This window comes from Rattus norvegicus, chromosome 1 (genome assembly GCF_021556685.1).
Source record: "Rattus norvegicus strain SHRSP/BbbUtx chromosome 1, alternate assembly SHRSP_T2T, whole genome shotgun sequence".
Taxonomy (NCBI): domain Eukaryota; kingdom Metazoa; phylum Chordata; class Mammalia; order Rodentia; family Muridae; genus Rattus; species Rattus norvegicus.
Genome location: NC_141534.1, coordinates 75930900 through 76002988, shown reverse-complemented (window position 1 = coordinate 76002988; position 72089 = coordinate 75930900). Strand labels below are relative to the sequence as shown.

Genomic DNA, 72089 nt, shown 5'->3' with positions numbered 1-72089 from the left:
AGAGTCTCTTTCAACACCTTGAATAAATGTGGACCTTTTAGCAATCTCCAAAATATGTCTAAAGCTTCTATAATAAGGGGTGAGAATGGAGTAAAGATATACTTGGGTATAAAGGTGAGAGTGTGAGAGGAAAAGGTATCTTTGGGTATAAAGGTAAGATTGTAGGGGCAGTTTATTTCTGTTATTTTAGCAGCATAATAGTATTAAGGTCTGTCCTTGATGATGAACCAGCCCTTATGACTCTTAAGTTCAGCACTTACCTTGTTACAAGAAATCTTCATTTCTGTTTACTGTAAAACTCATCTCTCTGTTTCCTAGAGTATGACTTGTCCCAAACTTTAACTCTGTTTCTCTATCTTGACCCCCATCCTTTCTTTGTAGGTAGATTGTTGTCCCCCTCCTCCAGGGGGTTCTTGTCTGAGCACTGGAAGTTCAGGTTCCATATATTCACTGTTGGGCATTTCAAGTTAAGTCACACACATTTAGTCCTGGGAATCTCCACCATCCTAGGTCCCTGGGATTTTCTAGACATTCTCCCCAACCCCAATCCTTGGCAACTATGTATTTTCCATTCATTTTCCTGGCCTTCCGGGCAGGTATCCTGTCTCTTTCCATACGTGATCTTTGCTCACTCAGGTCCCTTTCTTCCTCTGCCTTTCATGAGGATTTTAATCTCTTTCTAAGTGGGATTTAACTATCATCATTTTCGAGCCTTCCTTTAATTTTACCTTCTTTCCATTTATGGGGTATATCATAGGTATCTGCACTTTTGAACTAATATCCACTTATCAGTGAGTACAGTGTTCATGTTCTTTTGGGACTGGGTTATCTCAAATTGAATGCCATTTTCTAGTTCCATCCATTTGCCTGCAAAGTAAATGATGTTTTTGCTTTTAATAGATGAATAGGATTCCACTGTGTAAATGAACCACATTTCTTGTGACCTTTCTTTAGTTGAGGGACACCTGGGCCACTTCACATTTCTGGCTCTTTAGAGCCTGCCCTATCTGGGATTCCAACACATATCCATAAAATAGCCAAACCTAGCCAAGAAGTATGCATGTTGACATGAGCCCGATATTGCTGTCACCTGAGAGGCTCTGCCAAAGCATGACAAATATAGAGGTGAATATCTTCAGGGAACCATTGAACTGAGAATAGGTTCCTCATTGGAGGAGTTATAGAAACAAATGAAAAAGTTAAAGGGCTTGGAACCCCATAAGAATAACAAAACCCCTGGTTGCTGCCGCTGCAGAGAGCCCCTGGGCAGCACCCCACGAGCGAACCTGAGCCTCGGGACCACAGGTAAGACCAACTTTTCTGCTGCAAGAAAGCTGCCTGGTGAGCTTGGGACACACGGAAGCAGAATTCCTCTAGGACCGGGCACGTTCTGTGTTTACCGGAAGTCCCACACCCGCGCATCCCGGCCCGCAGCAGCTCTCTGCTCCCAGACCCGGTGAGAGAGAGACCCAACCGCCTGGTTAGGTGGGCACTCCTTAGGCTGCAGAGCGGAAGAGACCACCAACACTGCCCACCCCTGCCCACATCCCTGGCCCAAGAGGAAACTGTATAAGGCCTCTGGGCTCCCGTGGGGGAGGGCCCAGGAGCGCTAGGACCCCTGCCTGAGACACCGCCGGAACCTGAAAGAAACAGACCAGATAAACAGTTCTCTGCACCCAAATCCCGTGGGAGGGAGAGCTGAACCTTCAGAGAGGCAGACAAGCCTGGGAAACCAGAAGAGACTGCTCCCTGCACACACATCTCGGACGCCAGAGGAAAAAGCCAAAGACCATCTGGAACCCTGGTGCACTGAAGCTCCCAGAAGGGGCGGCACAGGTGTTCCTGGTTTCTGCCACTGCAGAGAGCCCGTGGGCAGCACCCCACGAGTGAACTTGAGCCTCGGGACCACAGGTAAGACCAAATTTTCTGCTGCAAGAAAGCTGCCTGGTGAACTCAAGACACAGGCCCACAGGAACTGCTGAAGACCTGTAGAGAGGAAAAACTACACGCCCGAAAGCAGAACACTCTGTCCCCATAACTGACTGAAAGAGAGGAAAACAGGTCTACAGCACTCCTGACACACAGGCTTATAGGACAGTCTAGCCACTGTCAGAAATAGCAGAACAAAGTAACACTAGAGATAATCTGATGGTGAGAGGCAAGCGCAGGAACCCAAGCAACAGAAACCAAGACTACATGGCACCATCGGAGCCCAATTCTCCCATCAAAACAAACATGGAATATCCAAACACACCAGAAAAGCAAGATCTAGTTTCAAAATCATTTCTGATCATGATGCTGGAGGACTTCAAGAAAGACGTGAAGAACTCCCTTAGAGAACAAGTAGAAGCCTACAGAGAGGAATCGCAAAAATGCCTGAAAGAATCGCAAAAATCCCTAAAAGAATTCCAGGAAAACATAAATAAACAAGTAGAAGCCCATAGAGAGGAGACACAAAAATCCCTGAAAGAATTCCAGGAACACATAAATAAACAAGTAGAAGCCAATAGAGAGGAGACACAAAAATCCCTGAAAGAATTCCAGGAAAACACAATCAAACAGTTGAAAGAATTAAAAATGGAAATAGAAGCAATCAAGAAAGAACACATGGAAACAACCCTGGATATAGAAAACCAAAAGAAGAGACAAGGAGCTGTAGATACAAGCTTCACCAACAGAATACAAGAGATGGAAGAGAGAATCTCAGGAGCAGAAGATTCCATAGAAATCATTGACTCAACTGTCAAAGATAATGTAAAGCAGAAAAAAACTACTGGTCCAAAACATACAGGAAATCCAGGACTCAATGAGAAGATCAAACCTAAGGATAATAGGTATAGAAGAGAATGAAGACTCCCAGCTCAAAGGACCAGTAAATATCTTCAACAAAATCATAGAAGAAAACTTCCCTAACCTAAAAAAAGAGATACCCATAGACATACAAGAAGCCTACAGAACTCCAAATAGATTGGACCAGAAAAGAAACACCTCCCGTCACATAATTGTCAAAACACCAAACGCACAAAATAAAGAAAGAATATTAAAAGCAGTAAGGGAAAAAGGTCAAGTAACATATAAAGGCAGACCTATCAGAATCACACCAGACTTCTCGCCAGAAACTATGAAGGCCAGAATCTCCTGGACTGATGTCATACAGACCCTAAGAGAACACAAATGCCAGCCCAGGTTACTGTATCCAGCAAAACTCTCAATTAACATTGATGGAGAAACCAAGATATTCCATGACAAAACCAAATTTACACAATATCTTTCTACAAATCCAGCACTACAAAGGATAATAAATGGTAAAGCCCAACATAAGGAGGCAAGCTATACCCTAGAAGAAGCAAGAAACTAATCGTCTTGGCAACAAAACAAAGAGAATGAAAGCACACAAACATAACCTTACATCCAAATCAGAATATAAAGGGAAGCAATAATCACTATTCCTTAATATCTCTCAATATCAATGGCCTCAACTCCCCAATAAAAAGACATAGATTAACAAACTGGATTTGCAACGAGGACCCTGCATTCTGCTGCCTACAGGAAACACACCTCAGAGACAAAGACAGACACTACCTCAGAGTGAAAGGCTGGAAAACAACTTTCCAAGCATATGGTCAGAAGAAGCAAGCTGGAGTAGCCATTCTAATATCAAATAAAATCAATTTCCAACTAAAAGTCATCAAAAAAGATAAGGAAGGACACTTCATATTCATCAAAGGAAAAATCCACCAAGATGAACTCTCAATCCTAAATATCTATGCCCCAAATACAAGGGCACCTACATACGTAAAAGAAACCTTACTAAAGCTCAAAACACACATTGCACCTCACACAATAATAGTGGGAGATTTCAACACCCCACTCTCATCAATGGACAGATCATGGAAACAGAAATTAAACAGTGATGTCGACAGACTAAGAGAAGTCATGAGCCAAATGGACTTAACAGATATTTATAGAACATTCTGTCCTAAAGCAAAAGGATATACCTTCTTCTCAGCTCCTCATGGCACTTTCTCCAAAATTGACCATATAATTGGTCAAAAAACGGGCCTCAACAGGTACAGAAAGATAGAAATAATCCCATGCGTGCTATCGGACCACCACAGCCTAAAACTGGTCTTCAATAACAATAAGGGAAGAATGCCCACATATACGTGGAAATTGAACAATGCTCTACTCAATGATAACCTGGTCAAGGAAGAAATAAAGAAAGAAATTAAAAACTTTTTAGAATTTAATGAAAATGAAGGTACAACATACCCAAACTTATGGGACACAATGAAAGCTGTGCTAAGAGGAAAACTCATAGCACTGAGTGCCTGCAGAAAGAAACAGGAAAGAGCATATGTCAGCAGCTTGACAGCACACCTAAAAGCTCTAGAACAAAAAGAAGCAAATACACCCAGGAGGAGTAGAAGGCAGGAAATAATCAAACTCAGAGCTGAAATCAACCATGTAGAAACAAAAAGGACCATAGAAAGAATCAACAGAACCAAAAGCTGGTTCTTTGAGAAAATCAACAAGATAGATAAACCATTAGCCAGACTAACGAGAGGACACAGAGAGTGCGTCCAAATTAACAAAATCAGAAATGAAAAGGGAGACATAACTACAGATTCAGAGGAAATTCAAAAAATCATCAGATCTTACTATAAAAACCTATATTCAACAAAACTTGAAAATCTTCAGGAAATGGACAATTTCCTAGACAGATACCAGGTATCGAAGTTAAATCAGGAACAGATAAACCAGGTAAACAACCACATAACTCCTAAGGAAATAGAAGCAGTCATTAAAGGTCTCCCAACCAAAAAGAGCCCAGGTCCAGACGGGTTTAGTGCAGAATTCTATCAAACCTTCATAGAAGACCTCATACCAATATTATCCAAACTATTCCACAAAATTGAAACAGATGGATCACTACCGAATTCCTTCTACGAAGCCACAATTACTCTTATACCTAAACCACACAAAGACACAACAAAGAAAGAGAACTTCAGACCAATTTCCCTTATGAATATCGACGCAAAAATACTCAACAAAATTCTGGCAAACCGAATCCAAGAGCACATCAAAACAATCATCCACCATGATCAAGTAGGCTTCATCCCAGGCATGCAGGGATGGTTTAATATACGGAAAACCATCAACGTGATCCATTATATAAACAAACTGAAAGAACAGAACCACATGATCATTTCATTAGATGCTGAGAAAGCATTTGACAAAATTCAACACCCCTTCATGATAAAAGTCCTGGAAAGAATAGGAATTCAAGGCCCATACCTAAACATAGTAAAAGCCATATACAGCAAACCAGTTGCTAACATTAAACTAAATGGAGAGAAACTTGAAGCAATCCCACTAAAATCAGGGACTAGACAAGGCTGCCCACTCTCTCCCTACTTATTCAATATAGTTCTTGAAGTTCTAGCCAGAGCAATCAGACAACAAAAGGAGATCAAGGGGATACAGATCGGAAAAGAAGAGGTCAAAATATCACTATTTGCAGATGACATGATAGTATATTTAAGTGATCCCAAAAGTTCCACCAGAGAACTACTAAAGCTGATAAACAACTTCAGCAAAGTGGCTGGGTATAAAATTAACTGAAATAAATCAGTTGCCTTCCTCTATACCAAAGAGAAACAAGCCGAGAAATAAATTAGGGAAACGACACCCTTCATAATAGACCCAAATAATATAAAGTACCTCGGTGTGACTTTAACCAAGCAAGTAAAAGATCTGTACAATAAGAACTTCAAGACACTGAGGAAAGAAATTGAAGAAGACCTCAGAAGATGGAAAGATCTCCCATGCTCATGGATTGGCAGGATTAATATAGTAAAAATGGCCATTTTACCAAAAGCAATCTACAGATTCAATGCAATCCCCATCAAAATACCAATCCAATTCTTCAAAGAGTTAGACAGAACAATTTGCAAATTCATCTGGAATAACAAAAAACCCAGGATAGCTAAAGCTATCCTCAACAATAAAAGGATGTCAGTTGGAATCACTATCCCTGAACTCAAGCAGTATTACAGAGCAATAGTGATAAAAACTGCATGGTATTGGTACAGAGACAGACAGATAGGCCAATGTAATAGAATTGAAGACCCAGAAATGAACGCACACACCTATGGTCACTTGATTTTTGACAAAGGAGCCAAAACCATCCAATGGAAAAAAGATAGCATTTTCAGCAAATGGTGCTGGTTCAACTGGAGGGCAACATGTAGAAGAATGCAGATCGATCCATGCTTATCACCCTGTACAAAGCTTAAGTCCAAGTGGATCAAGGACCTCCACATCAAACCAGACACACTCAAACTAATAGAAGAAAAACTAGGGAAGCATCTGGAACACATGGGCACTGGAAAAAATTTCCTAAACAAAACACCAATGGCTTATGCTCTAAGATCAAGAATCGACAAATGGGATCTCATAAAACTGCAAAGCTTCTGTAAGGCAAAGGACACTGTGGTTAGGACAAAACGGCAACCAACAGATTGGGAAAAGATCTTTACCAATCCTACAACAGATAGAGGCCTTATATCCAAAATATACAAAGAACTCAAGAAGTTAGACCGCAGGGAAACAAATAACCCTATTAAAAAATGGGGTTCAGAGCTAAACAAAGAATTCACAGCTGAGGAATGCCGAATGGCTGAGAAACACCTAAAGAAATGTTCAACATCTTTAGTCATAAGGGAAATGCAAATCAAAACAACCCTGAGATTTCACCTCACACCAGTGAGAATGGCTAAGATCAAAAACTCAGGTGACAGCAGATGCTGGCGAGGATGTGGAGAAAGAGGAAAACTCCTCCATTGTTGGTGGGATTGCAGACTGGTACAACCATTCTGGAAATCACTCTGGAAGTTCCTCAGAAAATTGGACATTGAACTGCCTGAGGATCCAGCTATACCTCTCTTGGGCATATACCCAAAAGATTCCTCAACATACAAAAGAGACACGTGCTCCTCTATGTTCATCGCAGCCTTATTTATAATAGCCAGAAAGTGGAAAGAACCCAGATGCCCTTCAACAGAGGAATGGATTCAGAAAATGTGGTACATCTACACAATGGAATATTACTCAGCTATCAAAAACAACGAGTTTATGAAATTCGTAGGCAAATGGTTGGAACTGGAAAATATCATCCTGAGTGAGCTAACCCAATCACAGAAAGACATACATGGTATGCACTCATTGATAAGTGGCTATTAGCCCAAATGCTTGAATTACCCTAGATCCCTAGAACAAATGAAACTCAAGATGGATGATCAAAATGTGAATGCTTCACTCCTTCTTTAAATGAGGAAAAAGAATACCCTTGGCAGGGAAGGGAGAGGCAAAGATTAAAACAGAGACTGAAGGAACACCCATTCAGAGCCTGCCCCACATGTGTCCCATACATAAACCGCAACCCAATTAGACAAGATGGATGAAGCAAAGAAGTGCAGACCGACAGGAGCCGGATGTAGATCGCTCCTGAGAGACACAGCCAGAATACAGCAAATACAGAGGCGATTGCCAGCAGCAAACCACTGAACTGAGAATAGGCCCCCGTTTAAGGAATCAGAGAAAGAACTGGAAGAGCTTGAAGGGGCTCGAGACCCCAAAAGTACAACAATGTCAAGCAACCAGAGCTTCCAGGGACTAAGCCACTACCTAAAGACTATACATGGACTGACCCTGGACTCTGACCCCATAGGTAGCAATGAATATCCTAGTAAGAGCACCAGTAGAAGGGGAAGCCCTGGGTCCTGCTAAGACTGAACCCCCAGTGAACTAGACTATGGGTGGAGGGCGGCAATGGGGGGAGGGTTGGGATGGGAACACCCATAAGGAAAGGGAGGGGGGAGGGGGATGTTTGCCCGGAAACCGGGAAAGAGAATAACACTTGAAATGTATATAAGAAATACTCAAGTTAATAAAAAAAATAACAAAACCATTGAACCAGAGCTCGAAGGGAGTAAATCACCACTCAAAGGATACACATGGACAGCCCTATGACTCTAGCTGCATAGGTAGCAGAGGATGGTCTTGCTGGGCACAAATGGGAGGAGAAGCCTTTGGTTCTGTCAAGAATGGACACCATAATATCAGGGTGGTTGGGAGGGAAAAGGTGGGTGGATATTACATTCCTCATAGAAGAAATGAGATTGGGACAGGATAGGAGGTTTAAGGATAGGAGAACAAGAGAGAGGATAACATTTGAAATATAATTTTAAAGATATCCAAAAACAATATTCAAGAAAGACTAAGTGGTTTCTGCCTGTGTCCAGTGCTGAACTGGTCTTACAGCTCTCTGTAACCAAATCCCTTTGGGGAAAGAGCTGAACTCTCTGAAGTGCAGACAATCCTGAGAGCTCAGAGGAGACAACTACTTGTGTTTATATGTTTGGCCCAAGAGGAACCTGCCTAGTACACTCTGGACACAGGAAGTTAGGAGCAGTCAGGAATAGGACCATTCTGGTTTCCTCATGTATCAAGACCTGAAAGCCAGTCAACATGAACCGTGCACACCTGAAAGCAAAGGTAACTCCAATTCCTCTGCTCTGATTGTCCCACCTGGACACCTCAGGACACACAAACTCTGGAACATTCTGGGACAGAACCCTTTGGGTTTTTGCCTATGCCTAGAGCTGAACTGATCCCACAGCCCTCTGTATCCAGATCTGAGTGTAAGAAAACATGTCTCCAGGAGTGCTGACACACAGCCTTACAGGAGTGTCAAGCAACTGTCAGATATGGCAAGAAAAACTAAGACCAGAGACAACCTTACAGTGAGTGGCAAGCACAGGAACCTAAGCCAAAGAAAGAAAGATTACCTGTCATTATCAGAGACCAGGTCACCCACCAAAGCAGATACTGGATATCAAAACACACCAGAAAAGCAACCTATGGGTTTAAAATTAAATTACATCTCATGATGATGATAGAGTACTGTAGGAAGGACATAAATAATTCATTCAATGAAATATAGGACAACACAGGTAAACAAGTAGAAGCCCTTAAAAGGAAACACAAAATCCCTTAAAGAATTACCGGAAAACACAACTAAACAGGTTAAGGATTTGATCAAAAATATTCACGATATAAAAATGGAAATAGAAACAAAAAATAAACCACAAAGGGATATAACCCTGGAGCTAGAAAACCTTGGAAAGAAATCAAAAGTCACAGACACAAGTATCACCAGCAGGATACAATAGATAGAAAAGAGAATCTCTGGGACAGAAGATACCATAGAAAACATTGATAATGTAAAAAATTCCCAAACAAAAACATCTAGGAAATATAGGACACAATGAGAAGATAACACCTAAGGATAATATGTATAGAAGAGAGTGAAGGCTCCCAACTTATAGACCAGTAAATATCTTCACCAAAATTATAGAAGAATACTAACCCTAACTTAAATAATAGACATCTATAAATATACAAGAAGCCTACAGGACTCCCAATAGATTGGACCAGAGAAGAAATTCCTCCTATCACTTAATGTCAAAAACAAACACAGAAAACAAAGACTATTAAAAGCAGTAAAGGAAAAAGGTCAAGTAACATATAAAGGCAGGCTTATCAGAATTACAACAGACTTACTAGCATAGACTAAGAAAGCCAGAACATCCTGGGGAGTTGTCATACAGACCAAAGAGAACAAAAATGCCAGCCCAGGCTACTATATCTAGCATAACTCTCAATAAACATAGATGGAGAATCCAAGATATTCCATTGCAATACAAGATTTACACAATATTTTTCCACAAATACAGCCTTACAAAGGATAATAAATGGAAAACTCCAACACAAGTAGGGAAACTACACCCTGGAAAAAGCAAGAAATTAATCTCTTTGCCATGAACCCAAAAGAAGAAAGCCTCATAAATATAATTCCACCTCTAATAGAAAAAAATAACAGGAAACAACAATCACTACTCCTTAATACCTCTTAATAAAAATGGAATAAATTCCCTAATATAAAGATATAGACTAACAGACTGGATATGTACGGAAGACCCAGCATTTTGCTGCATTAAGGGAACACACCTCAGTGACAAAGACAGACACTAACTCAGAGTAAAAGGCCGGAAAACAGTTTTCTAAGCAAATGCTCCCAAGAAACAAGCTGGATTAGCCATGCTAGTATCAAATAAAATAGACTTTAAACCAAAAGTATCAAAAAAGCCAAGGAAGTACACTTCATGCTTATCAAAGGAAAACTCCACCAAGATGAACTCTCAATACTGAATATCTATGCTCCAAATACAAGGGCACCTACATTCATAAAATAATTCTTATTAAAGGTCAAAGCACACACTGCACCCACACAATAATACTGGGAGATTTCAACACCCTGCCCTCATCAATGGACATATCACTGGAAAAAGAAACTAAATAGAGACATAGAGAAAATAACAGAAGTTATGAACAAAATGGACTTAACAGATATTTATAGAATATTTCATCCTAAAACAAAAGAATATACCTTGTTCTTAGCACCTCTTCGTATTCCTCCATAATTGACCATATAATTGGACAAAAAATGCCTCAACAGATAGAGGATGATTAAAATAATTATATACATCATATCAGATCATCATGGACTAAATCTGCTCTTCAATAACAACAAAAATGACAGAAGCTCACATAAACATGCAAGGTGGACAACACTTTATTCAATGATTATTTGGTCAAGGATGATATAAAGAAGGAAAGAAAGACTCTTTAAAATTCAATGAAAATGAAGGAAGAACATACCCAAACGTCTGGGACAGAGTCATAGCAGTGCTAAGAGGAACACTCATAGATTTGATTGCCTTCAAAAAGAAACTGGAGAGAACAAACATTAGCAGCTTGACAACACACTGAAACACTCTAGAACAATGATGCAAAAACACCAACAAGAAGTAGGAGTAGATGGCAGGAAATAACCATAATCTAGGCTTAAATCAACCAGTAGAAATGAAAAAAGAAGTATAGAAAAAAAATCAACACAAGCAGGAATTAGTTCTTTGAGTAAATCAACAAGATAGATAAACCCTTAGCCTGAGTAATAATAGGGCACAGATAGAGTATATCCAATTGAAAGGGAAATATAACAACAGAAGCTGAGGAAATTAAAAAAAATCAGGTCCTAATATAAAAGCGTATATTCAAAAAAACCTGGAAAATATGGATAAAATGGACAATTTTCTTGACAAATACCAGTTATCAATGTGAAATCAGGATCATATAAACCATTGAAACAGCCCCATAAGCTCTAAAGTAATAGATGCAGTTATTTAATGTTCCCAGCCAAAAAGAGCCAAGTACCAGGTGGAGTTAGTGCAGTATTCTATTAGACCTCCATAAAAGACATAGTACCAATGCTGTCTAAACTATCCCACAAAATTGAAAGAGGAGCATTACCCAATTTTTTCTAAGAAGCCACAGTTATGCTTATTTCAAAACTAAACAAAGACCCAACAAAAATGAGAACTTCAGACTAATTTCCCTTATGAATATTAATGCAAAAATACTCAAAAATTCTCACAAACCAAATTCAAAATCACCTCAAAATAATCTTCAATCGTGATCAAGTACACTTCATCCCAGTGATGCAGGGATTGTTCAATATATGTAAATCCATCAAAGTATTCCACTATGTAAACAAACTCAAAGGAAAAAAAAATATATGATCATCTCATTAGAGGCTGAGAAATCATATGTTAAAATTCAACACCCCTTCATGTTAAGACTGGGAACAGTCAGGAATTCAAGGCCCATACCTAAAGGTAGTAAAAGCAATATACAGCAAACCAGGAGCCAACATCAAACTAAATGGAGAGAAACTTGAAGCAATACCACTAAAATCCAGAGCTAGACAAGGCTGTCCACTCTCCCCCTACTTTTCTAGTACTACAAGTCCTGGTCAGAGCAATCATACAACAAAATGCAGTCAAATGGATTCAAACTAGAAAGGAAGAGGTCAAAATATCCCTATTTACAGGTGAAATGATACAATATATCGTGTGTGTGTGTGTGTGTGTGTGTGTGTGTGTGTGTGTGTGTGTGTGTGTATGTGTGTGATCCCAAAAGTTTCACCAAAGAACTACTAAGCCTGATAAACACCTTCAGCAATGTAGCTAATTATAAAATTAACTCAAACAAATCAGTAACTTTTCACTTCTTATAGGATAAATAGGTTGAGAAGAAATCATGGAAATGACATCCTTCACACTAGTCACAAATAACATAAAATATCTTGGTGTGACTCTCGCCAAGCAAGTGAAAGATCTGTACGAGAAGAACTTGAAGTCTCTGAAGAGAGAAACTGAATAACACTTCAGAAGATCTCCCATGTTCATGGATTGGCAGGGTTAATATAGTAAAAATGGTCTTTTTGCCCAACCCAATCTACAGATTTAATGCAATCCCCATCAAAATTCCAACTCAATTCTTCATAGTGTTAGATAGAGCAATTTGCAAATTCATTTGGAGTAACAACAACACCAACAACAACAACAACAACAACAACAAAAACAGGATAGGAAAACTATCCTCAACAATAAAGAAATTCTGGGGGAATCACCATCCCTGACCTCAAGCTGTGTCAAGAGCAATAATGTTAAAAACTGTATGGTATTGGTATAAACTTAGGCAGGCAAAGTTTGAACCCAGAAATGAACCCACACTCTTATGGTCATTTGGTCTTTGACAAAGGAGCTAAAACTGCCCACTGGAATAAAGAAAGCATTTTCAGCAAATGGTGCTGGCTCCATGGGAGATCACCATGTAGTTGAATGTAAATTGATTCATTCACATCACTGTTCAAACTTATGTTCAGTTGGATCACAGATCTCCACATACACTCAAACTAATAGAAGAAAATTTGGGTAAGAGTGTCGAACCCTTGGCTAATGGGCAAAATTTTCTGAACAAAACACTAATGGCTTATGCTCTAAGATCAAGAGACAACACATGGCACCTCATAAAATTACTTAGCTTCTGTAAAGCAAAGGGCTCTGTCATTATAACAATATGTCAACCAACAGATTTGGAAAAGATCTTTATCAATGCTACAACTGATAGAGGGCTAATATCCAAAAAATACTAAGAACTCAAGAAGTTAGTCTTCAAAGAGACAAAAACCCATATTTAAAAAAATGGCATAGAGAGCTAAACATAGAATTCTCAGCAGAGGAATATCAAATGGATAAGAAGTACCTAAAGAAATGTGCAACATCCTTAGTCATCAGGGAAATGCAAATCAAAACAACCCTGAGATTCCACCTTACAGTAGTCAGAATGGTTAATATCAAAAACTCAGGTGACCACTCACAGAAAGACATACATGGTATGCACTCATTGATAGGTGGCTATTAGCCCAAATGCTTGAATTACCCTAGATCCCTAGAACAAAGGAAACTCAAGACAGATGATCAAAGTGTGAATGCTTCACTCCTTCTTTAGATGAGGAAAAAGAATACCCTTGGCAGGGAAGGGAGAGGCAGAGATTAAAACGGAGACTGAAGGAACACCCATTCAGAGCCTGCCCCACAGGTGGCCCATACATATACAGCCACCCAATTAGACAAGATGGATGAAGCGGGGAAGTGCAGACCGACAGGAGCCGGATGTGGATCGCTCCTGAGAGACACAGCCAGAATACAGCAAATACAGAGGCGAATGCCAGCAGCAAACCACTGAACTGAGAATAGGTCCCCCGTTGAAGGAATCAGAGAAAGAACTGGAAGAGCTTGAAGGTGCTCGAGACCCCAAAAGTACAACGGTGTCAAGCAACCAGAGCTTCCAGGGACTAAGCCACTGCCTAAAGACTATACATGGACTGACCCTGGACTCTGTCCCCATAGGTAGCGATGAATATCCTAGTGGGAGCACCAGTGGAAGGGGAAGCCCTGGGTCCTGCTAGGACTGAACCCCCAGTGAACTAGACTATGGGGGGAGGGTGGCAATGGGGGGAGGTTTGGGAGGGGAACACCCACAAGGAGGGGGAGGGGGGAGGGTGATGTCTGTCCGGAGGCCGGGAAGGGGAATAACACTTGAAATGTATATAAGAAATACTCAAGATAATAAAAAAAAAAAAAAACTCAGGTGACAACAGATGCTGGTGAAGATGTGGAGAAAGAGGAACAGTCCTTTATGGTTGGTGGGATTGCAAACTGGTACAATCACTTTGGAAATAATTTTGGAGTTTTCTCAGAAAAGTGGACATTGTATTACCTGAGGACCCAGTTATACCTCTCCTGGGCATATACCCAAATGATGTGCCAACATAAAACAAAGACATTCTGCACTCTGTTCATAAAAGTCTTATTTATAATAGCCAGAATCTGTAAAGAACCCAGATTACCTTCAATATAGCACTGGAATCACAAAGTGTGATACATCTACACAGACGACTACAATTCAGCTATCAAAACAAACGACTTTCTGAAATTTATAGGAAAATGGATTGAACTAGAAAATATCCTAAGTGAGGTAACCTTATCACCAAAGGAAAACAAAAAAGAACAAAGTGAAAAAAAGAGAAAGAAATAACCACACACACGCACACACACACACACACACACACATACACACACACAAACGGTGTGCACTTACTGATAAGTGGATATTAGTAAAAAAGCTCAAATTACCTAGGATATGATCCACAGACCACATGCAGCTGAAGAAGAAAGATGACCAATATGCAGATGCCTGAGTCCTTCTTAAAAGGGGGAACAAAATTATTCATAGGAGGAGATACTGGAGACAAAGTTTGGAGCAGATTCTGAAGGAATGGCCATTCAGATTCTGATCTACCTTGTGATCCAGCCAATATATAAAGCTAACAAACCTAGACAATATTGATGAAACCAAGAAGTGCATGCTGACAGGAGCCTTATATAGCTGTCTCCTGAGAGGCTCAGCAAGAGCATGCCAAATACAGAGGTTAATGCTAGCAGCAAACCATTGAACTGACTGGTTCCCCATTGGAGAAGTTAACAAAAGAACTGAAGGAGCTGAAGGGGCCTGCAATCCCATAATAACACAAAACCAATCAACCAGAGCTTCCAGGGACTAAACCACTACCCAAAGAGTACACATGGACAGACCCATGGCTCCAGCTGCATATGTAGCATAGGATGGCCTCATTGGGCAGCAGTGGGAGAAGAAGCCGTTTGTCATGCCAAGTCTGTATTCCCCAGTGTAGGGGATTGTCAGGTCAGGGAGGTAGGAAGGGGTAGTGTTTGGGGAGTGGTATACACTTATAGGATAAGGAGTGAGATGGCAGAGGATGCTTGGTTGGCAAATTGGGAAAGGTAATAACATTTGAATTGTAAATAAAAATATCCAATAAAAATGTACAAGAACAACAACAAAAACTACAAATCAGCAACTTACAAATCAGAGGGTTAATATTCAAAATATATAAAGATTTCAAGAATTTCGTCTCTGCAAACCCAAATAACACAAAAATGGGGTTCTGTGCTAAACAGAAAATTCTTAACAGAAGAATCCCAAATGTCCAATAAGTACTTAAATGTTCAAAGTTCTTAGTCATAAAAGAACTGCAAACTTAAACAACCCTGGAATTTCCCTCGCACCAAGCAAAATGTTTAAGCTCAATATCTCACATGAAAGCCCATGTTTTATTCCTTACTCAGAATAAACTGAATCTGGACATGACAGAGTAATGACTCATCAGAATAAAGGGTCCAAAAGATGGAAAACAGACAAGTGAAGTGAGTGTTGTCCATCAGTCAGACACTATGATAATGCACAGAAACATTGTTCCAATTTAAGATTGAGGAAAAAGTGCAAGAGTCAAAAAGGAAGACACTAATAATAGAATGTTCTGTGTAGCTCTTGATACTGTGGAGTTTCTGCTGGAGACATGAGTGCTATAGATGTGTCGAACCTTGTTTGTGACTATATAAAATTGCAATCATGGAGCCACTGGACCAGGCAATGAACACAAAAAAGTAGATTTTAGGACACACCACAAATGCTCCGTAGAATGAGTCAATGATTACATCACACAGTATATTAGAGCAGTACTCAAAGTCTATGTTTCTTGTCATGTTCACTGTATTCCTCTTGACAAATTAATGCACAAAGAAAATGAAATTTATAAACATGAACAAAGCCCAAAGAAAGGAAATGTAAAAGCTAATGTATTTTGAAGCCTTGGCTTTTTGATCCTTATAAAAGGAGTCCTTGCAACTGATGGTGTTTTCCTGGAAGACACTCAAGAGATAAGTGATGCCAATGGACACACTCCAGCTAATTCTTTGAATGTACAAAATTATTCTCCAACCAAAATCATCTACACACTGCTTCAATCCAAATGCTGCCACTGTGTAAGGCATTTTTATAGAGAGAACTATCCAGGCTTTGGCTTCCATTCAGAGCATGAGAATCAAATCTGTGAGCTTTAATGTATGTTCTCTCTAGTAGCCTCGATTGTCAATAAGAAGAGAGAAATTGATTAGAATTCCAGTTACAATTTGTGATAAAAAATGGTTTTGATTGTCAGATTTCAAAGTTCAATTTGTGATTGGGCATGATTCTCTTTAAATCTTGGTCACGCATTTCTCTGATCAAAATGTTTGGAAAATAATAATCTGAACACTCTAGAGAATAGGTACATTAGAAAATAAAAAGTAATTTATTAAATAAAAATAAGTGCAGATTAAGAAAGATCAACAGCCTAGATTTGTTTTCAATATTTTTCTAATATTTTTCCTTTTAAATCTTAGAAATTTTAAATGCATGTTTATATGGTAGTGAGTTAAACCCACAATACCAGAAAGGGACCCACAACAACGTTTATTCAATACTTTTATGAGTGAATCTTATGAAGATAAGGAAACACACAAGATAAGAGAGCAGAAAAACTGTACTTATAACAACAAGCTATTGTTAGTGGTGATACATGGGACAGAGAAGGAATGGTTCAATCAATACACAAAATATAAAAGAAATATTCTATATTGAAACTAATTAAAATTAGCAACTAAAAACAGAAATTTAAAATGAACAAAACATATAGGAAAAAAATATTTGACAACACCAATCGAGTTTAGTTCTGGAAATCCAAGAACATCGTAGCCTGACAGTGACTGTGCATGGCAATAAAAACAGAGGGAAGACTGGTTATATTTGCTTACATTAAAGAAATACTTACTTAGTGCTAATAATCCCAGACATTAGTATATCAACCCAAGGAGATGTTTTTGTACCTTAGAAAAACAAAGTAGCCTCTTTCTCCCTAGGAAGTTAAATATTCTTTAATAGCATATTTATAGCGAACCCTTGGCAGTTTCAATCTGCATTTCACTCACCTGTTCCTATGAACAGCCTGACAGGAGTCATATAGTGGAGGGTAAAATCTGGCAGGTCATCTTTCTGAGATGGTTCACTATGAACTGTAAAACTATGATGGATGAACCATTGTAGGCAACGCCTACGGATTAACCCATTATTTTGGACAAATTTCTACAATCAATGAAGATCTGTTATCTTATAGAGATGTTATATAGGTAAATAATCATTGTTTTAATTCTTAATGATTATCTGATGAATGGTACTAGTAAATATTAAGCACTTTATAATAGGACTATTATAAACTCCTCTGATATAAAAACTGCAATTGCAGCTCTGCAGTCTTCATGTGCCATGATTTTATTGCTTCTAAAACAGAACAAATGGATTTATAATTTAGAATGTATTCCAAGATGTCGTAAAGCAAATAGCCCACAATTATAAAAGGGAAGTAACAATTTATTGTAGGTACAAGGACAGAAGATAAAATATTGACTGGGTTTATCTATACAAAATTTCAATGGTAAATTAGTCACAAAAATTATGATTTTTAACTTGCAATGAACCTGTGGAGCTAATGACAGAATGTCTAGCTAGTAACAAATGTCTAACTACATAAGTAGTTTTAATGTAAACTCATGTAGACAAGTCTATTGTAAACTTATTAATATATTATTTAAATTTATGTTTTAACTTTTAGTGAACTTTAAAAAAGATGCTTGGAAAAACCCTGAGGTCTATTCCCCTATAAAAGGTACAAAATCTAGGAAAAATTACATTACATGTCATTATCATTACATCAGAGCAAGAGAAAGAGATCAAAATTAAGAGGAGGAAGGAGGATAGCAGAGTAGGATAACTTAGAAATTAAAAAAAGCAAATTAGACTTTTAGTGAGCATATAGTCTGATAGGTTTTCTCTACCTTTTACTTTCCCCTCAAAATAATAGGTACTTTAGGGCAGGAACAGAAGACTACAGAAATACACAGAAAGCAAATAGAAAGAAAGACAACAAAGGGGAGAGAGAGAGAGAGAGAGAGAGAGAGAGAGAGAGAGAGAGAGAGAGAGAGAGAGAGAGATTAGTCAGGCTTCTTATAGTGGGACACAGAAAGCCGTTTTTTCTTTCTTTTTTCTTTTTTAAACAGCAAGGTAGGTTTAGTCTTACTACAGAAGACAAAGCTTTTTTCTTACAAACTTGGTTTTAATTCATTTGGCAATAAATGGTAGAAACTTTTCCTTTTCTATGAAGTAAAGATGGAGTTCATTTTTTATCCAGAAGGAGCAAGTTCTTTTGGCACTGGCACATGAGCTCTTGCTCCATATGAATGTGTAAGTATGGATGTGTGTTTGAAAGTATATAATTATGTGATAACTAGTAGTTGGGCTCTTTTGGAATATGAATATGTACATGTATGAGTGCATGAATTTGTATATGATTGTGAGTTTAAGCATATTTGCTTTTGTAAATGTTTCTTCTTCCTATGAGTTATGTTCACTAGAAGGCAGGGAGTTTAATAAACTCCGAGTCATAGTAGGAAACTTCCAGTGGAGACAAGAACGAAGGCTACTTTGGTTAAAGCCCTACTGTTTTATATGAGGTGCTAAACACTAGAGACTGCAGTTTCTGGTCTCAGAAAATCTCAGTGTGTGAGGTCACCTACAGCAACAGAGTAAATTAAGTTATGATAGCTAAACCTTATTGAAATAAATGTAACCTAATTTTTCAAAATATCAAGTTTTGCCACAGCTAATGCTCTTCCCTCAGCTATCTTCAAGAGAGTGCCAGATCTCTAGAGCTGTCCTGGCAACAGCTCACAATAAGTTAATCAATATAGACGTAGTATAGATAGAATTCAATATAGCCACAGATACTTCAAAATCTTGAATTATTTATTCTAGTTTTATGTACTAGATTCCATTATGTTTCCCTTGTGAAATTCCCATGAGATGCATGATTATGTGATTTGTTTCCTTCATTGAAAATAGACAAATGACAGTGAAGATATTGAGTTTACTTTCAAGTTGAAGGAATGGCAACTTGTGTTTGCAAATGAAACTCATGGAATCACAATTTGATACTAATATCCAAAGAAATATCATCCTGTATCATCAGCAATAATATTCTCTGAGGTGTGAGTACATTGAAATGTTTGTAAGAAGAGTATCACATATGTCTTTTTAATTTGTGATTTTGCTGCTTTGTCTGAGCATCATATGTGCAGGGACTATGACATCCTCTAGGATACACATTGTTCCAAAAGGAAACAAGAAAAAACCCAACATCATTGGAAGATTTTTAAATTCTATTTACCTGAAGTTATTGCCTTGCTGAGAGGGCATGAAAATTTCTTGCAAAATGCCAGTGGTGCTACCCTGACAAACCTGTGAGAAAGAAAAAAAATTAAAATATTGACAGAATGCTTTTTCTAAGCTGTTTTGACTTTTAAGACTCCCTGTATGAAAATAACTGTTCCACATTCTTGAGGAACAAGTATTTGGATATCTTCCTGAATTCAGTTTAGTGAAGACACAATATTAAAGAGCACTGATCAGTGCACATCATAGTGTGAGAACACTCCTGTGCTCAGACCTGTGAGGTCAGTTTACCTAATCTGAATGTTTGTCTTCACAGTCATAGGATTCTACACACAAAGGTACGATGCAATCACATGGGTTACTTCCACTGAAAGGCAATACTCTCACTGAAAAATACTCACCTTTAAAACTTCATAAGCATTTAAGTGTAAAATGGAAAATATAATTGCTTTGAGTTAAGAGTTAATATGGCAAACAGTAAAAATTGATAACCCACTGCTGTCTCCTCAGAATGACATTTTCTTTGATTTATATAACTGTAGGGTATGGACAGTAACCTTAATTCTTCAGGTAAAACATGATCTTAGAAAAACAAGGGGTGAGTGTCACTTTAAATACAACAATAGAGACAGAGTGGATATTTGAAGGACTTGGACATGCTAGCACGGCACAAAGAAAGTGCACTCAGTCTATGCTCACAATGTCATGAAACATATTTGCACGCGGATTCCTCTCTTCTACTCAGTCTGTGTTCTTCACCTGACGTTGTGTTCACTTTATTTTCTTGCTTACTTTTTGTGGCAAAAACAGTTTAATTGTGGGGAACTTGAGAGATGGTTCAATGGTCAGAAGCACTTGCTTCTGTTTCAGAGGAGCTGGGTTTGGTTCTCATAATCCTCATGGTGCTCCAAAACTGTTTGTAACTATAAATCCATGGGTTCTGTCACAGTCTAGTGTTTTTTGCCAACTATAGATTGTCATAGTGCACATATACACAAGCAGGGAAAACATGCACAAACACAAATATAGAAATATAAAATATTCAAAAATAAAATTTCACTCTAACATGAAGTGTTATTTCATAATCTAATGCAAAATGCTAATACTTTTAAGGTTTTAATAAAATGCAATATTTTTAGTGTGGTCTGACAGGACAAAAAGCTGTGTCATGACCCAGCTTGATATTAAAAGCACAAGATGAACTTGACAATTAGTATGCTACTAGATATATGATGTATTATCTGAATTATCTGTATTACTGAATAGGTAATGGCTATGGAAGGAAGTATAGATGAATTGCTAATATGATTACTCTGTACAAAATCCAAGATGAAATATGAATATGTTTAAGAAACAATAGCATGAGATAAAAATTAAGTCACAAAAGCATTTCCTTTAAAACTCAGCATGTATTTGCTATTTTAAATATATTTTTCTCATAATACAGTCTTAGTATGTAACTCTAGGTGTTTCAGGAAGCACTATGAAGACCTTGATGGCCTCAAAATCAAAGAGATCTGCCTACCCCTGCCTCAAAAATGCTGGCATTAATGTTCTTCACCACACAGTGGCTTACTTGATAATTCCTATATTGATGACTTTAGTATATTGAATTTAGTATGAATTTAGAACTTACTAGAGGAGATGCATGAAACATAATAAAGTTCTTAATAAACAATCAGAAGAATATGAAATGTTCAATATTGTTCAATGGCACATATCACTAAGTGTGAGTGTACATTTATCTGAATGATAGAACCCTGGTACATCACAAACATCAGCTTGTGTTCCATGAACAAAGCAATAAGTGGAGAGTAAGGCACACCATCAGGTCATGCGTAGAGTATGACTGAATCTGGGTAAATATTACAAGACACATTTGGTCCTTGTAATGGTGTCTTCCATGTTGTCTTCCTACACTTATGACAGATCCTCAAACAAGACATTAAATATATACTCAGTGCTTTTGTAACAAGATCATAAATCTACTGTCATATATGAATACTTCTCATTACAGAAGCATATTCCTATCCTGCATATACCAGGATTGTGTGCTTCTTATACTTACATTCTAAAGTTGCCTATAGTATGAATTATGATAAGTGAAATGATTAATAATAATTCAAAGGTAGTCTCCAATCATGTAAGGTAAGGTGGATATCCCATTGACTTATTACCACAACCATTCAGCATCCACACACATGGGTTGCATTATCCTGACATTACCTACAGGCAACCGTAATTTGGGATGTATAATATAGTAAGAAACAACAAGGATTGAACTACAGTGAAGAAAACTTTTAAAAGTTTCAATCATTTCTTAAATATGGAGTTATTCTTGAGATTTCTATGTCTGTTCCATGGATCTGTTTTGACAATATTTTCTGATTAGCAGACTGAGCATTTATTCAGGTCTCTCTTCTTTGGTGACTGACTGAGTAGTCTGAAATATATAGTCATCACCAGTCTTCATTTGTCTGCAGGACAATGAGTATATTGGGTAGATCAAAACTCATTAATAAGCAGTGGTGTAAGAGAGACAAGCCTAGAGGGGAGCCTGAAATAGCTGTCTCCAGTAATGCTCAGTCAGAGCATGGCAAATACAGAGGCAAATGCTAGCAGCAAACCATTGAACTGAAAATGGGGTCCTCAATAACATAGATTAATTAACTGCACAGTCCTTAATTATTCTCAAAATATAATTGTTTTATTCCAATTTAGAAGCATAGAAAGTTAAATATGCAATATAAAAGTAAAACTTCCACATTAGCTGACTTGTGTTATTCTACATACCCCTAATTAAATTGATAACTTTAATTTCACACACCATATCTGCACCTTAATGTCATCCATTCATAGTTTCCATTTTGGTATACGTGCTTAAAAACAGGTTTCCTGATTTCCTTAATCTATCCCTTTGAATATAAAATGGGTATTAGAATATATTCAAACTTTCCAATGGATATTTTCACATATGCAAATAGTAAAGATTATGTGAGGAGGCTCTATGAATCCTTACAAATTTTGTCATTAACTATATATTAATATGCATATTATCAAGTAGTTATTGTTTGTGTTGTGTCATGTAGTCTATGTTGGCCTTGAGCTCAATAGCTGAGAATGATTTTAGACTTTAATTATTCTACCTCTACTTTTCCAGTGCTGTGGTTACATGTAGGCTAGGTAAATATCCAATCAACTAAGCTACATCCTAGTCCTGCATTTTGATATACCCCTAAATTCTGGTTTTTGTTGTTTTTGTTACTTATTTATTTTTTATTTTTCATTGTGCTGATGTCATTTAACTTACTGTATACCTTGCGAATAGAATACTGTATTACTGTTATCAAAAGAAATAGAACTAATTGGAACTAATTGGAAATTAAATGTAATTATAAGGAGAGTCATGGTAAAATAGATTATACTAAGACTGAATACTCCCACAATGACTAGGAAGTCCAGAAAACCAGTGTTACTCAGTCTAAGAAGCTGGAAGATTCAGAAAAATAGGACAAGTGACTCACCCACAGTTTAGGTCTGAAGGTCTAGTGGCCCCTAGAGAATCACTATAGTCTGAGTCTACCGTCTAAAAGTTAAAGCCAGGTGGAAGTGGGTCTACAATTTCAGGACAGTCAGAAGAACTATATAGTGAAATCTTATCTCAATAAATAAACGAATGAATGAATGTTGAATGATCTGCAGTCTGGTGTCCTTAAGTCATTGCAGATTCAAAGAAAGGGAGGGAGGGAGGGAGGAGGGGGAGAGAGACAGAGAGACATAGAGAGACAGAGACAGAGAGAGAACAAACTTACCTAGTTAAGAGGAATCAAGAGCCCCAGCGTATTGCCATCCTTTAGAGATGTCATCTCATAGCCGGAGACCCGAACACAGTGGACCTCCAGAGCTGTTTAATGACCCGAATAAAGCCTGGAAATACGTTCGCAACTCACGGATGATTGACATCCAGACCAAGATGACTGAGCAAGCGCTGGAGCTTTTCTGTTTGCCAGAAGGTCAGCCCTCTTAACTGTTAGACATCAACTGCGGGTTTGTGGACTGAATGGAGATTATGTCTCAGAAGAGGGAGACTATTGGGTGGGCATTGACATCAGCCCTGCCATATTGGATGCCACCTTGAACCGAGACACAGGGAGACTTACTGCTAGGGAACATGGGCCAGGGAGTACCTTTCAGACCGGGTTCTTCTGATGGCTGCATCGGCATCTCTGCTGTGCAGTGGCTCTGCAACGCAAACAAGAAGTCGGATATCCCTGCCAGGTGCCACTACCACTTGTTTTCTTCTCTGTACCCTTGTCAGTGGGTCCTACAGCTGTACCCAGAGAACTAGGAGCAGCTGGATCTGATCACAAGCCAGGCCACGAGGGCAGGCTTCACTGTCAGTGTGGTGGTAAATTTCCCCAACAGAGCCAAAGCAAAGAAATTCTACCTCTGTTTTCTGGGCCTTTCATCTCCCTGCCAAAGGGGCTGACTGAGAATTAGGATGCAGACCAGGCCCACGAGTCTACTTTCATCAGTGAGCAGACTCCACAAAAGAAGGCAGAGAGGGACCTGGTGAAGATGAGCCAGGAGTGGGTCTTAGAGAAGAAGGAGAGATGCAGGCACCAGGGTAAGGAGGTCAGACCTGACAGCCAGTATCCTGGCTGCATGCACAAGCCACGCTCTGAGAGCCTGGGCACCCAGACCTGCGTCCAGTCCTGCAGAGGTCCCTGGCCACCCACTCTGTTCAGAGAGTGGAAGCTGTCTAAACCAGGACCTGCCTCTGAGGAATTTTCTGGATTGAACGTTTAAGGTCAGGAGCTAGCAATATAGTACTTTAGAAAATTTGGGAAGCTCTCAAAATATTTTTTTCTAATTGTTGAAGGGATCTGGGATTGGCAATCCCAACACCTGTAATCCCAACACCCTCCTGGGAATCTGAGACAAGAAGATGGAAAGTTCCAGGCCAGCCGGGGCTACACAGCAACAACCTGTCTTAAAAAACCCCAAAATAAAAAATTTCTAAGGATGTTCTATTTTGTCCTTAATGCATTAAATTACTTTCTAAAAACTGGAGGAATCATCTTGGTGGTTGTTTGTATTGTTTGTATGGCAGCCTCACTTCTGGGTTTTGCTCATCAAATCCCCAAATGAGCAGTGCCATCAGTGTTCAGGGGCAGTCTTCCTCCTTTATTTTTTTCATCTGATGCCAATGACCTTTAGAAATACTGTCATGAATATGCCTACAAAGAGCAGTGAGCTACATCAGTGGTTAAAGCTGCTTGCCACCTAAGTTCACTTCTTCATATCTACAATGGTGGAAGAAAAAAATGACTTCTTCAATACACACACACACACACACACACACACACACACATCCCTAAATAAATTTTTAAGACCTCTTTCAGAAGTGTGCTATACCAATTTTCTAGGAATTTTTCAACCCATTTAACATAACTAAGATTCATAATGCCTAAGAAAAAGATCGATGGCATCTAAACAGAAGCTTAGTACAGTAGTACAATGTACTACAGTGAGTCTGGGTTTTCTCTAGTCACAGTATATATTTAAACATCATTTCTATACTGCAATTTACAACCATACCACTGTTTAGAAACAAAAGAGTAAGTGGTGTATTTTAAAGTCATAAATGGAGTAGGAGGGTGTGTTCTGTAATAGTTTTAGAGCAGTCCAATCTAGAGACAGTTACATAGCATTCCAATCTAGAGACAGTTACATTGCAGTCCAATCTAGAGGCAGTTACATGGTTGGCACTAGTTGAAACAACTTGAATAAATATGAATTACACAGCCAAATTAAATACGATGTGATAAACATATATGACAGTTATATGGTATCAAATATGATGCAAACAAATATGTAAACATGCATATGTAAAATAACATGTAAAGTTCATGAGAGATCTTTAAGACACAATGGTCAGACATTGATAACTACCAGCTTTCCAAGATTTTACCTGTATGTGAACTGAAGAAAGCCATGTGTGCTTCTTTGATCACACTGGATACCAGACCACGTGTCTTAGAAAGCCACCAAGAGTTTACTTGTGCCAAGAGCTGCCAATCATGTCACTTCCCCCCAACCCTCGCCAACATATTGCTTTTGTTTCTCTGTCATAGCAATCACCATGCTTGATTTTTTTTTGTTATTAAGCCAAACCTATTATCATTTTTGGTCAGATTTTAAAAAGATTTTTATTATTTTGGAATAATAAAGTGGAATGTGAATGGAAATGTGCACAGCAGTGAGGGTGCCCATGAAGGTCAGAGGCATTGGATCCCCTGCAAGCTGGAGTTAGAGAGTTATGACTGACTGAGTCCTGAGGACAGGACCCAGATCCTCACTCAGTGACGAATGTGTCCTTAACTTCTGAACCACTCAGCCCACAGTCTGTGTTACACGCTTGTAGTGAGAATTTTGGATCTTTTTAAAACTCGGGTGAATATGTTTTTGTTTTAATCCAAGATGTGGGATATGGGGCTGCTTCAGTTTGTCCTCAGTCATTGGTTATGACTGTCTCTTGATCTATGATGGCCATGATATTTTGCCAGCCGCAGATAATGTAATTATTGGGACTCCGGAGAGTGAATGAATGCAGAGCTTTGCAAGCAGCCAGACTTGCTTGAAAAATGGAAGAGGCTGCTGCCCCTCCCTGCTGGTCCTGGTTGTTGCTGTTGCTGTTTGACCAAAGAAGTTGGAGATATCTTGAAGTGGAAGATTGGACTTTCCCGAAGGAACCTAAGCACCCTAATTAACAGGAAGTATTTTATTTGTTGGCTGAAAGAGGTCTCCAACCCATTCTGCTCTAAGGTTCTGCTCCTACCTAGTGTTGTGGGGTTAGAACGGATTAAGGTGGAGTAGGGTTGGGAGGATTGTGGAGCTGTAGAGATGGCGCAGTGGTTAAGAGCACTGACTGCTCTTCCAGAGTCCAGAGTTCAAATCCCAGCAACCATAAGGTCGCTCACAACCATCTGTAATAGGCATGTGATGCCCTCTTCTGGTGTGTCTGAAGACAGTGACAGTGTATCCACATACATGAAATAAAGCTTAAAAAAAAAGAACCCAGCAAAAACAGCCTGGAACATGCCAACAAACACCCCATACCTCTGTAAACTGTGATTGGCCCTCCCCTTTTAAGCCTTACATCAGGTGTAATTTCTTTGGAAGAACTATGACAATATATAATAACAAAGAGTTTGTGCTTGTGAAAGCCTTTGTGAATGCAGTAAATGCACAAGACCCTTTGGATAAAAGTCCTACCTCAGTAGACTCTGAAGTGATCACATAGATATAAAATTATATAAGTGAGTGCACACAGTCTCCATGAGAAACAATTTTCCTCATTTAATACGAAAGTATACACTGGAGAAAGGACTTATTAGTTTTTAAAATCTTACTATATTTTATTTCATTATTATTCAAATAAACAAATGAAACAATGAAAAATGAATTAATAAAAACCTAGTCACTAGGATATATATTAACTACTGAACTGTCACTTAAACCTGCTAGAAGAGGAAAACTCAATTTTTCCAATATAGTGACACTGGTTATATCAGCCACTCCACGACAGGTCTCATGTTCAATAGTAGTATCCAACATACAATGGGTTCCACAGAGGTGTTCGTGTGTGTTTATTTGGTTACAGTATTCTGTGTTTTGTTTGTTTTTTGGGGAGTGTTATTTTGTTTGCTTGGTATGGGGAGCGCTGGTGGTTGTGTTCAGTTTTTGTCTCTTGAGAAAAAATATATCTCTATCTATCTATCTATCTATCTATCTATCTATCTATCTATCTATCTACCTATCTACCTATCTATCTATCTATGTATCTATCTATCTATGTATCAGCCACATGATCCAGCCCTTGGCACTCTGGAATCTAAGGAGACCACTGAGATAGCTATACATACACACACATGTATGCAATGCTGATGTTTCTCATCTGATGAACTGATTATATACAAACATATTCAACACAGACTATTCATAATGACGAATGGTATCGTGAAATGTGCAGCAACGTAGTAGAAGTAAAGGTGATTAACTGAAATGAGCTCATCTGAAAAGACAATTTCTATCTCCTGTGAAAGTTTAAAAATGTGTTTGAAGTAGAATAGAGACTAACACATGTTTTGGGGAAGGAACAGCATGTTAGAGGTAGAATGGAAAATACTCAGAAGTATAGCTTGTGAACCAGTGAGTTTCCTGAAATTATTGTAGGAACTAGGTGATAGGTTAGAGGAGCACAGTTGACTGAAATGCAGCTGCATGGCCAAGATCCATCCCATCATGGGTGATGCCTGACAAAAGCTTCAGTTTCATCATTGTAGGTCCTGGCACAGCTTGCAGGCAGCTCACATAGAGAGTCTCCTCTAACTAGCAATTGTTTACTGTTTATAAAAGCTTTCACAGGGAATTTATGAATTTTGTAATTTTCTGAGCTTTGGAAATTTGTTTTTATTCAGAGCCAATCTTTCTGTTTTAATAGAGTGATTTTGCTTTCAGATATTCTCATTTACATACATAGTAGTTTACACACATATCAATCTACAAAAATTACATACATATCAATTTGAAAATTTTGATACTAAGATTTTACTAAGAACTCAAGAATGCAGAAGGATGAGCTGGAGGGATATCTCAGTCAGTCATTAAAGTTACTTGTTCTTTTTTTTTTTGGTTCTTTTTTCAGAGCTGGGGATCGAACCCAGGGCCTTGCGCTTCCTAGGCAAGCGCTCTACCACTGAGCTAAATCCCCAACCCCAAGTTACTTGTTCTTGTAGGGGACATTTAGGCACAAGAACCTACAAAGAAGCTCATAACTATCTGAAACAATGGCTATAGAAATTGGGTATACTTTTTTGACTTTTGTGGGTACCAGATATACATACAGGCAGACAAAAAACTCATATAAATAATATAAGGAAATTAGTTTTAAAAATAATATAACTATATCTAAGAATCATTTCTATAGTACTATTTTATTTACTTTAACAGAGACCTGTGTCCCAGGAAATATCAGTTAATAATCAATTGAAACCAAGGTTAATTTTTAAAAAATGATTAAAACAGGTCTTACTTTTGATATCTTTGTAGTCTTCTAACACTATGCTAATCAAAAATAGAAAAATATTTTCTTGTGAAGCACTCTATTGAATGGTAGTTTTTCAAATCATAGTAATGACTTTTTTAACATTCATTTTTTTTTTGCTTTTTTTTTCTATTAACTTGAGTATTTCTTATATACATTTCAAGTGTTATTCCCTTTCCCGGTTTCCGGGCAAACATCCTCCTCCTCCCTCCCCTTCCTTATGGGTGTTCCCCTCCCAACCCTCCCCCCATTGCCGCCCTCCCCCCATAGTCTAGTTCACTGGGGGTTCAGTCTTAGCAGGACCCAGGGCTTCCCCTTCCACTGGTGCTCTTACTAGGATATTCATTGCTACCTATGGGGTCAGAGTCCAGGGTCAGTCCATGTATAGCCTTTAGGTAGTGGCTTAGTCCCTGGAAGCTCTAGTTGCTTGACATTGTTGTACTTTTGGGGTCTCGAGCCCCTTCAAGCTCTTCCAGTTCTTTCTCTGATTCCTTCAACGGGGGACCTATTCTCAGTTCAGTGGTTTGCTGCTGGCATTCGCCTCTGTATTTGCTGTATTCTGGCTGTGTCTTTCAGGAGCGATCTACATCCGGCTCCTGTCGGTCTGCACTTCTTTGCTTCATCCATCTTGTCTAATTGGGTGGCAGTTTATGTATGGGCCACATGTGGGGCAGGGTCTGAATGGGTGTTCCTTCAGTCTCTGTTTTAATCTTTGCCTCTCCCTTCCCTGCCAAGGGTATTCTTTTTCCTCATTTAAAGAAGGAGTGAAGCATTCACATTTTGATCATCCATCTTGAGTTTCGTTTGTTCTAGGGATCTAGGGTAATTCAAGCATTTGGGCTAATAGCCACTTATCAATGAGTGCATACCATGTATGTCTTTCTGTGATTGGGTTAGCTCACTCAGGATGATATTTTCCAGTTCCAACCATTTGCCTACGAATTTCATAAACTCGTTGTTTTTGATAGCTGAGTAATATTCCATTGTGTAGATGTACCACATTTTCTGTATCCATTCCTCTGTTGAAGGGCATCTGGGTTCTTTCCACTTTCTGGCTATTATAAATAAGGCTGCGATGAACATAGTGGAGCATGTGTCTTTTTTATATGTTGGGGCATCTTTTGGGTATATACCTAAGAGAGGTATAGCTGGATCCTCAGGCAGTTCAATGTCCAATTTTCTGAGGAACCTCCAGACTGATTTCCAGAATGGTTGTACCAGTCTGCAATCCCACCAACAATGGAGGAGTGTTCCTCTTTCTCCACATCCTCGCCAGCATCTGCTGTCACCTGAGTTTTTGATCTTAGCCATTCTGACTGGTGTGAGGTGAAATCTCAGGGTTGTTTTGATTTGCATTTCCCTTATGACTAAAGATGTTGAACATTTCTTTAGGTGTTTCTCAGCCATTCGGCATTCCTCAGCTGTGAATTCTTTGTTTAGCTCTGAACCCCATTTTTTAATAGGGTTATTTGTTTCCCTGCAGTCTAACTTCTTGAGTTCTTTGTATATTTTGGATATAAGGCCTCTATCTGTTGTAGGATTGGTAAAGATCTTTTCCCAATCTGTTGGTTGCCGTTTTGTCCTAACCACAGTGACTTTGCCTTACAGAAGCTTTGCAGTTTTATGAGATCCCATTTGTCGGTTCTTGATCTTAGAGCGTAAGCCATTGGTGTTTTGTTTAGGAAATTTTTTCCAGTGCCCATGTGTTCCAGATGCTTCCCTAATTTTTCTTCTATTAGTTTGAGTGTGTCTGGTTTGATGTGGAGGTCCTTGATCCACTTGGACATAAGCTTTGTACAGGGTGATAAGCATGGTGATAATAAGGCGCTTGTTGTCAGAAAGTAGGTTCTGAAGTAGTAGCTTACAGTATGATGAAACAGCGTGTGCTAATATCAAGATTACAAAGTCAGAGCAGTCTATCACACAAAGTCTTTAAAGAGATTGTGATACAGGCTTCCCTTAATATAACCAGACAGCATTTAGGAAGTTGAGAGGAACTCCTCAGACATATCTGGAAAAAGGTGTGAATCCATTAAGGACTTAAATCCTGGGTAAACATTGTAAAGGCACCATCAGCTTGTATCGAAAAGAACAATGCATATAAATTTGAAGGGAGTCCTAATTTGCTTTCCATTGCTGTAATAAGTGCCATAACCAAAAGTACCTTGAGGAAGGAAAAGGTTTATATGGCACCCAGGTTAGAGATCATCATCATGAGAATCCAAAGGTGAAACTCAAGCAAGATTCTGGAGGCAGGAACTGAATTAGAAGCCAAAGGGGGAAATCTGCTTGCAAATCTGTTTCCTGTTGCTTGCTCAGCCTGCTTTCTTATACAACCCAGATCCACTTACCCATGGGTGGCACTGGCCATGGTGGACCATACCCTCCCACATCAAACATCAGTTAAAAGAAATGCTTTGTAAACAGGCCCACAGGCTAATCTGAAGGAGGAAATTCCAGGATTTAGGTCCCCTAGTCCTAGGTGACTCTAGTTTGTGTCAAGGTGACAAAAATTGACCAGAACAAAGACTTTACAAGCTCTTAACATTTTACCCTTAACATACAGGCTAACAGGCCTAAGCTGCAAACTTTTGATAATTTTGACAATTGAAGTTTTGCTGAGTAAATGGTAGCCCAGTTCTCAGACGCCTAGCCACAGATAATGCCAGACTCTGATATCTTGTTGAGTTTGCCCAACTTGTTGAAATTTCAGATTTTCTTGGGATTGGACACTTTTTATTTGTTTCTTTATTATTTATTTAGTTAATCATTCCATTCATTTACATCTCAAATGATATTGTCCTTCTTGGTTACCCCTCCAGAACCCTCTCATCCCACATCTGCCCTCTTCCCCTTTCCGTTTGCCTCTATGAGGGTGCTCCCCAACCCACCCCGCTCCAGCATTCAACATACTGGTGCATCAGACCTCCACAGGACCAACAGCCTCCCCTCCCACTGATGTCAGTTAAGACCATTCTCTGCTACAAATATATCTGGAGCCCTGAAACCATGCCTGTACACTCCTTGGTTGGTGGTCTAGTCCCTGGGAGCACTGTGTGGTCAATCCAACCGACATTGTTCTTTCTATGGGGTTGCAATCCCTCTACATTCCCCTACTTCTGCCAGCTTCCCCACCAGGGTCATTGAGCACAGTCTGATGGTGGAACCAAGCATCTGCATCTGCACTGGTCAGGTGCTGGCAGAACCTCCCAGGGACAGTCACACCAGGATCCCGTTAGCAAGTATATCTTGGCTAGTGTGTGGGTTTGGTGTCTGCAGATAGGATAGATCCCTGGGTGGGGCAATCCCCTGATGGCCCTTCCTTAAGTGTCTGCTTTTTTTTGTCCCTGTCTTTTTTTTGGATAGGAATATTTCTTGGTTAAAACTTTGAAATGGGGGGTAGACCAACCCTTCGACTAGGAGCAGTGTGTATCTGCTGGTAGTAGTCTTTTGAGCTTCTATGTCCCCATCGCTGTGCATTTTGGCTAAAGTCATTCCTGTTGGATCCTATGTGCCTCTTGCTTCCCTGGCATTAGGGACCCTCCAGTGGCTACCTACAGTTCCCCATCACTACTGTTAGATATAGCTATTTTATTTCCTGACCCTCTTGTACTTCTCTCCTGTGCCTTTCAGTACCTGACCTATCCTCCATTTTTCCTCTTCTTCTCTCTCCCAGTTTCCCCCTCCCTCTACCTCCTTAATCATCTTGCTCCCCACTCTATGCAGGACTGAAGCATCTACACCTTGGTCTTCCTTCTTCCTAAGCTCCATATGGTCTGTGGGTTGTATCATGGGCATTGTGCGTTTTTGTGTCTGGTTTACTTCACTCAAGATGATATTTTCTATTTCCATCCATTTGCCTGTGAATTTCATGAAGTCATCATTTTTAATAACTGAGTAGTACTCCATTGTGTAAATATGCCACATTTTCTGTATCGATTCTTCTATTGAGGGGCATCTGAGTTGTGTCCAGCTTCTGGCTATTATAAATAAGGCTGCTATAAGCATAGTGGAACATATGTTCTTGTTATATGCTGGAGCATCTTTTGGGTATAAGCTCAGTAAGATGCTGCAACATATAACAAGGGATTGGGCATTTCTTTTAGTCCCTTAGATTTTCTCTTCTTTAGAAACAATATGCATATAACTATGGAATGGACCATCTCTTTATTTGAGAATACATGATTGGTTTCCTATTTCTTAAAGTTCGCAGATGAATATGAACTGTGCTCTGGAGTGGTTTATACCAGAGCTTTATCCATAATTTAAATGATGAAGTTGAGGCTGTGTAGTTGGTATTGTGATGAGACTTTAATTATATGTTATAAGGTAATTTATTGAGATATTGGGGACCTTGAAATTGAATCATTTTATTTTAAATGGGTTGATATAGACCTGTGGGAATCTAAAGTCTCAATCTGATAAGGAGCTTCTTTGAAATGTACTAAAATGAATTATCTAAATACAGGGCCTCACTAGAACAGTGTATGTTTGCAGATTGATTAATATTGTAATGGGACATGACAGATGTGTAAACAGATAGTGCAGTATGATGTGGCTGTTTAACACTCCATTGATGGCTCTGATGATCATTCTGAGAAAGTTAATACTGATGCAGATGTCTATTAAAGGGGATAATCATCAATTGCTGGTGTAATTACAAACAGAATCCACTCACGAAGATGGGACTCCATCTACCCCAAGAAGCAGCTTTACCACTTTTGAGTTTTATCCCAATAAATGGCTACTATAGAGATACTTCCTCCACAATGTTCATTGCTGTTTTCTTCATAATAGCAAGCGATTGGAACCAAGTTAGAGGTTCCTCAACAGAAGAATGAATAAAGAAAGTGGTACATTTACACAATGGAGTACAAAATAACAACAACAACAACAACAACAACAACAACAACAACAACAGCAACAACAAACCCATGAAATTTGTAGACAAATGGATAAAAAAAATCATCCTGTGTGAAATAATCCAGATGTTGAAATAGAAATATGGCATGTATTCATTTATATGTGGATATTAACGTTTAAGACAAGGAAAATAATCTACATACAACCCACAGAATTCTAAGTTAATATAAAGTAAGGGATTAGGGCATCCAGATAGACTTATTAGTATAGAGAAATACAATAGATAGTTATGAATGAAGTGGGCGACTGGAACAGAGGAATCAAGAGGAGATGAATGTTGAGGGATGCAATGGAGCAATACAGGGTCAGAGACAGCTGAAATTGAGGACCATTTGAGGGGCAGTATGGAAATCTCCTATAGTAGAAGTGAATTCTAACTGAAATCCCCAAATAATACTAGAGACTGAGTCACAACTGGCCATTTCTTGTCACCAAATGAGCCATGAGCCTTCCCATACTGGGATTGGGTTGTTAGCCAAAGTGGTCTGATTGGAATCCCCAGACAACCTACATAAAAATATACATTCCTCTTTATAAGTTTATGGCAAGGTGGTCATTGCTGAAAAAAAAAGTGCCTCCATATCTCTTAGAGAATTTGAGCTGGTACCTACAGAAAGCTTTCATCCCTATGCTTTAGCATCTTTGGTAAAGGAAGGCTATCAAAAGAGAAAAATGAACAACAGGGTAGCCAGAAATTCTTTGTTCTACAATGCTGTCCTGTCTTCAAAATACACAATGGTAATGATGGCAGAAAGCTTTTGGTTGTAACCATTAGTACCTGATTTGACATAAGGGTCATTCCACAAGATGAAACTCATATCAGACAAGATAGTTCAGAGATCTCAGGTAAACAAAAATGATACTAGTTTGAAAATAAAGTAGCAATACATTGAATTCTAAAGACATTTTGTTATACTCATAGACCAGTGCCTTGATGGGCTATTATCAGAGGCACTTTCTCCATCAACAGATGGAAAAACTACAGAGACACACAGCCAGACATTAGGCAGAGAATGTGAGGCCCTGGAATATTCAGAGCTAAATGGCATGTCTGTTTTAAATGCCTCCTCTCAGGGCCCATGGAACCCTATGGAAGGGAGTGTAAAGAATATGAATCATGGGGTGAAAGAACCCAAATATCGAAGCTCATATGGATTCTCAGAGAGTCACTATGCATAGGGCCTGCAAAAGTCTGCTTCAGGTCCTCAGCATATATATTATACCTTCCAGTCTAGCGTTTCGGGGGGATTTCTGAGTGTCAAAGCTAACAGAGCTCTAATTTTTATGCATTCTTGTGAGCTCATTTACTTCTGTTTGTTCATCTGGTCCAACACCAATGTGTTATCTCTTGCTTTATATTACCTTTTAAAACAATCCTTTAGAAAACTGATTGTTTCCTAATGAGAGACAGAAAGTGAATATATCCAGATGGGAGGCAGGGGATTAGGAGGAACTGAAAGGACTAGAGAGCAGGGAAAACAGAATTAAGATATTTTGTGTGAGGAAAAAATCTATTTTAAATCACAGGAATTTTTCCCAAACATTTAACCTATATTTTTAATGAAATTCCTATCATAATTCTGCTGTCATAACATACATGTTGAAATGAAAACTACAACAATTAATATGTAGCCAAAAAGACCATAAATAAGAGGCAATTTTAAGAAATAAAAACAAAGCTAAAGAACACAAATACATGGCCTCAAATTTTTCCACAGAGCCGTAGTGATAAAGACAACTTGGCACAAGCATAGACACAGTCAAGTAGAAAGAACAGGATAGCAATCATAAGCATCAATTCACATGTTGACCAAAATGAGTAGTAAGAACATACACAGAGAACATATTATTTATATATTTAAAATAATAGTAAGAGGTTTTTATTTAATGTCGAGACCAAACAGAATCTGGACACAATGGAGTAATGACTTATAAAAACAAAGGGTGCAAAAGAGGGAAAAAACAGAGAAGCAATGGGAGTGATGTTCACCAGCCACAAATAGTGATTATGTGAAAAAATAATGCAGCCTCTTAAGATTGAAGAGAGAGTATAAAAAGCCAAAAAGGCAGACACCAGGGCCAGGATATTTTGAGTGGCTCTGAACTCAGGAGAATTTCTGCTGGAACCATGAGACCTGTGAATGTGTTGAACCCTCTGCTTGTGTCGGTACAGAATGACAATCATGGATGTACTGGACCAAGTGATGAGCATAGAAAAGAGGACTTCAGGGCACATCACCAGTGCAGCATAGAGTGATTCAATGATATCATCTTGCCTTACAACGGAGCAGAATGCAAATTCTAGTTCTTTTGTCATATTTTTGCTATTCCTCTTGATAAATGTGTACATAAAGAAAATGGAATGTATCAACATATACAAAACCCAGAGGAGAGAAGTGGAGCAACAAATGTAGTTGGCTGTTCTCATTTTATGATCTGTCAAACACGATTCCCTGGGGCTGATTTTCATGACCCGGAAAACACTCAGAAGGCAGGTGGCACCAATGGACACACTCCTGCCAAATGCTTGAATATACAATAAGAGCTCGCATGCAAAATCATTCAAGAATGGCTTCCGTCTGAAAGCTGACATTGTGCTGGGCACTCCTGAAGAGAGAATGATTACAGCATTGGCTGCCATTATGTGCATAAGAATCAAATCTGTGGGTTTTAATGTGCCTTGTCTGTAGTAAAGGATTAGGTAGTAGAACATAAGAAAGAAGTTTCCTAGAATTCCAATTGTAGTTTGTGACAGGAAAATGATTTTGATTGTCAGATTCCAGAAGCCCATGCTGTGATTTGACACACTTTTTTTTAGAATATTGCCAACGATAATTCTCTGGTCCAATGAATAATGACACGTGTTTGTGGCCTTTGGTGAAGGAGGAAGCCTTTATTCCGTGGAGCTACGGAAAGACTGAAACAAATGATCCCCTAATGTCAGGTGTTCATGGACTGAATACACCATATAAAATTTATCCCAAAAATTTTGACAAGAAGAGTTATTTTCCATATATCTTACACTGAGATTGCTCAGTTCCAGATAATGCAGATATTTATGGAGGGGAAGGTATCTAGTTTCATTCAAAGTACACCATTTCGTGTGATGTGTTGTTGAACTGTGAGAAATAATGAAATGTGACAGCCCTATACAAGCAAATATAATGTAAGATTTCCAGAATATATTTTCTAGTCACAAAGCAAAGCAATAGAAAACATCAATTGTTACTATATACCATGAAATAACAATTTATAATATGCATTTCATCTATAGTTAAAAGATAAGTAATGGGATATTTGTAATACAAATCAAAATATTCCTCTGGTCTAGAGGGTAAAGATTTCTCAATTTTTTCTCACCTGGGGCCATCTTTAATTTAGCCTGAAAATGAGCTACCTCTTTTCTAACCCTTTCATTAGGAGACTTTACAAAACCAAACCAAACCAAACCAAACCAAACCAAACCAAACCAAACCAAACCAAAAGAAAACAAACCAAACCAACAAAATCTGCAACTGATCAAATAGCAGAAAACATGTGATTGTGTTGTGGTAAACTGCAGTTGATCCAATTATGATGCATTTCCTGTACTCAAGGCTCAGGGAACCTTGAGATTGTCAAGGCAGAAAGATTCTAAGAGGCAGAGAAACAGAAATCTGCTGTGAGACGAAATCTTCTAGATATTTCAGAGTATCTACACACAAGAAGACTCAGCATGGATGCCCAAATAAAAGTGAGCAAGGACACCAACAGGCACATTAGCATATTAGATGGTAATGCCACTGGGTTCTAGTAATCTCAATATTAAAAATACCTACACAAACAAATTTCATTTTTGACAGGATCCAGTAACAATCATGGGAGTTTTACCTTGCAGAGTACCCATAGAAGCTCATGGCAGCCCATGATTAATCCCTATAAAAGTAGAATTTTACATACCAATCTGGGCACTGAAATATTTCCTGCCATTGCTGCTGGAGCTGCTGCTGGACAGACAGATGGGCATGCACCAAGGTCACCATGCCTTGAAGCCATGCAACTGCCATTTTCAGAGTGAGCACTGATGGGTTCACAGCTTGAAGGAAGTATATGGAGATTTTGTTGTGCTGGAGGACCTCAACATTGTTCATAGCCTTCAGGAAGAAGAGTTTGAATAGCATTTGGCACCAAACATTGAGCAGAATCATTTATATTTCCATCCTCTGCAAGTGGCAAAGCAACTTAGGAAGAAGATCTATAAGTTCAAACTCAGTTCTAGAAGTCCTACAAAAATCTTGATGGAAAAGGTTGTGAAATTTCTCAGGAAATCATGAGAAGCTGGAAACTCTGGCCAAGATGAGACATGCAGGAAAATACAATTGATGACATAGTTTTGAAAAGAAAAGGGTGGGGTTACAGGAATAAAAAGAATGTGCACATTCCAAAGTTCTCTGCAGGCAACAGTCACTATGGAGAAGATGGAAGAATGGAACAAAGAGTGATGAAAGAAAATCTTCCTAATTGAGCAAGAGTGACCCACAAAGATCAGAAAAATTATGTGTTTAAAGTGCCCAGAAATTCTAAGAAAAATTAGGAAATCTCATTGAAGAAAGCAAAGATTACAGGAAAGAAAAATTAAGGAAAAAAAGAAAAAGAAAGTAAAAAGAAAAAGCAAGATTCATTGTTTTGTGTTTGGACACAGGAAAATATGACCCTGAGTGCAAGCAAAGGCAGATAAGACAATACAGACAATACACTCAAAGTCAAAAGACTGTAATGAACAGTGTTCTAAGATTGACAGACCATAACGGAGACTATCACCTACAATGGTGGACTCTGAGGATATTGATCACAGACATTTTACAGACCATTATAGTACCACTTCTCATTTCTCAAAATCAGAGTCCTCTCAGAAAGAATTCCATAGTAAGCAGTAATAAAAATTATGCCTCAAAAATGGTCTTACTCTAGCAAATGTCACTGAATGATAAAACATGTATTCCACATTGGATCTTTTTCTTCTATCTGGCAACAGGGAAGTTATTCACAAGTGTTTTCCTAACTGTAAACAATTTTAGATCATTTTTTAAAAAAAGATTTTCAAATACTAGGACTGAGGACAAGAATACATTCATGATGTAAAGTAATAAAAACATCAAAATGTACAATAGTTAATGAGAGCAGGACTTCATGTATAAAAGCCCCGCACAAGGAAAATGTGATCTAATCTCTGAAATGTTTACCAAGAGCTCTTTTCCCTTCAGGTATACAGTAGAGATCTGATTTTGGTTAATTAAAGGGAACATTGGTAATCTTATACTATTGTTTTGATTCTGTTATGTTTCAAGTTTGCTTCACTTTTGAAAGTTTTCTGAAATATAAGGTTGTAATTTTTATTGCATTAGTCAAAAACATACATGTGAAAACAGAGGAGGAGGAGGGGAGAGAGGCAGGGTGCAAAAAAGAAGAAAGAAAATGAGGAAAGAAGGAAGGAAGAAATTAGTTTGAGTTAAATTGGTTGTTAAATAGCACTGGTGTCTGTACATAAATAACCCTTTTGGAATTACAGTGTGAGACCATGATGCAAACAAACGTCATCATATATTTGGGAGTTCTGAGGTGGACTGAGGTGTGAGTTCACTGAAATGTCAGAAAAAAAAAAACTCAAACATGTTCTTTATCTATGCTTTTAGTGCTCAATCAGACTATCATCCAAGTAATAAATATGACATCATTTAGGACACAAAATGACAAACAGGAGTCACATGAAAAAAACATTATCCCTCAAAGTTTTATGAAGCTCTGCCTACCTGGGCTTGTGCTTACTGAGAGGCCATGCACATTCCCATGAAGATAAGGCCAGGGGACTTGCCCTATAACATCTGTGAATATGGGAAACAATTACAAGTTATTGACAAGATGCTTCAACTAAAGAAATGCTGTGACCTTTGAGACTCCTTGAATGAGAATGACCTAGAGTATTTGTGTCTCTTTGTTGTGATTTAAGTATTTATGTATCCACCTGCATTCAGTTTCATTAAGAAAGAAGACATAGTTTGAAAAGAGTAGCACTGACAACCATCCACACAGTTCAATGCCTCTTTTATGTTCAGATATGTGAGGTCAATCTGCTCAATTCTGGAAAAGGCTCTTTGGCTTCACAGAAATAATATTGTGCATAAGAAGGTATAGAATGGTCATACTTGTCACGTCCACTGAAATCTTATTGTCTCTCGCAAATATTCACTGTTTTATTTTGCTGTTTTTTAACTTAAATGTAAATTGGCAAATATAATTATTAAATAGATTTGTTTATTTATTCATATTATGTGCATACCAATCTGTGTAATTCAAGTCCTGCAGCCTTTCTTACCAGAACATGATCATGGTATCATGTTTTGGCATAGCTCCAAAAGTCCAATACCAATGAAGTCCTCTGCTTTGACTTCTTTTCTTTCCTCCCTGCCTGGCTTTCTCCCACCCTCTCTTGATTCGTCCCTTCTTCTCTTTCTCTTTTTTCTCTCTTCCTTCTTTCTTTTCTTTCTCCTTCATTTCTTACTAATTTTCTTCATTTTTTCTTTCTTTCTTTTTTTTCAAGACAGGGTTTGTTTGTGTAATTCTGACTGCTATGAAAGCTGTTTGTAAAGCAGGCTAGTTTTGAACTCAGAGAGCTGAATGTCTCTGCCTGCAGAATTCTGGGATTGATGGTATGTGCTACTACCATGCAGGTTGATTCCTTTCTTAAGTCAAGGGTGAACACAGTCTTGTGCCAATCTGAACTAGAAAACAAAAGCTGCCTCTCATGTGTCCAAATCATTCTATCATGCCTGATCATCTCCTGTGATCTTTCAGTCACATATATTCATTGATACATCAGCCAAAAATAACAACATATCCTTGATAACTTATAAAAGCCAGTCTATCAGGAACCTGTTTCTTATATGGACTAATATATGGATCTTTGTCTTAAGGAAAGATGGTAGGCTGCATACTTCAAGTTTTGTGCTTCAAAGCTCTCAAAGTGATCATATTGGACACATTTTCAGTGACACTATGATCCAGGTTATGCTAAACACCTTTTTATCTTGTCCTGAAGACTCCTTGATATAGGCAGCTCAGAAACAGAATGTTCTTCAAATTCATAAAATTCTCTGATGAGTTATGATAATGAAGACATTTCCAAACTAAGCTTTAGATCTTTTCTTTTCTATTGATTACACATTTGACTTCATCTTAGCTTTCTATTGTTTCTCCTGTGCTCTTGTTTCCTGCATCCTGAATCTTATAATGAATTGGAGATGTCATTTTTTATTAATTATATGTGTAAATAGACAAAAGCAGTAACAATTTATGAGTCAGTGATATCCTATCAGTTTGTCACCTTCTTTTATTTTTATAATTCTCTGATTTAGACTGTAGGTTTGACTATCAAGATGAGAACTGAGGAACACAATGGGGAAGTGATTCTTTAAACACAAAGCTCTTCACTTTAGAGGGGATACTCGAAGATCTTTAACATGGATATTTTATCATGAACACAAACACCACAATCTGTGATCACAAAAACATGAAATGCATTCTCAAATACCCTGTATTTTTTTATGCAGTTTGTGTTCCCCATACAATATTTGCTCCACATTTTCGGTATTTTGTTGTTTTCTTTTTGTAGTATGAACTTTTTCTTGAGGGTAATAAAGAGAGAGGCTCAGTTATAAGAAACATTTGATTGTGTTGGAAAGAACCTAGATTTGGTTTTCAGCACCCACATGGTATCTCACAACTGCCTCTAATCTTAGTTTGAGGGGCTTCTGACGCACATTCTGACCTCAACATTACTTCAGTGTCAAGCATATGCACGTGTGCGCGCACACACACACGCACACACACACACACACACACACACACACACACACACACGAAATCATGGAGGCAAAATATTCATGCACATAAACCAATAAAAAGTCAAATAAATATTTAAAAAATAACTTTTATTTGGAAATATAGGTTTATTTCATACGGAAATATCAAGTGCAAATAAAGCTTTTGAGATTTTAGTAAAATAAAGTGTTCTAAGTGTTATCTGACATGACAGCTGTCCCATCACTCTCCACTGTTTTGAATGCACAAACACAAGATAGACAGATATTTATGATGGCAGTGGAAATATGCATTGTTATTGCTGAGATAAAAGCTAAAGTGGCAACCACTGATGAATTACTCACCCCATACTCTGTTCAAACGGCAACATGAAATCCTAAAATATTTAAATAGCATGAGAAGAAATTGTACCTAAAATATTTCCTTTCATGTTGCATATATATTTACTTCTCCTTTTATAGATGGAACTATTATAATATTTATAACAAACCTACATAGAAAAGATGCATAGAAACAAATTTGAATGTAAAAACATTAACGCTATGCAAACTAAATAAAGAACTAAGTGTGGAAACAAATGTAGCTGATGAATAGAGTCATGGCCTGCCATGCTCAAAGCGCTGTGTTCCATTATTAACAATGAGGAAACAGTGAGAGAAGGCATGTCAGCACGTTGAACTTAACATTAGAGTATGATAAAACCTGGAGAGATAATTCCAGACGTTTTCCTGGGTTTCATTGCCTGTTATACTATAACTTCACTTCTGTCTTACCCTCTCACATTTAAAAGTGAAATTTCAATTAGACCACTGGTGCCTCAAGATAGTCTCAGTCACTGCCTCTTTAACTCATTAATGTAGGTTACATAAGAATACCTTTTACTGCAGAAAGAGATGCATATCTTAATTCTTCCAGGGTTGTGTACTTCTTATATTTTTATTTGAATGTTTACTACAGATGTGAAACTATAGTAAGTTCAACCATGACAATCCCACTGCAGAGATAGTCTTCCCATCATGCAAAGTAAGGTGAATTATAATATTGACTTATTAGCAAAGTACTTCAACACTTTCACAAACGGATTGCATTAACCTTATGATATCAAGTCAACCTCAGTTGGAATAAGTAACACAAGTTAGGTGTGCCTATATTTTTGCTAACATCTTTGCGATAGAATTATTCTTGTGCCTTCCCTTCCTTTCCTACAGATATGTTTCAACCCAAAATTACCCTCACCAGACATGAACATGAAATTGTACATAGGTTTCTCTTCTCTGCTGGCTCTGCTGTTTATACTAAAACACAAAGTACTCACCTGGCTTCTTGCCTCTGAAGGATAATGGTTTCACTGGGCTGATCCAGAATATAAATAACCACTGTAGGAAAGTCAACTTAAGCCTGAGGGAGAGATCTTTGACTCTGTCACCTCACGTCTTTCCAGAAGTGCAATTTTCATTTCACCTGCAGTGGGATCAATAATGCTGGCTTTGGGGGGTAAAACTCATTAATGACTTTTGTTTCCAGTTACTAATTAATGAAGATATTTAGGAGTATTTTGTTTCGTTTTGTTTTGTTTTGTGAATATCTCCACAGAGACAAGGTAATTTGAACAGACATTGAGTTTTTATCATTTCTAAAGGTTCATGAAATATTCCGTGGAAGATTCTAGAAATTTTGGAGTCAGGCCATGAAAAAGTTAGAGAACTCTCTGTCTCATTAGACCCAGGCTTCTTTGACTTCTTCCAACACAAATAAATGTAGTTATTTTAAAAACGATTTAAAAATTTATTGATTAAAATGTCTTTCGAGTATTTATTTCAAACATAAATAAGTGTTTCAGTCAAGTCGCTTCCCAGTGTTTCTCTTTGAATTACTTTTAAAAATTTATTTTATTTTTTATTGGTTATTTTATTTATTTACATTTCAAATGTTATCTCCCTTCCTCATTTCCCCTCTGCACATGCTTCATCCCAGTCCCCTTACCTGATGTATCTATGAGCGAGCATCCACTCCCACCTTACCGCCCTAACATTTCCCTATGATGTGGCAAGTCTCCACAGGACCAAGGGCCTCCCCTACCCTTAATGCTAGGTAAAGCAATCCTTTGCTAGATGTATAGCTAGAGCCACAGATTCCTCCATATATATTCTTTGATTGGTGGTATTATTTTCTTCCTCAGCCCTGATATTTGTAAATCTCTTTAAAAAAATCAAAACTTGTCTACAGTTAGGAAAATACTTGTGAGTAACTCCCCAGAATGCAAAATAGAGGGGAAAAACATCTTGGAATATATTTTGTATCACTCACAGCTATTTACTAGAAAAACAAATCACTTCACGAGAGATTTTTAATTAACAAAAAAGGCAAAAGAGTGAGAAAAGCCATTCATGGAAAAAGGAAAACTTGACCCTGAGGGCAAACAAAAGCAGCTAAGTCAACACATTCAAAGTCAAAAGACATTTGTGAGTTCAGTGTTCTAAGATTGCAGGGCATCTCAAACACCACCAGCTAAAGTAATGCTGTCTGAGCTTCTGGATCAGAAATATTATATGTCACAATTCCAGATGTCATTTTTCTTAAAAGGAGTTCTTTTTTTATAACTTTTCTTTAGTAAGGAGTAAAAAAACCAATAAATAAATTTTAAAAATTTAAGAATCTGTCTTGAAATGATTTTTATGTAGTAAATAGCTGCAAGTGATAAAAAACTTATGCCAAGATGTTTTTTCCCCTTTGTCTCACATTCTGAGGATTTACTGAGAAGAATTTTCCTAACTGTAGACAAGTTTTGATTTTTTTTAAAGAGATTTACAAATACCAGTGCTGAGGAAGAAAATAATACATTCACACAATCATATAGACTAACAAAAAATTTCAAATATACAACAGATACAGATGTAGGACTCCATCTAATAAAGCTCTGTACAGTGAAAATGTGTTCTAATCATTGAAGTGTCATTGAAGTGTTCAATAGGTCTGTTCCCTTCAACAACGCGTGCAGAGATCTGCTGTTAGTTACTTACTTATCCAGTTAAAGGGAACTTTTGAGAATTTTATAGAATGATCTTTACATTAATTACTGTGTTCCAAGTTGTGCTTCACTTGTAAGTTCCCATGAAATATGTGGTTATGATTTTTGTGTCATTAGTTGAAAAAATGTCACAAATGAAAGAAAAGAAGGAAGGAAGTAAGGGAGGAAACAGAAAGGAAGGAAGAAAGGAAAAAAGGAAATGAGTTTGGGTTTAGGTTGGTTTTTAAAGGGTTTTTAAAAAGTCTGTAGAATTTAAATGACACATTGTTGTATACATAATTGAAAAATAAGCCAGTCACTCTTTAAATTGTATTTGCCATTACACATTTAACTATTGAAAAAATAAAAAGTGAATATTTACAAAGGAGAATTCTGGATATTAGTAGAAATGACTAGCGTTCTCAAACTGCCCTTTCATCTTCAGAATCCAATGGTTTGGAGGACAAACACAAATTTCCAGAATTAAGCAGAGTTATCTCAGAGATCTCAACATAGGAGAGATGTAGCACTCTGCTGGATATTGGGCACTGTTTCTTTTCTTTAACATTTCTTCTTACTTCACTACAATGAATGTAGGTGATACCCATACTAAAATACATGGTACAAAATAGTTCTTAGTCATAGTAATTCAAGGAGGATCACAATCCACCACATCATTTCAGTTAGACTATCCTGTTAATAATTGTAATATTTTCCATATTCAGAGATGTGGTGGGGTAGGTCACCTGGATTCATCTTTCGGGAAATGTGCATGGCCTCTCAGTAAGTATAGCCCCTGGTAGGTAGAGATGTATACAGCCTCAAAGGATGTTGGCTTTTCATTTGATCTTTTATTCTAAATGATGCTATATTTACTACATTAATGATCATCTGATTGAGCACTAAAAACTTAAATAAGGAACATGCTTGTATTTTTCTTCTGACAACAATTCAGTGCACTTACATATCAGTCAGCTTCAGGGTTCATACAAATGATGTTTTAGTCTTAACCTGTGATTCCATAGGGTTATTTACAGCTCCATAGATCAACATAGAGCCTAAAGACCTATACCAGTACTGAAATCCCACTGATATTTTGCCTCCCTTAATAGTGAGTTCAAGTTCTATCCTGTAGTTGCTTGAATTTTAATGTTAATTTGTGTCCCCCAAAACACTGTATGAGAAGCTTTGCATACAGCATCTGGGAACCTACCCCCTGTTGGCTGTGATTGATAAATGAAGATGTCAGCAGTCAATAACTGAGGAGGACAGACAGATGTGGGACTTTAGAATTCCTGGGCTTGGGTCTGAAAGCAGGAGGAGAAGGAGGTACGGATGTCAGGAGAGTGTGGAGGAGAGGAGCGATGCCATGATGGAAAAAAGTACAGGACACAGACACATAGCAGCCCTGTGGAGGAGTTATGAGAGCATGGTCCAGAAGGCTGCCCAACTTGGTCTAGAGCAGCCAAACAGAACACAGGATTTAGTAAGTAGTAACTTGGATTTAGCAATGGGACGTAGTAGATTTAGCAACATGGAGGCTAGACAGCAGTCCAGTTATTGGGTTACATAAGGCATATTAAAATATAAAGGCTGTATGTGTGTGTTTCATTTGGAAACAAACCATTGATGTTGGTAAGGGCCATGCCCCAAGATTTATTTATTAAATATTAATACTATTTTATTCTACTTAGTATACTAGAGAGCAAAAACTCCTTCTCCTATGTCCAGTTTCCTCAATCACACCTGACCTCTTTCTTTAATCTTTAAGTCCTTTACATTAACTGAAATACCAGCCAGTAATAACATGTCTCTAGTAACTGAGAAGAATCAGTCAGTCATGGTTATTCATTTACTGTTGACTACTCTCCTCTTTATCTTAAAGGGGAGATATAATTTACATTGTTTAATTTATCTGCCTCCAATGCTCTTACATTGATCACATCCAACAAATTTTCTGAGACCACATGAGTGAGATTTTTAATGACACCTTTCCTTCTTCCTCAGAAGGCTCCCCAATATACTCAGCTCAGATAGAGAGTCTTCACTAATTTTCACAGAATCCTGCACTGAGCCAATAAGAAGTTTCCATCTCTATATTCAGTCTCAGGTCATCCTTTTTCTGTGGATTACAGGTTATACTTCATGGTGGTTTTCTATTGTTTCTTCTGTATGCTCTCCTCATATATCCTGAATATTATAAAGAATGAAATGTAATTTGTATTAATTATGCTTAGAAATGGAAATCACTGAGCATAATTTGTGAGTCACTAGTATTAAGTTTGACATTTTCTTTGATTTTAATAGCTCTCTGATACTGATGGTAGATTAATTTCCACTGTCAAGACCAGAAGTAGAAACATGTGTGATTGACTATTTAAATCCAAAAACCCTTTCTGTCAGAGTTGATAAAGGAAGGTCTTAAAAATTGTTAACTTGGTTAAATGTGGTTTGTGTACCAACTTAAAATTCTGTTCACTTTGTTGATATTTATTGTCTGATTTTGGCTGTAAAAAGTTTTCACTTGGGGGAACTAGAAGGTTGACTCAGAGGTAAGGTACATTTGCTGCTTTTGAAGAGGACACAAATTGGTTCCTAGAATCCACAAAGAAGCTCATATCGGTCTGTACATCTATTTACGATGGATGCTGACACTCTCTTCTATCCTCAGCAGGAACTATATTTTCATGCTGCACATATGTAAATTCAGTCAGAACATTATGCAAACAAAATAAAATAGAAAAAACCCAAATCTTTAAAAATAACTTCTTATGGTGAAATAAAGGTTTATTTTATAGGCAAATGCAAGCACCAATAAACCTCTGATACTGCACTAAGTGCCACAACAAAGAAATTTTCCTTTCTACAAGTTTAATTTTATAAGTACAGGATGGGCCCCATGTTTATAACACCACAGGAATTATGCCATATTTTCATTACATCTATAACTGATAAGTATAGGGTTATATAGGAATACCTTTTACACCAGTAACAGTTTTATATCCTATATTGTCCAGTATTGTGTGCTTCTTATTTTTCCGTTGATGTGTTACTTATGAAGGTGAAACTCTGTTAAGTTCAACTATAACAATCATATTCCAAAGACAATCTACATATCTTTTTGGTAGGATGAATTATCAGATAGATTATTATCACAGTTATTCAACATCTCCACAGATGAACTTCCTTTCTGTGTGTTAAGCACAATTACCTTCAGTCAAGGATGTAAATTATTGGAGTAACCAGCAGGGATAGGCATGAGGTAAGGTATGCTTATCTATTTTCACAACAATATTAGCTATGAAATCATTCTTGTGTCTTCTCTGTCTGTTTTGTGGATCTGTTCCTACCCCAGATTCCCATCACTAGATACCAGCACCCTAGCAGGCTTTTTCTTTTTTGGTTCTACAGCGCATGCTGAAATGCAACATACTCACTTCGCTTCTTATGCCTACAGGATGTTATGTTCATTGGGCAGATCCAGACTAATTAATGAGGATCATTATAAGAGTAACTCAAGGCTGAGATATAGGTCTATGACTGTGTGCTCACTCCCTTTAAGAACTGCAATTTTCATTTCACCTGCAGTAGTAATGACTGTGCTGGGTATGAGAGACAAAATCATTTATGAAACATTTCTAGTGGCTAATTTAAAAAGACACTGAAGTGTTGAATATCTCATAACAGACATGTGTTAAAATTTCAGGATTCTTGAAAATAGACCTGGTATCGTTCATAACGTGCTAGAAATTATGAGGTTGGATTCATGAGAAAATTTACAGAAGTCTGTTTGTGTCATTGGCTCCAGGTTTCTCTGACTTCCAACAAATGATCTTTGTTTTTGAAAAAAACACTTAGAATGTTTAACTATCAATGTCTTTTTGAGTATTACATATACACATATATGCCTTATTTAATCTCTCCCGCATTATCTCTTTGAAAATTTTTTGTATCGGAGCACAACCATTCTCTACCATTTTCCTGTGGTTCTTAAAAATACCACTTTATTTAGCAATGGTAGTATGTGTCTACTAGAGAGGCATCCAATGAAGAGTGAGTAGCCTCTAAACTACTGAATTCTTAAAGAAATTGAGACATCTCCTGGCCAATAGCCCTTCCTATAGCAATGAAACATACTTAAAATCTCTTAATTTTAGAGATATTTTTTAAATTTACATTTCAAATTTTATTCCCTTTCCTGGATTCCCCAAGCCCCCTATCCCCTCTCCTCGCCCCTGTCTTCTATGAGGGTGTTCCTTCTCCACAACCAACCCACTTCCAGCCTCCCTGACCTGACAGTCCCATACACTGGTGTGTCCAGCCTTTGCAGGACCAAGAGCTTCTCCTCCCATTGGTGCCCAACAAGGTCATCCTATGCTACATATGCAACTTGAGCTGTGAGTCTGCCCATGTGTACTCTCTGGATAGTGGTTTAGTCCCTGGGAGTTCTGGTTGATTGGTATTGTTGTTCTAATGGGGATGCAAGCCCCTTCAGTTTCTTTAATTTTTTTCTCTAACTCCTCAAACAGAGACCCAGTTTTCAGTTCAATACTTTGCTGCTAGCATTCACCTCTGTATTTGTCATACTTTGGCTAAGCCTCCCAGGAGACAACTACATCAGGATCCTGTCAGCACACACTTCTTGGCTTCATTAATATTGTCTAGGTTTGGTGACTGTATATATATATATATATATATATATATATATATATATATATATATATATATATATATATATATATATATATGGAATGGATCCCCATGTGAGACAGGTTCTGAATGGCCATTCCTTCAAACTCTGCTCCAAACTTTGTCTCTGTATCTCCTCCTATGAATATTTTTGTTCCCCCTTTTAAGAAGGACTGAAGCATCCACACTTTGGTCATCCTTCTTGAGCTTCATGTGGACTGTGGATTATATCTTGGTTAATTTGAGCCTGTGAGCTAATAGCCAATTATCACTGAATGTATACCATGTGTGTTTTTTGTGACTGGGTTACTTCATTCAGAACGATATTTTCGAGTTCCAATCATTTGCCTATGAATTTCATGAAGTCATTGTTTTTGGTAGGTGAGTAGAACTCCATTGTGTAGATGTACCACATTTTCTGTATTCATTCCTCTGTTAAAGGACATCTGTTTTTTTCCAGCTTCTGGCTATTATAAATAAGGCTGTTATGAACATAGTGGAGCATGTGTCCTTGTTATCTGTTGGAGCATCATTTGGGTATATGCCCAGGAGTGGTATAGTTGAATCCTCAGGTAGTATAGTGTCTGGTTTTCTGAGGAACCTCCAGACTGATGTCCAGAGTGGTGTTACCAGCATACAATCCCACCAACAATGGAGGAGTGTTCCTCTTTCTCCACATCTTCTCCAGCATCTGTTGTCACCTGAGTTTTTGATCTTAGCCATTCTGACTGGTGTGAGGTGGGATCTCAAGAGTGTTTCATTTGAATTTCCATGATGATTAAGGATGTTTAACATGGTTCTTTAATTCCCAGGCTTGGATATGAGGTGACCAAAATGCAGGAGAAGGGATAGAGAAAGAAGATTCCAAGAGGTAGATTAGCCATAAAAGTATTGCCATGAGGGCTGGCCAATTGAAATTTAGAACAGCCCTCACAGACCATGGGCAATCATATTTCGGGGCTAATGGTCTGTAAATAGATCCCTATGCCAGAGAGATTAGATATTTACCCTGTTGCAGTACTGCGTATGGCTTATTGTAAATATAAAAGGTGTGTGCCTTTTATCCAGAAACCAAGTGATCAAAGGTTTGGGAAAAACCCCCAATTGAAATGAAATATTTGTTCAGTTTGGGTCTGGTCCTTGCAACTTCAGTGTGATGGTGTTTATTTTATCCTTTTGTATTCTGTTAGGTTTTGATGTTATTTTGTTTTGTAATGACAGAAAAGGACTCCATTTCATGGGAGGGGAGAAAATGGGTGGAGAAGAGTTAGAGAAAGCTGTAGTCAGAATATATTTATAAAAATATAATTATTTTCAATAAAATATTAAGTAAAGTATTTCTGGAATATAGCATGATGATCAAGCGATTTCCTTCTTTGAGTCCATTTATGGAATACATCACTTTTACTGGTGGCTATATATGGAATAATTTCTGCATGGAAATATTGTTTTGGTGTTTTATTTCAAACTAAAATCACTTCAGTGTAATGAGCACATAAATAAAAGAATTAAAAATTCTAGAATGAAATAACTAAGAAAGGAACACTTGCTCAGGCCAATTTTCTGTACATTTCAATGAACTGCAGATGTTAGAATAGTCATGATATAGCCATAGAGCTTTACTTAGGGTTCCATGCTCTCAGTAGCAATTATATTTTTATACTCGTATGCATCAGAAAGGAAAATAAATTGATAACATTGAAAATTAAAATATTATTGTATATCATCTGTTTTAAATTCTGGATACTTTCACCTGCCCATCATCTAATATTACCTTTCTAGGTATGCTTTAGAAATGTTATAACTGAAGTTACACTTCCTATACCTAGACATTGTAGGATAAGATCTGCATGAAGGAAAACACGTGGTCATTTTTCTTTCTGATTTAGGTGATGTGGCTAAATTTTATCCATTATCAATCAATTTTCATAAATATTTTGTGATTTCATCTTTCACAGTGTAGAATTATACTACATTTTATGTGTGAAAAATTGAATATTTGATTCACATATTTATGGATATATGGGAGAGATATGCTTCATTGCTAAATAAACAGACCAGCAATCATCACTGATAGGCAAATATATCTATGTTATAATATGGATTTTTCTCAGTCTAGGTCCAGGAATAGAAGAGCTGGTCAAACAGTTGATTTTTCACATCCCGGGAGACCACAAAAGTGGTTTCCATAATGTCTATATTAATTTATTCAAAGCTCTTTTGATGAAGATAGCATTACTTTGATGCCAAACCAGATAAACACAGAATTACAAGGGAAATTTATAATCAAATATCTCTAATGATGAAAAATCTCTCAATAATATATTATTCAAAGAAGCTCAAATAATATCAAAAATACCATTCATCTTGAAATGATTTTTGTATGAGATAAAAATTGTAATCTTATTTTTTGGTACATGCTACAGCAACTAAGATAGTATCAGGGCCTCCCAAAGAACAAGTATTTGATCAGCCATGGTTTCAGTTTTCTTTTTTTCATTTTCTTTTTCTTTTTTTTTCTCGATGTAGGATCCTTAGGCTGTCTGTGAAATTATAAGCAGCTAAGCTGCCTGACAAGATGAAACCAACAAGAAACTCAGTTTTATGGGCAGGTTTTCCCCCTGTATTTTTTTTTTTACAGCAGATATAAAAGGAAGACTTTCAGAGGAGTACAATCATAATATGATGAGATCATGTGGGCTACTGATTCAACCAATTGACAAACTCCCATTCAAACTTTGGATCACTTTAACAGAGAATGTCCTATGTTTTAATTATTTTAGTGACTTTTTGATGAAGAGTGTGAGATCACAATTGGAAATCAAGTAAAATATATCACTCAAATACTTAAATACGATTAGGAGATTTTATTCCATATCCAGATCAAACTGAATCTAGGCATAAAAGAGTAATGACTCATAAGAACAAAGTGTCCAAAGGATGGAAAACACAGAGAAGTGAAGCGAGTGACATTCACCAGCCACCAACTGTGATTATATAGAAGAGCAATGCAGCCTTGTAAGACAGAGGAGAGAGTATAAAATGCCAGGAAGGTACACACCAGGACTAGGATCTTCTTAGTGGCTTGAGATTCTGGTGAGTTTTTGCTGGAAACAGGACAGCTGTGGATGTGTTGAACCCTCTGCTTGTGTCTGTACAGAATGACAATCATGGAGCCACTGGACCAGGCAATGAGCACAGAAAAGAAGATTTCAGGGCACACCACTAATGCTGTATAGAGTACGGCATTGATATCATCACCCCCTCCAGTAGAACAGTACTTATAATATCGGTTTCTTGTACTGTTTTTGCTATTCCTTTTGACAAGTATGTAGACAAAGAAAATGAAATTTATACTTATGGACATGACCCAGAGAGAAGAAATGGAGCAGCCAATATACTTTGCAGCTTTCAACTTTTGATTTTCACAACAGGATTCTCTGTTACTGATGCTGATGGCTTGGAAGACACTCAAGAGACAGGTTGTGCTAATGGACACACTCCGGCCGACCATTTGAATGTACAAAATTAATCTGCATCCGAAATCATTTAAAAAGTTCTTCAACCCAAAAGCTGCCAGTGTGTGGGGCATTCCTTTAGAGAGAACTATCAAAACATTGGACGCCATTAGGTGCATGAGAATCAAATCTGTGGGCTTTAATGCATGTTCTGTACAGTAGAATAGATAGTGGATAAGAAGAAAGAAATTCCCCAGAATTCCTGTTGTAGTTTGTGATAAGAAAACTATTTTGACTGCCAGATTCCAGAAGTCCATTTTGTAATTGCTCCTGATTCTCTTTAGATTATGACCACACCCGTTTTCTGATCAAAATGAATGGAATGTATTAATAATCTGAAGAACTACTGAGAGGCTAAATCAGATGGGTCCCTAAAGCTCAGGAATACAATGTCAGTATAACTCTCATCTATGTACTCTATGTACTGTAACAATAATTTCTGGAACTTTTTGACAATAGTAATTATAACTTACAATATGTACTTACAACACAATATTGTCAGATGGCTGAAGGTTGTAAGACAGACCTGTGAATTGGAAATATGCTTTCATAATCATAGTATATGCAGCATTTAAGATTACTTGGCCTGTGAGAAGCAATGAAGACACCGAACTAGTGCTAATAAGCATGATCCAAGATAACGCAAGACTGTAACAAAATACTGGTACTTTGTGTCATGGTATAAAGGAAGACAATCTTAGTGACTACTACCAACCTCAAGCATATCAATTCTTAAAGCATATTTCATCTAATATTAAGTGGCAGATAATGAAAAATTAATAATACCATTATATCTATCTATCTATCTATCATCTATCTATCTATCTATCTATCTATCTATCTATCTATCTATCATCTATCTATCTAGAGTCATAGATAAGAACATTTTTATCAAGAGTATGAAACTTTTAAATGATGGGTTGTGACAACATATACATTATTAAGTTGTGAGATAGCTCTTATACAATGATACAGGACACAGACATACATGCATGTGTTGTTACAGACCTGGGGACATTCTGTGTCATGCAATCTCAAAGTATCTAGACCATGGGATTTCCCTAAAACTACTGTCTGTCTGTTGCATACATTCCCCTCATAGATTGCGTTGTCTACCATCAGTGGAAGAGGATGCAACTAGCCCTGCAGAGCCTTGATGTGCCACGGTTGTGTTGGGGGGATGCCCAGTTAGTGTCCTCCCTCTCAGTCATGAAGGGGAAGGAAGGATGGGCAGTGACCAGGATGAAAAATAAATAATAAATAAATAAAATAAAATACACATGTACTACTCACAAGATTACAGTGAAAATGCTGGGAAAGAAGACAGTGAGTTAGTCTGCACATCCATGCAGTGCAATGGGAAAAAACTCATAACATCACATTTTATTTCTGCATGTCAAGTTGTCATCAAAGTCCTTTTAGGTCAAGAGAGATCTTATTGCAATACCTGACAATACCAAATGTGACAGCAGCAGGATCAACCAAGAAGCCCCAGTGGGGGAAATGAGCTATGCAGGGACAGTGAACTGGACAGTGAAGAACAGGGAGAGTATTGATAGTGAAGTCAGGAATATGTAAAAGTTAAAAGAAAGTAGAGAAATGAGGTGAGACTTTAAGAACTATCAGATATTTATAGGCTTGCTTCCCTGTACACTGACACTTCAGAACATCCTAGGGAATGGCTATGGCAGTGAATAAAAAGTCCTGTCTCAAGTAAAGAAAGAGAGCTTAAGAAAGATCATTATTGTTTCCCAGGTTATACATTTTAAAATGTGTGATTATATGGGAGCGAGTCTGTTTTGATCCCACATAAATAAAATGGGGCACATAAATGAGACCAAATACCCCTATGAGATAGTCTTGTACAGGTAAGAAAGCATGTAAGATAAGAGAGTAGAACCAGAAATGTTCACAGAACACATAAGCATGAGTTAGCACAATGAGAAGTGAGAATGAAGAATTGGTTCAATCAAAACAGTAAATAGTAAAAAGCATAAAAGAAAACCTGCTACATTGAAAGTAATTAAAAACAGAAACAAAAAGTGAAAGAAATTTAAAATGAACAAAAAGTATACAAAGAATAGTTTAACATACTATATTTTGATATACATCTGGAAACCTAAGAACATCCTGGCCTGGCAATGGCTGTGCATGTCAATAAAAACACAGTGAAAAATGTCTATATGTGCTTACATGAAACAAATACAAACCTATGTGATAATAACCATGATCCTTAGAATAACAACCAAAATAAATTTCTTTGTATTATAGAATTGTGTTTATACTCTAGTAATATTCTTAGGAGTTTCAACCTGCATATCATATTGATATGGTTTAATCAATTTATACACAGGATAGTCATAATTCTACAAACCCATAGACACTTGAAAATATTGAAGTATTTTCTCATGCTTTACTTTATTGATTCCAAGTGGTATTTCACTTATGAAAGTTCATGAAATGTATGATTATGTTTATTTTTCTTTTTGCCTTAATTGAGGGCACTGAGGAAAATTTTCTGAACAGAACACTAATGGCCTATGCTCTCAAATCAAAAATCAACAAATGCGATTTCATAAAATTGCAAAGCTTCAGTAAGGCAAAGCATATTGTCATTAGCACAAAATGGCAAACAACAGATTGGGAATAGATCTTTAGCAATCCTACATCAGATAGAGGGCTAATATTCAATTTTTACAAAGAACTCAAGAAGTTAGACTCCAAAGAGCCAAATAACTGTGTAACAAAATGGAGCATAGGGCTAAGCAAAGAATTCTCATGTGAGGAATATAGAAGAGCTGAGAATTGCCTTAAGAAATGTTCAACATCCTTAGTCATCAGGGGAATGCAAATGAAAACAACACTTAAATTCCACCTCAAACTAGTCAGAATGGCTAACAACAAAATATCAGGTGACAATAGATGCTGGTTAGGATTTGGGGAAAGGGGAACACTCCTCCATTGTTGGTGGGATTTCAATCTGGTACACAACCACTCTGGAAATCAGACTGGAGGTTCCTCAGATAATTGAACATTCTACTACCTGAGTATCCAGCTATAACACTTATGACCATATACCAAAAATGATGCTCCAACATACAACAAACACACATGCTCCACTATGTTCATAGCATCCTTATTTATAACAGCCCAAAGTTGGAAAGTAACCAAATGTCCTTTAACAGAGGAATGGATACAGAAAATGTGGTACATTTACACAATGGAGTACTACACAGCTATCAAAATCAATGACTTCATGAAATTCATAGGCAATTGAATGAACTAGAAAATGTTTTCCTGAATGAAGTAACCCAAATGCTGAAAACAACACATGGTATGCACTCACAGATAAGTGGATAGTGGCCCAAAGGCTTGAATTACTCATGATACAATACATAGACCACAAGAAGCTCAAGAGCAAGGCCAAACAAATGGCAGATGCTTCAGACCTTCTTAAAAGGAGGAACAAAAATATTCATAGGAGGAGCTATGGAGATAAAGTTTGGAGCAGAGACTGAAGGAATGGTCATATTGAGCTTGGCCCATTTGGGGATCCAGCCCTTATCCATACAGCTACCAAACCTAGAAAATACTGATGAAGCCAAGAAGTGTAGCAGTCTGTGTTGACAGGAGCCTGACACAGTAGTCTCCTGTGAGGCTCTGTCAGAGCATGACAAATACAGAGACAAATTCTGTCACCCAACCATTGAACTGAGAACGGGGTCCCCATTGGAGGAGTTAGAAAAAGGATTGAAAGAGTTGAAGGTGTTTGCTAATCCATAAGAACAACAATACAAATGAACCAGAGTTCCCAGGCACTAAACACCACCCAAAGAGTACACATGGACAGACCCATGCTCCCATCTGCATAAGAAGCAGAGGATGGCCTTGTTCCGCACCAATGGGAGGAGAAACTTTTGGTTGTGACCAGGCTGGAGTCCCCAGTGTAGGGGAATGTCAGGGTGAGGAGACAGACAGGGGTAGTTGGTTGGATGGAGGAACACCTTCAAGGAAGAAGGTGAAGGAAGAAGTGTTAGAGGTTTTATGTATGGCAAAACAGGAAAGGGAATAACATTTGAAATATAAATAAAAATATCATAAAAGCAATACAATAACTAAAAACTCTCAACAGCACAGTTTGTTGAAGGTACAGCATCTGGGGTCTGCACATGAAACACGGTAATTTCAACTGGAGACTAATATGCCAATAAACATGATCTAATATTTGTTAACAATGAAACTCATGTTTCAATTTACTAAAATGTTCAACAGAAGAGCATCTCAAATCTGTGTGCTTTATCTGATGATACTTTATGTGGGATTTACTTTATGTCTACATCGTACATTGTCCAAAACAGGACAAATAAAAACCCAACATCCTTGGAAACTTTTTAAGTTCTATTTACCTGGGCCTTTTGGCTTGATAAGAGGTCAAGAATATTTTTAGGAAATTGATGGCAGTGTACCACACTACCAGGTCTGAGAAGATGGAAAAAAGTACATGAATTGACAGGTCTCTGTATTACACGAGTTGCTATGGATTTTGAGATTTGTATGATTGTACCTTATATCTTTATCACGTACTTCAGAATTTAGTATTTGGATATCCTCCTAAATTTAGTGTAGTGAAGAAAGGCACAATATTAAATAAAGAAAACAGAGAACAATGTCCACCACAGTATGAGAAATATCCTAACCTTAGATCTGTGAGATCACTTGGTCCAACCTGAATATATGTCTGTGGCCATAGAATTCTGCACACAAGAGTATGGTATGGTAACACTGGTCACATCCACTGACATTCAATATTCTCACTCATAAATATTCACTGTTTAAAATATTAAAAACTGTTAAGTGTAAAATATTTTTTTAGTTAAGTGTACATATAGCACTGAAATTGTATGTTGCTATTCACTCTGGTAGATACTTTCTTTGATGTTTATGATTGTAGGATCTGGACAGTAGCATTACATATACAGCCAAAAAATGAACTTAGAAACACAAAAAGTAAGTGAGACTTAATACAAAAAGTGCTTAGACACAAAGTGGATACTTGCAGGTGGTAAACATGGCTACTGTGGCACAAACATTGGTACCTTAGTCTGTGCTCACAAAGCCATGAGATATGTTCCTAGCATACTCCTGATCTCCATGCATTTTCTGTTCATCACTTGGCATTTTGTTTACTTTGTATTTTATTTTTTACATTTTTCTGCAAAAAGTTTTAATTTGGGGGCAATGGAGAGAAGTTGAGGGCCACTTGCTTTTGCAGAGGATCTGGGTTTGTTTTCCAGAACCAACATGGTGGATCACACTGCTTCTATCTCCAATATCATTGGTTCTGAAATAGTCTACTGGCCTCTGCAAGTGCTGCATTCTCATAACACACACACACACACACACACACACACACACACACCAGACATAAAAGGAAAAAATACCTTTATATAAAATGAAAAATAGATATATTAATGATTTTAAAACTAACTTTTCACTCTGAAATAATAGTTTATTCTTTAGGATGATATGAAATGTTAATGGTTTGAGTTTTTAATAAACTGTAATAGTTCCAGTGTGGTCTGATCTGATGGAATGTTGTTTCATTCATAAATTGCATTTCAGAAGCACAAGATGGACTTGATGTTTAATAGGCTAGTAGAAATATGGATTATTGCCACTAAAGTTGAAAAGGAAGAAATGCAGATGAATTACTCGTATTATTACCCTGTACAAATATGCAACATGAAACACTAACAAATTTTCAAGAAGTAACTAGAAATGAAAGTTATTGAAGAATTTCCTTTAAAATTCAGTATGTATTTGCTTTCTTAAATGTATTTCTCTCATGATAGGGTCTTGCTATATTGCATTAGCTTTCCTGGAACTCACTATGTAAATGCAAATGTTCAGATTAAAGGTTTAAAACAAACACCTATATTTTTGCTATTTTCTATATTGATGGTTTTACTATAATAAATTTATCATTCATTCAAATAGAGGCATTCAAATAATGAATGCAAGATAATATAGTACAACCTGATGAATGCAAAACCTTAAACATTGTGATTGAGACATCCTGTGTTCTATGTACAGTGCTTATTGTATGATTGAACCAGGGACAATAAGTCATATGCATTTAGTCCTGGCCATTATTTCTCAAAACTCATACTTCATCTTTCTTTCCACATTACCTTCCCACATTCAAGAGGCAGAAACTTCACAGCAGACATAGTACCAATGACCACTTGATACAGACACATTACTGATTATAGTGAAGTGTCACATATGAAGTCTTTTCACTCCACAAACATATTCACACTCTGCACTTCCCAGGAGTGCTTCTTATATGTGCTTATATGGACTTATATGTTCATTCTAACACATCTTATGGAATGAAACCATGATAAATTAAATGATAATATAATTTTTCAAATTAGTTTACAGATCATGAATGGTAAAGTGAGCTATCACATTGGCTTATTACCATAATCACTCGGAACATTCAGAGATAGGTGGTATTGTCCTGGTGTTACCTACAGTCAAACTTATTCGAGGACTTATATTACAGTAATAATTGACATGGACTGGAACATTTTTAACCTTTTCAGTCATTTCTTATGTATGGAATTACTCTTGTGTCTTATGTATTTATTCCATGTATCTGTTTCTACAGCAGTTTCCTATTAGCAGACCTGGTACTTACTCAGCCCTCTCTTCTTTACAGTCTCTGCAGGCTGAAAAATAAAATTCTTTCCTGCTGTCTTGCATATATAGGATGGTGGGTTCATTGAGCGTGTCTAGACTCATTAATAAGCAATTCCGTAAGAGAGCCAGCTTAAGGCTGAAGTAGAAGTCTGTGACTCTCTGACCTCACCTCCCTCCAGAACAGCAATTTTCATTTAACGTTTAGTGGCAAAGACAGCACTGGCTTTGGGAGACAAGGTAATTTATACAACTCTTCTATTTTTAATTAACAAATATTCTTTAGAAAAAGTTTCTTGTTAATTTATCTGAAGGAATAAGATATTTTTAATAGTGTTTTCATGATCCCTAAATGTTCACCAGGTGTCTTGTGGAAACTGAAAGAAAGTTTGTGGGCATATTCATGAGAAAGTTCAAGAAGTCTCTGTGGTTATTTGGATTTGAGTCTGTGCTGATTTCCTCCAACACTAATCAAAATAGTTTATTTTTCAATTTCCAATGCTTATTACATAAAATGTTTAAATTCTTCATATAGGCACATGTGTTTTACTCAAGTGTATGTATAATTATTTCCTTTGAATTCCTTCCTTTTCTTATACAACCATCACAAGTCCCACCAAATTTCACCTGTTTCTCAAAACAATCAAACAAAATCTAAAGAGTGATACTCATATGTGCCTAGGGAAGTGGCATGAGTAATCTCTAAAAAGTTCAAATATTAAAGAAATCTGATACCTCTTTCTCCAAAGCCAGTTGTTGCCATTAGTTCTTCAACTAGGAGTGGGAATTCTGACCCTCTCCTCTCAGGTGGGACTTTTCTAGGTTGATCTTGTGCAGGTTTTGTGCATAGAATCATAAGAAGTGTAGTAACATGTACAAGATCACTGCTCTGTCTTGGAAAACCTATTTACTAGGAATCATCTACCACCATGAACTACCTAATATTCACTCTTTCTACTTTTTCTTCCATGATGTCCCTGAGGACTGGAAGAAAGAGTTTTTACATAGATGTTTTATATTTTATCTGGGTATTTCAGGGTCTCTTTCAACACCTTGAATAAATGTGGACCTTTTAGCAATCTCCAAAATATGTCAAAAGGTTCTATAATAAGGGGTGAGAAAGGTGTAAAGATATACTTGGGTATAAAGGTGAGAGTGTGAGAGGAAAATGTATCTTTGTGTATAAAGTTAAGATTGTAGGGGCAGTTTATTTCTGTTATTTTAGCAGCATAATAGTATTAAGGTCTGTCCTTGATGATGAACCAGTCCTATGACTCTTAAGTTCAGCACTCATCTTGTTACAAGAAATCTTCATTCCTGTTTACTATAAAACTCATCTCTCTGTTTCCTAGAGTATGACTTGTCCCAAACTTTAACTCTGTTTCTCTATCTTGACCCCCATCCTTTCTTTGTAGGTAGATTGGTGTCCCCCTCCTCCAGGGGGTTCTTGTCTGAGCACTGGAAGTTCAGGTTCCATATCTTCACTGTTGGGCATTTCAACTTAAGTCACACACATTTAGTCCTGGGAATCTCCACCATCCTAGGTCCCTGGGATTTTCTAGAGATTCTCCCCACCCCCAATCCTTGGCAACTATGTATTTTCCATTCATTTTCCTGGCCCTCTGGGCAGGTATCCTGTCTCTTTCCATACATGATCTTTGCTACATTTCCACTTCCCCTATCTCACTCACGTCCCATTCTTCCTCTGCCTTTCATGAGGATTTTAATCCCTCATGCATGATGGGATTTAACCATCATCACTTTCGAGCCTTCCTTTTCTTTTACCTTCTTTCCATTTATGGGGTATATCAGAGATACTCTGCACTTTTGAACTAATATCCACTTATCAGTGAGTACATAATTCATGTTCTTTTGGGACTGGGTTATCTCAAATAGAATGCCATTTTCTAGTTCCATCCATTTGCCTGCAAAGTTCATGATGTTTTTGCTTTTAATAGATGAATAGGATTCCACTGTGTAAATGAACCACATTTCTTGTGTCCTTTTTTTTACTTGAGGGACACCTGGGCTACTTCAAGTCTGGCTCTTTAAAGCCTGCCCTATCTAGGATTCCAACATATATCCATAAAATAGCCAAACCGAGTCAAGAAGTATGCATGTTTACAGGAGCCTGATATTGCTATCACCTGAGTGGGTCTGCCAAAGCATGAAAAATACAGAGGTGTGTATTTTCAGGCAACCAGTGAACTAAGAATATGTTCCTCATTGGAGGAGTTCTAGAAACAAATGAAAAAGTTAAAGGGCTTGAAACGCCATAAGAATAACAAAACCATTGAACCAGAGCTCAAAGGAAGTAAATCACCACTCAAAGAATACACATGGACAGCCCTATGGCTCTAGCTGCATAGGTAGCAGAGAATCGCCTTGCTGGGCACAAGTGGGAGGAGAAGCCTTTTGTTCTGCGAAGAATGGACACCATAATGTCAGGGTGGGGGGGAGGGAAGGGGTGGGTGGATATTACATTCCTCATAGAAGAAATGAGATTGGGACAGGATAGGGGGTTTAAGGATAGGAGAACAAGGGAGAGGATAACATTTGAAATGTAATTTTAAAGATATCCAAAAAATAATATTCAACAAAAACTAAGTGGTTTCTGCCTGTGTCCAGTGCTGAACTGGTCTTACAGCTCTCTGTAACTAAATCCCTTTGGGGAAAAAGTTGAACTCTCAGAAGTGCAGACAATCCTGAGAGCTCAAAGGAGACAACTACTTGTGTTTATATGTCTGGCCCAAGAGGAACCTGCCTAGTACACTCTGGACACAGGAAGTTAGGAGCCGTCAGGAATAGGACCATTCTGGTTTCTCCATGTATCAAGTCCTGAAAGCCAGTCAACACGAACACTGACACACCGAAAAGCAAAGGTAAATCCAATTCCTCTGCTCTGATTGTCCCACCTGGACACCTCATGACACACAAACTCTGGAATATTCTGGGACAGGACCTTTTGGGTTTTTGCCTATGCCTAGAGCTGAACTGGTCCCACAGCTCTCTGTATCCAGATCTGGGTGTAAGAAAACAGGTCTACAGGAGTTCTGACACACAGCTTTACAGGAGTATCAAGCAACTGTCAGATATGGGAAGAAAAACTAAGACCAGAGACAACCTTACAGTGAGTGGCAAGCACAGGAACTTAAGCCAAAAAAAGAAAGATTACCTGTCATTATCAGAGACCAGGTCACCCACCAAAGCAAATACTGGATATCAAAACACACCAAAAAAGCAACCTATGGGTTTAAAATTAAATTACATCTCATGATGATGATAGAGGACTGTAGGAAGGACATAAATAATTCATTCAATGAAATATAGGACAACACAGGTAAACAAGTAGAAGCCCTTAAAAGGAAACACAAAAATCCCTTAAAGAATTAAAGGAAAACACAACCAAACAGGTGAAGGATTTGAACAAAAACATTCACGATATAAAAATGGAATTAGAAACAATAAATAAACCACAAAGGGATATAATCCTGGAGATAGAAAACCTTGGAAAGAGATCAAGAGTCATAGACACAAGTATCACCAACTGAATACAATAGATAGAAAAGAGAATCTCTGGGACAGAAGATACCATAGAAAACATTGATAATGTAAAACCAAAAACGTCCTAAACCAAAACATCTAGGAAATCTAGGACACAATGAGAAGATAACACCTAAGGATAATATGTATAGAAGAGAGTGAAGGCTCCCAACTTATAGACCAGTAAATATCTTCCCCAAAATTATAGAACAATACTTCTCTAACTTAAAGAAATAGACATCTATAAACATACAAGAAGCCTACAGAACTCCCAGTAGATTGGACCAGATAAGAAATTCGTCCTATCACTTAATGACAAAACCAAACACAGAAAACAAAGTCTATTAAAAGCAGTAAAGGAAATAGGTCAAGTAACATATAAAGGCAGGCTTATCAGAATTACACCAGACTTATTAGCAGAGACTAAAAAGCCAGAAGATCCTGGGGAGTTGTCATACAGACCAAAGAGAACAAAAATGCCAGCCCAGGCTACTATATCCACTATAACTCTCAATTAACATAGATGGAGAATCCAAGATATTCCATTGCAATACCAGATTTACACAATATCTTTCCACAAATACAGCCCTACAAAGGATAATAAATGGAAAACTACAACTCAAGGAGGGAAACTACACCCTGGAAAAAGCAAGAAATTAATCTCTTTGCAACGAACCCAAAAGAAGACAGCCACATAAATATAATTCCACCTCTAATAGAGAAAAAATAACAGGAAACAACAATCAGTACTCCTTAATATCTCTTAATAAAAATGGACTAAATTCCCTAATATAAAGATATAGACTAACGGACTGGATAGGTACAGAGGATCCAGCATTTTGCTGCATAAGGGGAACACACCTCAGTGACAAGGACAGACACTAACTCAGAGTAAAAGGCTGGAAAACAGTTTTCTAAGCAAATGCTCCCAAGAAACAAGCTGGATTAGCCACGCTAGTATAAAATAAAATAGACTTTAAACCAAAAGTATCAAAAAAGACAAGGAAGTTCACTTCATGTTTTTCAAAGGAAAACTCCACCAAGATGAACTCTCAATACTGAATATCTATGCTCCAAATACAAGGGCACTAACACTCATAAAATAATTCTTATTAAAGGTCAAAGCACACACTGCACCCACACAATAATACTGGGAGATTTCAACACCCTGCTCTCATCAATGGACATATCACTGGAAAAAGAAACTAAATACAGACATAGAGAAAATAACAGAAGTTATGAACAAAATGGACTTAATGGATATTTATAGAATATTTCATCCTAAAACAAAAGAATATACCTTGTTCTCAGCACCTCTTCGTACTTCTCCAAAATTGACCATATAATCGGTGACAAAAAAGTGCCTCAACAGATAGAGGATGATTGAAATAATTAAATACATCATATCAGATCACCACGAACAAAATCTGCTCTTCAATAACAAAAAAAAATGACAGAAAGCCCACATAAACATGCAAGGTGGACAACACTCTATTCAATGATTATTTTGTCAAGGACGATATAAAGAAAGAAAGACTCTTTAAAATTCAATGAAAATTCAATGAAGGAAGAATATACCCAAACGTCTGGGACAGAGTCATAGCAGTGCTAGGAGGAACACTCATAGATTTGATTGCCTTCAAAAAGAAACTGGAGAGAACAAACATTAGCAGCTTGACAACACAGTGTAATACTCTAGAACAAAAAGATGCAAAAACACCAATGAGAAGTAGGAGTAGATGGCAGGAAATAACCATACTCTAGGCTGAAATCAACCAGTAGAAGTAAAAAAAAGAACTATACAAAAAAATCAACAAAAGCAGGAATTAGTTCTTTGAGTAAATCAACAAGATCGATAAACCCTTAGCCTGAGTAACAATAGGGCACAGATAGAGTATATCCAATGGAAAGGGAAACATAACAACAGAAGCTGAGGAAATTAAAAAAACATCAGGTCCTAATATAAAAGCCTATATTAAAAAAAAACTGGAAAATCTGGATGTAATGGACAATTTTCTAGACAAATACCAGTTATCAATGTGAAATCAGGATCATATAAACCATTGAAGCAGTCCCATAATTTCTAAAGTAATAGATGCAGTTATTAAATGTTCCCAGCCAAAAAGAGCCAAGGACCAGGTGCAGTTAGTGCAGAATTCTATTAGACCTCCATAAAAGACATAGTACCAATGCTGTCTAAACTATCCCACAAAATTGAAAGAGGAGCATTACCCAATTCCTTCTAAGAAGCCACATTTATGTTTATTTCTAAACTAAACAAAGACCCAACAAAGAATGAGAACTTCAGACTAATTTCCCTTATGAATATTAATACAAAAATATTCAAAAATTCTCACAAACCAAATTCAAAAACAACTCAAAATAATCATCAATCATGATCAAGTAAACTTCATCCCAGTGATGCAGGGATTGTTAAATATATGTAAATCCATCAAAGTTATCCACTATGTAAACAAACTCAAAGGAAAAAAAATATATGATCATCTCATTAGAGGCTGAGAAAGCATACGTTAAAATTCAACACCCCTTCATGTTAAGACTCGGAACAGTCAGGAATTCAAGGCCCATACCTAAAGATAGTAAAAGCAATATACAGAAACCAGGAGCCAACATCAAACTAAATGGAGAGAAACTTCAAGCAATACCACTAAAATCCAGAGCTAGACAAGGCTGTCCACTCTCCCCCTACTTTTCTAGTACTACAAGTCCTGGTCAGAGCAATCACACAACAAAAGGCTGTCAAGTGGATACAAACTAGAAAGGAAGAGGTCAAAATATCCCTATTTACAGATGAAATGATAAAATATATCGTGTGCGCGCGCGCGCGCGTGTGTGTGTGTGTGCGTGTGTGTGATCCCAAAAGTTTCACCAAAGAACTACTAAGCCTGATAAAAACCTTCAGCAATGTAGCTAATTATAAAATTAACTCAAACAAATCAGTAACTTTTCTCTTCTTATAGGATAAATAGGCTGAGAAGAAATTATGGAAATGACATCCTTCACACTAGTCACAAATAACATAAAATACCTTGGTGTGACTCTCGCAAAGCAAGTGGAAGATCTGTACGACAAGAACTTGAAGTCTCTGAAGAGAGAAACTGAATAATACTTCAGAAGATCTCCCATGTTCATGGATTGGCAGGGTTAATATAGTAAAAATGGTCATTTTGCCAAACCCAATCTACAGATTCAATGCAATCCCCATCAAAATTCCAACTCAATTCTTCATAGAGTTAGATAGAGCAATTTGCAAATTCATTTGGAGTAACAACAACAACAACAACAACAACAGCAACAACAACAAAAACAGGATAGGAAAACTATCCTCAACAATAAAAGAAATTCTCGGGGAATCATCATCCCTGACCTCAAGCTGTGTCACAGAGCAATAATGTTAAAAACTGTATGGTATTGGTACAAATTAGGCAGGCAAAGTTAGAATTGAAGGTCCAGAAATGAACCCACACTCCTATGGTCATTTGATCTTTGACAAAGGAGCTAAAACTGCCCAGTGGAATAAAGAATGCATTTTCAGCAAATGGTGCTGGCTCCATGGGAGATCACCATGTAGTTGAATGTATATTGATTTATTCACATCACTCTGTTCAAACTTATGTTCAGTCAGATCACAGATCTCCACATACACTCAAACTAATAGAAGAAAAATTGGGTAAGAGTGTCGAACCCTTCGCTACTGGGCAAAATTTCCTGAAGAAAACACTAATGGCTTATGCTCTAAGATCAAGAGTCAACACATGGCACCTCATAAAATTACTTAGCTTCTGTAAAGCAACGGACACTGTCATTATAACAATATGTCAAACAACAGATTGGGAAAAGATCTTTATCAATGCTACAACTGATAGAGGGCTAATATCCAAAAAATACAAAGAACTCAAGAAGTTAGTCTTCAAAGAGACAAAAACCCATATTTTTAAAAATGGCATACAGAGCTAAACATAGAATTCTCAGCAGAGGAATATCAAATGGCTGAGAAGTACCTAAAGAAATGTTCAACATCCTTAGTCATCAGGGAAATGCAAATCAAAACAACCCTGAGATTCCACCTTACACTAGTCAGAATGGTTAATATAAAAAACTCAGGTGACAACAAATGCTGGTGAGGATGTGGAGAAAGAGGAACAGTCCTCCATGGTTGGTAGGATTGCAAACTGGTACAACCACTCTGGAAATAATTTTGGAGTTTTCTCAGAAAATTGGACATTGTATTACCTGAGGACCGAGCTATACCTCTCCTGGGCATATACCCAAATGATGTTCCAACATAAAACAAAGGCATGCAACACTATGTTCATAACAGTCTTATTTATAATAGCCAGAATCTGTAAAGAACCCAGATGACCTTCAATATAGGACTGGAATCAGAAAGTGTGGTACATCTACACAAAGGAGTACTATTCAGCGATCAAAAACAAATGACTTCCTGAAATTTATAGGCAAATGGATTGAACTAGAAAATATCCTAAGTGAGGTAACCTTATCACCAAAGGAAAACAAAAAAGAACAAAGTGAAAAAAAGAGAAAGAAATAACCACACACACACACACACACACACAAACAGTGCACACTTACTGATAAGTAGATATTAGTAAAAAAGCTCAAATTACCTAGGATATGATCCACAGACCACATGCAGCTGAAGAAGAAAGATGACCAATATGCAGATGCCTGAGTCCTTCTTAAAAGGGGGAACAAAATTATTCATAGGAGGAGATAATGGAGACAAAGTTTGGAGCAGATTCTGAAGGAATGGCCACTCAGATTCTGATCTACCTTGTGATCCAGTCAATATGTAAAGCTAACAAACCTAGACAATATTGATAAAGCAAGATGTGCATGCTTACAGGAGCCTTATATAGCTGTCTCCTGAGAGGCTCGGCAAGAACATGCCAAATACAGAGGTTAATGCTAGCAGCAAACCATTCAACTTACTGGTTTCCCATTGGGGGAGTTAACAAAAGAACTGAAGGAGCTGAAGGGGCCTGCAATCCCATAATAACAACAAAACCAATCAACCAGAGCTTCCAGGGACTAAACCACTACCCAAAGATTACACATGGACAGACCCATGATTCCAGCTGCATATGTAGCATAGGATGGTCTCTTTGGGCAGCAGTGGGAGAAGAAGCCCTTTGTCATGCCAAGACTGTATTCCCCAGTGTAGGGGATTGTCAGGTCAGGGAGGTGGGAAGGGGTGGTGTTTGGGGAGGGGGGATACTCTAATAGGATAACAAGTGAGATGGCAGAGGATGCTTGGTTGGAAAATTGGGAAAGGTAATAACATTTGAATTGTAAATAAAAATATCCAATACAAATGTACAAGAACAACAACAAAATCTAAAAATCAGCAACTTATAAATCAGAGGGTTAATATTCAAAATGTATAAAGAATTCAAGAATTTCATCTCTACAAACCCAAATCACACAAAAATGGGGTTCTGTGCTAAACAGAAAATTCTTAACAGAAGAATCCCAAATGGCCAGTAAGTACTTAAATGTTCAAAATTCTTAATCATAAAAGAACTGCAAACCTAAACAACCCTGGAATTTCCCCTCGCACCAAGCAAAATGGTTAAGCTCAAAATCTCACATGAAAGCCCATGTTTTGTTCCTTATTCAGAATAAACTCATTCTGGACATGACAGACTAATGACTCATCAGAATATAGGGTCCAAAAGATGGAAAACAGACAAGTGAAGTGAGTGTTGTCCATCAATCAGACACTATGATAATGCACAGAAGCATTGTTCCAATTTAAGATTGAGGAAAAAGTGCAAAAAGTCAAAAAGGAAGACACTAGTAATAGAAAGTTCTGGGTAGCTCTTGATACTGTGGAGTTTCTGCTGGAGACATGAGTGCTATAGATGTGTCGAACCCTGTTTGGGTCTATATAAAATCACAATCATGGAGCCACTGGACCAGGCAGTGAACAAAAAAAAGTAGATTTCAGGACACACCACAAATGCTGCATGGAATGATTCATTGATTACATCACACATTATATTAGAGCAGTACTCAAAGTCTATGTTTCTTGTCATGTTCACTGTATTCCTCTTGACAAATTAATGCACAATGAAAATGAAATTTATAAACATGAACAAAGCCCAAAGAAAGGAAATGTAAAAGCTAATGTATTTTGCAGCCTTGGCTTTTTGATCCTTATAAAAGGAGTCCTTGCAACTGATGGTGATTTCCTGGAAGACACTCAAGAGATAAGTGATGCCAATGGACACACTCCAGCTAATTCTTTGAGTGTACAAAATCATTCTCCAACCAAAATCATTTACACACTGCTTCAATCCAAATGCTGCCATTGTGTAGGCCATTTTCATAGAGAGAACTATCCAGGCTTTGGCTTCCATTCAGAGCATGAGAATCAAATCTGTGAGCTTTCATGTATGTTCTCTCTAGTAGCCTAGATTGTCAATAAGAAGAGAGAAATTGATTAGAATTCCAGTTACAATTTGTGATAAAAATGGTTTTGATTGTCAGATTTCAAAGTTCAATCTGTGATTGGGCATGATTCTCTTTAAATCTTGGTCACACATTTTTCTGATCAAAATGTTTGGAAAATAATAATCTGAACACTCTAGAGAATAGATACATTAGAAAAGAAAAAGTAATTTATTAAATAAAATAAGTGCAGATTAAGAAAGATCAACAGCCTAGATTTGTTTTCAACATTTTTCTAATATTTTTCCTTTTAATTCTTAGAAATTTTAAATGCACATTTATATGGTAGTGAGTCAAACCCACAATATTAGAAAGGGAACCACAACAACGTTTATTCAACACTTTTATGAGTGAATTTTATGAAGATAAAGAAACACACAAGATAAGAGAGCAGAAAAACTGTACATATAACAATAAGCTATTGTTAGTGCTGGTACATGGGACAGAGAAGGAAAGGTTCAATTAATACACAAAATATAAAAGAAACATTCTATATTGAAACTAATTAAAATTAGCAACTAAAAACAGAAATTTAAAATGAACAAAACATATAGGAAAAAAATATTTGAGAACACCAATCGAGTATAGTTCTGAAAATCCAAGAACATCGTAGCCTGTCAGTGACTGTGCATGGCAATAAAAACAAAGGGAAGACTGGTTATATCTGCTTACATTAAAGAAATACTTACTTAGTGCTAATAATCCCAGACATTATTATATCAACCCAAAGAGGTGTTTTTGTACCTTAGAAAAACAAAGTGGCCTCTTTCTCCCTAGGAAGTTAAATATTCTTTAATAGCATATTTATAGCGAACCCTTGGGAGTTTCAACCTGCATTTCACTCACCTGTTCCTATGGACAGCCTGACAGGAGTCATATAGTGGAGGGTAAAATCTGGCAGGTCATCTTTCTGAGATGATTCACTATGAACTGTAAAACTATGATGGATGAACCATTGTCGGCAAAGCCTACGGATTAATCCATTCTTTTGGACAAAATTCTACAATCAATGAAGTTCTGTTATTTTGTCTTTTTTTTTCAGAGCTGAGGGCTTAACCCAGGACCTTGCGCTTGCTAGGCAAGCACTCTACCACTGAGCTAAATCCTTAACCCGAAGATCTGTTATCTTATAGAGATGTTATATAGGTAAATAATCATTGTTTTAATTCTTAATGATTATCTGATGAATTGTACTAGTAAATATTAAGCACTTTATAATAGGACTATTATAAAGTCCTCTGATATAAAAACTGCAATTGCAGCTCTGCATTCTTCACGTGCCATGAGTTTATTGCTTCTAAAACAGAACAAATGGATTTATAATTTAGAATGTATTCCAAGAGGTCATAAAGCAAATAGCCCACAATCATAAAAGGGAAGTAACAATTTATTGTAGGTACAAGGTTAGAAGACAAAATATTGACTGGGTTTATCTATACAAAATTTCAATGGTAAATTAGTCACAAAAATTATGATTTTTAACTTGCAATGAACCTGTAGAGCTAATGACAAAATGTCTAGCTAGTATCGAATGTCTAGCTAAATAAGTAGTTTTAATGTAAACTCATGTAGACAAATCTATTGTAAACTTATTAATATATTATTTGAATTTATGTTTTAACTTTTAGTGAACTTTAAAAAAGACGCTTGGAAAAACCCTGAGATCTATTTCCCTAGGAAAGGTACAAAATCTGGGAAAAATTACATTACATAGCATTATCATTACATCAGAGCAAGAGAAAGAGATCAAAATTAGGAGGAGGAAGGAGGATAGCAGAGTAGGATAACTTAGAAATTAAAAAAAAAGCAAATTAGACTTTTAGTGAGCATATAGTCTGATAGGTTTTCTCTACCTTTAATTTCCCCTCAAAAATAATAGGTACCTTAGGGCAGGAACAGAAGACTACAGAAATACACAGAAAGCAAATAGAAAGAAAGACAACAAAGGAGAGAGAGAGAGAGAGAGAGAGAGAGAGAGAGAGAGAGAGAGAGAGAGAGAGAGAGAGAGAGAGAGAGAGAGAGATTAGTCAGGCTTCTTATCCTGGGACACAGAAAGCCTTTTCTTTCTTTCTTTTTTCTTTTTTAAACAGCAAGGTAGGTTTAGTCTTACTACAGAAGACAAAGCTTTTTTCTTACATACTTGGTTTTAATTCATTTGGCAATAAATGGGAGAAACTTTTCCTTTTCTATGAAGTAAAGTTTGGAATTCATTTTTTTTATTAACTTGAGTATTTCTTATATACATTTCAAGTGTTATTCCCTTTCCCGGTTTCCGGGCAAAATCCCCCTCCCCCCTCCCCTTCCTTATAGGTGTTCCCCTCCCAACCCTCCCCCCATTGCCGCCCTCCCCCCATAGTCTAGTTCACTGGGGGTTCAGTCTTAGCAGGACCCAGGGCTTCCCCTTCCACTGGTGCTCTTACTAGGATATTCATTGCTACCTATGGGGTCAGAGTCCAGGGTCAGTCCATATATAGTCTTTAGGTAGTGGCTTAGTCCCTGGAAGCTCTGGTTGCTTGACATTGTTGTACTTTTGGGGTCTCGAGCCCCTTCAAGCTCTTCCAGTTCTTTCTCTGATTCCTTCAACGGGGGACCT

General features: G+C 37.5%; 2 protein-coding genes and 3 pseudogenes across 2 annotated transcripts; 1 reads left to right on the top strand and 4 right to left on the bottom strand.

The window, feature by feature from the left end:
- Positions 15674-16588, bottom strand: Vom1r-ps38 (vomeronasal 1 receptor pseudogene 38; annotated as a pseudogene).
- Positions 23513-24462, top strand: Bud23-ps2 (BUD23, rRNA methyltransferase and ribosome maturation factor, pseudogene 2; annotated as a pseudogene).
- Positions 24463-35543: 11081 nt separating this feature from the next.
- Positions 35544-36476, bottom strand: Vom1r28 (vomeronasal 1 receptor 28). The gene has a single exon (XM_087602979.1). It carries the CDS (start codon positions 36474-36476, stop codon positions 35544-35546), a length of 933 nt encoding a protein of 310 aa, XP_087459105.1.
- A 15619-nt stretch (positions 36477-52095) lies between these two features.
- Positions 52096-53016, bottom strand: Vom1r110 (vomeronasal 1 receptor 110). The gene has a single exon (NM_001008953.2). It carries the CDS (start codon positions 53011-53013, stop codon positions 52096-52098), a length of 918 nt encoding a protein of 305 aa, NP_001008953.1. The 5' UTR covers positions 53014-53016.
- Vom1r-ps37 (vomeronasal 1 receptor pseudogene 37) lies at positions 68660-69574 on the bottom strand (annotated as a pseudogene).

Excerpts from the sequence above, each read along its gene's own strand:
- Vom1r28 (XM_087602979.1), bottom strand. The coding sequence starts at position 36,476 with ATGGGCTTCTGGAATCTGACAATCAAAATCATTTTCCTGTCACAAACT.
- Vom1r110 (NM_001008953.2), bottom strand. The coding sequence starts at position 53,013 with ATGGACTTCTGGAATCTGGCAGTCAAAATAGTTTTCTTATCACAAACT.